Here is a 69285-nt window from a genome sequence, read left to right as displayed (position 1 = left end):
TTTAGAGTTGAAAGGGTTAATGAAAGTTTTTTGACATTTCTTGAGTGTGAATCGTACTTTTGAAAGTTTCTCTACAATCTGAGAAAGTTTCCTCATTTTTCAAAAAAAATTTTTTTTTGGAAAAAAGTCGCCATGGGGTACCCCCTTGGCAATTTTTTCAGAATTTCGAAAAAATTTTAAATTTGTGAAAATGAATTCTGAACGTAAAGAAACGATAAAAAAAGTCTTTTCACAAAATTTGGTGGCTCACATTCTTCTTGAAATCACAAATAAGTGATTTTTGGTAGCTTTCGTTGGATCGCAGTCCTTCGAGTTTCACCCAGTAACAGGCAACTCTTTTGATAACAAAGGTTTACATCATTCCTGACAGATTTATCACTGTGCCGCACCCAAAATGAACAAATCCGTGTTGTTTTGGCTAACTTTTTGACTAGAGAAGACTATCCAGCAGTGTTTCAAAAACATTTGAGATTTGATTTTTCGAAACAATCCAAAAATGAATGTATTTTTTTCAAAATGAATCAAAATCTGAATGAAATTTTTTTAAAAAGATTTTGACGCAGTTTGGCATTTTCAGAGAGATCAGACAAAAAAACAAAAAAACAAATCGGGGAGAGTGGGATCGACCCTAACCCTAGTCAGTTACCAACATCCCTCTTCACCACTACACCACACTTCGCTGTTCCTCACTGCTTCCACAATTTATATAAGAAAGGGGGAGACCGCGCTCACGCTTATAACGCTTAAACATAGGTGAAATTTAGGACGCGTTTTTTCAGCTTCTAGGTACATCCGGTGAGGAAAAAATGTCGTCTCATTATTCACCATGTTTAAAAGTATATGTGTACCAATTTTTAAGAAATTCTCAAAGCCTTTTTGAAAACACTTCCCTTGTCAGAAGAAAGTTGGTGTAGCTGATGGAAATCTTCAGAAACGTACGGTTAGTTTTGATATTGTAACTCAGATATCTTGGTAACAGAATATTCTGAAATGGTAGAGAGTAATTCGTGGATTTTTTTCATGATGAGTCGAGGGCAATTAGATCAACAACGATTTATTGAGACGGAAAACTCGGGATTCACAATTTAATATGGACGTGCTTTTCGAATAATTGAAAAATCAAACACAGAGAGACGAAGAAGGGACATGGTCGGCAATAATCCGTAGAAAATGGAACATTGATGAGGAGAAAGGAATGAGGAGGGAAATCAACAAACGGGAGGAAGGGAATCATAGCCAGAAGGCACAGAAATGAAAGGCATTGTTCAACCTCTAATTTTTTATGTATCTTGATACAACTTTGATTTGAATGCTTTTCAAATCAAAGCGGACTCTCCTCTTATCTGCACGACGACGGCGGGCAAAATGAGCTGTGAGCTGAAAAGTTAGGGATAGTTGAAAAAGGCTTCATTGATTTACAAACCGACTGTAGACAGACTCCAGTCTTCTCGCTTAGTTCTGCAATGTCCGGGGAGTTATTCGTTTTGTACGCGTCGTTTAGAAGTTGCATTTGAGAAGGCAATGTCGCCAGTCTGCTCTTATTCAACTTACGAGCGCGTTGTCTTTCGCCGCTGAACCAGTTTTTCACCTGAAAAAGAAATCACATTTTAGGTTAAAAATTAATGAACTTAATACAATTACCTCCTTATCGGAAAGCTCTCCATTCACAAAAATTCCAGAGATCTCATCTTTCGACGGGAACTGGTTAGTTTCGAAAAACTTTTCCAGAATTTCTTTTTGCTCATCTGTCACTTTCCTCATTTTCTTCTCCCATGACGGGAACTTTGGAACGCGGCTCTCATCGACGACTTGTTTCCCTTCTTTTCGATCCACCATGCGACGACCCCGAATGTTTTGGAGAATCTCAAAAAAATCAATAAATTTCGAGCTTACTAGAGTTTCTTGCCTACCGACTGTCTTGAGGCACCGGTTCTTTCCATTATCTCCGTCATTTCGGTCAGGTCAATGTATTGCTTCTGTTTGTAGATCTCATCAAGAATTCTCATTTGTTGTGGAAGCTGCGATGAGTCCGCAGTGGTTCTGTAGACTTTGGCTCTTTGTGCAACGAACCATTTTCGAACCTGTAAAAACATGAAAAAGGTCAGAATAGCAAATTCAAAATCGCACCTGGATGGTCGTTTGTCCTGTTCTCTCGGACACTTTTCCGATTATTGCCTTCGAGGGAAAAGAATTCTTTTTGAAGACCTCCAACAGAATTCTCTTTCTCTTTTGAAGGGCCTGAATTGACTTAAGTCTTGAAGATTTTGTTGATAATATGATACTTACCACTTTTTTCTTCGTTCCACCAGCATTACGATTGGTGGTCAGTCTCGAAGCCATTCTGAAAAAATGAATTAGAGAGAATGAATTAGAGAGATAAAGACAAATGACAATTGAAAAAGTAAAGTGAGATCTAATCAGTCATAAACAAAGTTTATTTCAAGGCAAATACACAGCTTCAATGAAAGTGAAGTTTCTTCACTCCACTAATTCTCTGTGCTACACTGTCTGCGTCCAGATCATCATAACACTCTCTTGCTCAATAGGAAGAACATTTGGATTGAACAGAGGTCAAAAAAGAAAATTTCATATTAAAATCATGGTGAATTTGGTAGTTGGAAACTTAACCATAGTTTGGAAATCCGCGCGATGAAAAGAAAATCATTTGAAGAGGAACATTTGAAAAATCAGATGGGAACACATGTGTATTAAAGGAACATTTTATGAAAGAAAAAGGTGGTACGCGCGCGGTGGAGCGCGGTGGAGCGAGTTTTCTACATAGCTTTACTCACAGTCTTGGGAAAAGTTTAAAATTAGTCATCTGCACATCATTTTGAAAACTATCTTGGTCCGTCTGTGTGTGCACCTGTCCGTTTCAAAAAATGAGTAAAATTTTTGAGAATGAAAAAAAAAACATTATTTTTTCGAATTGAAACTTGAAGAAATCCAAGTAGAGATACGGAGCCAACGGGCAGTCTCCTTGGTAACGCACCTTCAAAGGTCATCGCACCTCTGCGTCTTATTAGTAGCGATTATTCATTTCCAAGAATGGATGGAAGGTTTATATAAGCCGGGGAGTTTCTGACAATAAAATGAGCTAACGCGTTCATTCAGACGGAAGCCGACCAACAGTTTGCTGGCTTTTTTAATGCAGAGCAAAGGAATCTCAGCGATTTGCTGCGGCCGCGGCAATCAAAAAAGATTCCATGCGTCTTTAATGATGAAGCGATTGACAAGCTCATAATTAAAGACGCACGCAGAGCCATAGCTCAGTAGAAATCTCTCAGAAAAAGGCATGCAGTATTTTTGAATGCGCATTGCTACATCGCATTGCCGTGGCATTGCTGAGTTTGCTCTGCTTTGCATAAAAATTTATAGTTTTCACATAATATTCACAGACAACTCAATCAACAAAAATTTATTTCAATCAAACAAAATATCTGTAAAAGTCCAAATTTGTTCAAAGTTTCAAAGATCGGACAGTAGTATTCATTTAACAGAATAGATAAATCAAGTTGGTGAGACACAAAGAAAGGCTTCTTATCAAGCAACTATCTTCATTTCTTGCAGATCCTTATCTTGGCTTGGTGTGCGCAGTGGCTCGTTCGCGAGTACAGCGTTTTCCAGGTTGCCGGCGCAAACTTCTTTCTTTGTTGTTTTGTTATGGTACTTAAGGAGAATGAGAAGCCGTTTGATCTCTGCTGAAAACATATAAGAACCATACGAAAAATCGGAGACCGCTGACAATGAGCGAAAGAAACTCACCACATCCGAACAGAAACATTATGGTATGAATGGCAACAGTTGCTGCCATTTGAGTCTCGAAAACGTTTTCACTGACACAATAGTGGTAGTTAGGATTACATTCGTCGGCTGGTTTGATGATTGATACAATCTGGAATGGGAAGGAAGCAAGGCAGATACACTTGATGATGATTTGGAGAAGCTGAAAATGAAAAAGTTTTTGAGAGACTTAAGTGCAGGAGTACAACAAGAAGCAACTGCATAGAGCGAAGTGCTCGATTCCTGATGGACTCTGTGACCAGGATATGCATGGCGGAGAATATACCGGCAACCACGACTTGACCGGTGAACGAACATTGAGGTGGGAGCAAGATTATGAGGAGCAAGTAATACGTCGCTGAGGCCATCTCACTGAGGCCATCGATAGAGAATCAGATCTCATGTGAAAAATTTTCTCTGTCTTATGCTAAAAGAGCATGAATGGGTTTCATGGTTGGGAAACTAAAAGCATTGAGCTCAAACTCCATCTTTAACTGAGGTTGCTTCCAACAACGGAGCAAGTGGAGCGAATACAATGATATACTGAAATGAAAGGTACAATCGAGATTTTTGTTGTATCGGTGGATACAAATTTCCTCAAGACTTCGTTTTCGAAGCAAATAACAAGTGTGACGTTTCAAAAGAGGGTGATTGGGGAACTGAAAGAAAGCAAAAAAGGAAGTCGGTGTCGAGGGGCCGAGAAGTACTTTGCGAAAAAAGGGAAGAGCAGAGAAATAGCAATTTTCTGTGGAATGGAATATCTAGCAAGAGTGGAATCTAGTTTCGAGCTCAGTCCTCGAAGATCTGTGATAGTGAACGGACGGATTGAAAAAAAAGATGCTTGGTTATAAACGTAGGCACTGATTTTGACGAAGAAAATGGTTTTTAAGACACAATCTCTGAGAAATTCGAAAACACCATGGCAATGGAAAAAACCAAAATGGACCTAGGAGTCTGATATTGTATGTGGTGGGTATAAGGACTACTCTAAAATTTTGACCATGATACCCATAGGCCACGCCCCATCCTAGGGGCGAAAAAATACCGTAACCCCGAAAAAATTTTTTTTTCAAAATAATGATATCGACTCGAACGTTTCAGATTTGAGTTCCTGGTACTATTATGATCATTTTTGTGTTGAGACCGATTTTGTATGGTAACCCGGAAGTGAAGAAAATTTCACTTTTTAAAATTTTTTCACTTTCTCGAATTTTTTTTTCACTGTTTTGGAAATTTCTCGAAAATTTTCCACTGGTCCAAAAACCAAACCCTAATAGTTCGATACTGTAAACCTGCCTACACTATATTATCCCAGTGCCATAAAAAATCCAATGCCCTTAAAAGGGTTTTAGTCGGAAAAGTGCGAAAACACCATGTGGGGAAGTACATGGTAACTAAAATTCGCCCAAAATCGACCATCTCCAATTTTGACCAAATTCGTACCAGATGTAGTATTTTTAATAGGTAGTATTCTGGAAAAGTTTCAAGATTTGTTCTCGTCGTCTTCGTGCATTTTCAGAAGCTCCAAAAAAAGCTGCAAAAATGCTTCCAGGTCAATTTTCAGTGAAAAACTAAAGGTCACAGAAATGCACGAAGACGACGAGAACAAATCTTGAAAATTTGTCAGCATACTACCCATTAAAAATACTACATCTGGTACGAATTTGGTCACAATTGGAGATGGTCGATTTTGGGCGAATTCTAGTTACCATGTACTGCTTTCGCATTTTTTCGACTAAAACCCTTTTAAGGGCATCGGATTTTTTATGGCACTGTGGTTATAAAGTGTAGGCAGGTTTACAGTATGGAAATATTAGGGTTTGATTTTTGGACCAGTGGAAAATTTTTTGGAAATTCCCAAAAAAGAGAAAAAAAATTCGAGAAAGTTAAAAAAAAAATTCAAAAAAATTAAATTTTCTTTACTTCCGGGTTACTATAGAAAAATGGTCACAAAACAAAAAATGGTCATAATAGTACTAATGGTCATAATAGTACCAATGGTCATAAAAGTACTTCATTTTGAAAAAAAAATTTTCGGGGTTACGATAGTTTTTCGCCCCCCAGGAGGGGGCGTGGTCTATGGGTATTATGGTCAAAAATCTTAGAGTAGTTCTTATACTCACCACATACAATATCAGACTCCTGGGGCCATTTTGTTTTTTTTTCCATTGCCATCGCCTGTTGACTCGATCTCAATTCTCTCAGAGAATGTGTTTTAAGGAGGAAACAGCGGTACCTGATACTTTACTATTCTTGGGCGTCGCAGAGCAAATTCTGCTATTATTTATTCAAAATTTTGAACTGAATTTTCAGGTATCTGAAAAAGACAAAATCATGCGGGATCGCACCAACATCTTGGAATATTTACCACTGATGTTTTACTCCATGCTCTTTGCGCTTCTTCCAGCTGTTCACGAGCTCATGAGTAGACTTTTGATGTACGCAATAATTTCCGCTGTTATCAACATTATAGCTACACGTTGAATCATGATGGAACACTGAATTTTTATTTGTCAGATCCTGTTTTTGGTATATGTAGCACCGCTAAATTTTTTAATAAATTTTTTTTGCAATTTCAGTTCCATCAAGGCTTATACAAGTTTGGCTTTCTCTTTGTGGTCCCACTCTTTCTTGTCCCACTCGTCATGCCTTCCATTAAATGCGATCCACATACTGACATTTGTCTCAGCTTTCTCGGAGATGATGATTATTACACCAAACTTATTGTAGGAATATTTTTCCAAACTATTATCTTCTTTCTAAGTGAATATGATTCAGCATGCAGCAGCTTGAATCATACAATTTCAGTTGAAGTCATCCGTTTCTTCATCCATCTCAGATGTCTTTCTCTTGACACCGGTAAAAAGTTTTTATGTCATCTTAAAAGTTCAGGAAAAGCTGTTATTTTCAGAAGCTCAGAAACTGTTCATGAAACAGATGAAGAAAAGGACTTGTCGAAAATCATCATCTACGCTGAATATATTTCTCGTACACACTTCCTTCCAACTGCTCAAACTACTGGGTTTCATTTCCGTCAAAGGTTGTTATCGTATTTGATGGTATCGAGTAAACTATGTTAGAAACGCGCTCCTAAAAAATAAGAAGTGTTGGAAGCAATTCGTTCTGTGAAACGGCTCTTTTGCTTATTTAATTGAGAGCTGAATTCCGATGATTTCAGGATTTTCCGCAAAACGATTGTTGTCCATCATCTCAAACAAAACCAGTCACTAGTCTGCTCATAAAATTGTTTGTGACTTTTTTTTCTGATTGATTTCTTCGTTGGCAACTACCGCAAAAACTCGAATAGAAGACCATCATAAATTTGCAAATGAGCTCAATTATCTTGGTTCTTTCTTAAGATAGCGAGAATTTGCCACCTGGTGAACTGTTTGTACTATATTGGTTGACCATATTTTGATAGGTTTTATTTAAGCTTAGATATAGTGAGTTTCTGATAACCGTGAGATATGAAGCCTTATAAACTTTTGCCCTTTGTATTGGCGTTCGTTCACCAATGTTTGCACGTTGTTCGTTCACTTACATGACTAACATGACGTTGTTCTCCACCACGCACCATGGGGCGCCAAACGCTCAGCGCCAGGCACCAAGCACACAAAGAATAAAAATGTCCTTTTATGGGAATTTACACAAACGACGGAAAATTTTAAAATCGATAGAATCAGCTTTTTCTAAAATCGTCTGAAAGGTTTGCTACAAAAAATCAGTTAGAAAATGCATTTCGTTAGGTTTTTAGACTTTTTCAAGAATGTATCTTTTTATTTTGAAGAATTTAATTTATTTGAAATTTCCGTTTCACAAAAAAAGTAGGAAAAAAATTGCATGCTTTTTTGCTGCTCTTTTGAAAACTATGTGTCCTTTTTTTCTCATTACCCTAAGTGTCCTCTACTCGCACCTCTTCACAAGACATTTTGCCACGTCATAAAATATGTCATTCCTCCTGTACTTGACTACACGCAGATGGTATCGTAACCGTCTGTTCTCTTCATTGTGACGTCCTCCCAAGATAACAGCCAGACTTCCCAACAGAACGAAGGTCGAACCACACAGCATCTTAATGTGCCTCCGTGCGATTGGTTGTGTGTGTCATCTCTATCTCCTCACTCCCCGCGCGCTCCGACCTCTCGATTTTCTTTGTGTGAGTCGTTTGCACTGCGTCTCTGGTTGCCCCATACTCTCTCTTCGTCTCGTTGCGCCTCGTCGTCTCACTGGTTACTTTTTTCTTGCGTTTAATACACTGCCATTCAAAACATACCCGTCGAATGCATTCTGCTCTCGTTGCGCACCTTTTTTGCAGTTCAAAACATTTCAAAAAGGTTTTAATGGACTAATGTGTTTTTGAGTTGGTTTTAAATGCCAAATTTTTCTCTTCGCTATGTTTTTATTTGTCTTCTGGCGTTCGTTGTTGCACTAATGATAGGATCCCGTTATTTTATCTCTTTTTATTGTAAAATGTCTTATATTTACATGTTCTTATTACAGAAAAGTTTCAAAAGCTTGGATCAAAATGGATGATGAGCCCGGCTCCAGTTCGAGTGCAGTACCGGCGGAAGAGGTAATTTTTTTCTCACACGTTTTTTTTTCGATTCAAACTATTCAATTTTCAGAACCCAGAAGGTGAAACTTCGGACTCTTCGAGAGATTCAACTCCTAGCATAGAAGATGAGGAACAGTCAGCAGAAGAATCTCCGCCATCCCGACCGAAACCAATGATGGTTCCTGTTCGTCCACACATCAAACACATTGGACATCGTGTCAATCTTCTAGACTTCAAGAAAGACAAGGAAGACACCGAGAGTTTGTATGTGCGTGCTCAGAAAATGATGGCCTCTGGAGGAGGAAAGGCGGATATCAAGTTGCCCACAACAAGTGCAGAGTATTATGATTTGGAGGAAATACTCATGAATCCGGCAAGAATGGAATCTGGAGAGCTTTCACTCAATGTTTATGATGCTGTGAGTTTTCGATGAAAGTAATGACGCAAATAGAACCTAATGTTTATTTCAGATTCGCAACACGTACAACGTCCTTCCCGGTAAACATACCGCAGAAACGAACTTTCAAAAAGTTATCGGCTGTTTTTCTTGTGACGTTTGTCAAGAAGTGATTCAGCATTCAATAGTTAACAAGGTATGTTTTGAATTTAGTTACTGATGAAAAGTATTGAGGCCAGTCCGGGCAAACGCGGAACAACCGCAATGTAGAACAAATATCAACATTGCGGTGTTGCCAGCCGTTTGTCAACGACCACGGGAAACTGTTTTACGTTATTTTTCCAGAAATGTGGACATCGTTTCTGCGACCAGTGTATTCTCGTTTCCATCATGAGGTCTGGAAACACTTGTCCAACATGTCGTCAAAACCTGGGATCCAAAAGAGAGCTTCAGCAAGACCCGAGGTTCGATCAACTCATCGATCAAGTCATTGAAAGTCGAACAATAGTTCATCGAATGATGGCTGAGAATCGAGATCACGAGAAAGACATCTATTTCGGCCGATATGGATACATCGAAGGAGAACGAGATTGGAACAAGCGTTATGGTATAACAACAGGCGCCAAGGAACCGAAACTCAAGGAATTGGACACTAAAAAACGGACTATTGAATGGTTCGACGATGATGAGACAGGAGAAGTCCCAAAACCAGTCAAGTCAAAAAATTTGCCAGAAGAAGTGATGACGGACATCAATGATGAAGAAGTCGTTGTTGATGGTGTCGTGAGAAAACCGATAGATCCTCGCAAAATTGTCGTCGACGAGTTCGAAGGTGTATGTAGCGACCCTGAAGAATCCGAACAAGAACGAGAGGAGGAATCAGACGTGGAATCAGAGCCGGACTCTTCAGTGGTTTCTTCAGAAGATACCGAACGAGAAAGTGATGGTTCTGAGGATGATGTAATTGAAATTGAACAAACTGAAAAATCAGCGAAGCTAGTAGCACCAGAAGTATCAAAAACAGCAGTGGACAAAGTATCAGAAGTGTCCAAAGTGAGAAAGTTCAAGAAAAAAGCTTCAATGATTGATTGTGGATTGGAAAAGTCGGAGGGTGAGAGTGATGAAGAAGTTCCGGCTGTCAAGGACAAGACAGAGAAACCAAGCTCCAATCTTTCATCAAGACAAGGTACACCAGAAATCATTGACGGAGATATTCCGACTCCGAGTGAAGACTCTTTGACGTCGTCAGGAGAGGAAGAGGAGAGACGTGCTGGTGCTTATGACTTTGTTTTTGAGGATGGTGAGTAGCCTAATAACTGATCACAAAAAATAAAATAAATTTTCAGAGTTCAACCGTGATCCTAGAAGGGACGGACATCCAGAAAAGGATAAATTGTTTAATTTCGACTTTATGATTGATATGGATGCTCAAGTGAATCGCAAGTACGAAGAAGACGGTGTGGAAAGAATTGTAACCGACGATTCCAATTCCGAACCATCTGAAAATGAAGACTCAGAGGAGGAAAAATCATGCAGGCGTCATGCATTGGCAAAAGAAATTGAGAGAAAAATTAGAGAATCCTTGAAAAAACGAGACAAAACTGTGCAGGACAAGTCAGCGGCGCAAAGTGAACCTGTAGTGATAGATGAGGATGATTCTGACGACGATTTTGAGATTGACGAGAACGCAGAGGTTGACGAGGAAGTAGAAGAGTATTTCGACAGCAAGAATATCGAGGAGTTCGAACCACTCGCCAAAGATGATCAAATGTTCGAGGGATTCTTATTCCGCTCTAACGATGATTCACTTGGACGTCCTACACTCCAACAGGATCCAGATTTCGAGGGATTGGAATCCACTAAAAATCCAACGGATGTGTTTGTAGTTTATCCAAAACTAGGTAAACAAAATTTATAATCACTTGAATTTAAATTTGAATTTTTTCAGTTGTCAAAGAAGATAAGGCGCTTGAAATACCACCAAAAGATTGGAAAGTCCCAATCGACGACGACGTCATTATTGTCCCTTCTGGCAGCGAATCAACATCTTCAAATAATAGTGATGTGAGCGACGAAGATGAGACAGACGAGGAAGAGATGACAGAGGAAAAGAAAGTTAAGGGTGAGGGGGAGAGTTGTGAAGTTGTGAAGGAGCAGACAAAACCAGTTTCACCGGAAAACGTCGATCTCAAGACTGTGGCTGAAAAAACTTCAGAAAACGAGAATTCAACCCTGGAAAGTGTTGGAAGTTCATCATCACTGGTATCTGAAAATCCAGCTGGGGATTCAGAGACTCCAATGAAGGAGAAAGACGAAACTATGGAGATTGAAACTGCAGAAAAATCTTTGCACGCTGCATCTCAAGATCCATCAACCAGCACCGAAGCTGACCTTCCAACTAAAAACTCCACCACGTTTTTAAACGCAGAGGCTGCTTCAACTTCTGGACAGTCTACAACCGATTCAAACAAGAAAACTCCAATCGAGAAGGAAGTTGAAGTGATCGACCTGGAAAAAGAACCAGAATCAGACATACTGATCGTCGGTGAGAAAAAAGGAATTGCCAGAACGAAATTGAGACTGAAAAAGTTTGTCGATGAAGGAGATTGGAGTAAAGATGATCTGCAAGAAATTTGGACGGATATGCAGATGATAGGTCTGGATCACTTCACGCGAGACGAGTTGCACCATCTGATGGCCAGCACTAAAGTTTGCATCAAGCATAAGGTTTTCTATGGTATGATTTTTTTTCAAATTTTGTTAGTTTCAAAACATTTTTTGCAGATAGTTCATCTGAGATTCCACATAAAACGAAACGCAACAGAGTTCGGAGACAACATGTCAAAAAATTGGATAAAGACGAAATCGCTCGGATAACACAAGAACAAACGAACTTCGAGGAAAATAAGATCCATCGTCGCCGATTGGCACTTCTGAACTCTGTGGAAACTGTAGCTGCAAAGTTAGATATTAGAATCGAGTCGAGCGAATCCGAGGAGGAGGAAGATGAGGACGATGAGGTGGAAGAAGGAGAGCAGATGGAAGAGCTGCAACTACCTGAGGAAGGTTCACCAAGAGCAGAAACTGCGAGCCCTTCAACTTCTCTGAGGCAAACATCAACTCCACCTAGTGCACAAACGAACGTGTCTCCAACAGTTGCTCCCACGACAAGCTCTCCAAAAGAACTGGAAGTTATAGCCGCCTCTGATCAAGAACTTATGGAAACCAGAGAATTGTTCTCGGAAGATAGAAACGATACTTTCTTGTTTGACGACGATCAGCCGTGCAGCTCAGCACAAGCGGACGCAAGAGACAAGATCCTTGAACGTATGGAGATAGAACAGAAGATCATTGAAGATTCTATAAAGCTAAAAGCAAAAGTGTCATCACCGCCAAAATCACCAACCTTCAAAGAACCGCTACCACCAGCACAAAATGATGGAGTATTCAAAAAACCGAAAACTCCAGAAAGACTTGCTCAAAATACGGACACCATCGAAGAGATCACGCTAGATGAAAAGCAGGAGAAGCAACCTGAAGTCATGGAAGTGGATAACGCACCAAAGGAGAAACCAGTTGCTGACGTCAATCCACCGCTGGAACTTGATGAATCTTCCGGCATAATCAAAGCCTTTTTAACACTCTCCGACTCGGAATCAGATGTTACAGGTAAGCATCAACCAATCACAACGAAAGCGAAAAACATAATTTTTAAAAATTTCAGACGAAGAAAACAGTGAGTATGACGAGGACTTTGACTTCAAATTCTATTCTGTTGTATCTGACATTGACGCTCACGTGCTGAAACCTACGATTACGGAACACGTCTGTATGGAGTATACGAAGATTATCACTCCTCAACCGACTCCAAACGATGTGCCTCAAGCAATGAAGTTTATGTGTCGTGATTTTGAGAAAGATTATGAGATGCTCTACAAAACTGGCAAACAGCTACCTGCAAACTCTGAAGATGCAAGATTGGTAAGTTTTTCATGTGATAGATGAGATGTTGTCAAATTAAACAACCGGAAAATAAAAATTTGAGAGCCGACGCTGAATTTTTTCTACGAGATAGTGCGACAAAAACGTAATAATTCAGACTTTCGGACGATTTTTGCAAATCACTTTGAATTTCCAATGAAAAAATGTTTCAAATATTATATTTTTACTGAAAAATCTATATTCCCTTCAGAAAATCCTTCTGAATCCACTGTTTTCAGTTCATTTTGGGCAAGGCCCAGTAAATCGACACAAACGCCACCAGCGAGTGGCCTAACGTTAGAAAAACCTCGGCCACCGAGATATTTCACAATTTTTGAGAATAGTTTACGTCTATATCTCTAATTAAAACGTTTTCAGGAAGCATTTGTCAGGAATTTCCGTAACGATTATGCTGCTAAACACCCGACTGAGAAACTCGTTAGATCCACTGCGAACTTCGACCGCAAACTTCTTGACAAATCACTTTTGGTCAGATCCAAACACCTGATTGACATGGATCCATTGCAGATGGTAAGTTTCAAGTGAAAAAAAATCACCTGCATTTTTGTTTATTTATTTTTATCAACAAACCAGCTGCAAATTTTATATAGTGCCACTTAAAAAATTCAGACTCCCCATACACTTTTTCGGATTTCCAATTTTGTTAATTGAATTTCTGCTCGCCACTCTCACAGGAAATTGGAAAAATTTTCAAATTTCCTATGCTCTTTTGCGAAACTGCAGTTGATTAATATTTTTTCTCCAGGATGAGAAAAAAGGAAAGGGGGGGGGAAATAGCAACACGTCTATTTTCTGTGCATTTGTGTTTTCGGTTCTTTTTCCGTTTCCGTTTTGTGGGAAAAGGGGATGATCCCTCTCTCTAACAATGCCAGTTGAATTTTTCCATTATAATTTTGTATTCATTAGGATGAAAAAAGGATGGAAACAAAAAGAAAGGGGAGCAGGAGGCAATTATTGTCTGCTAGTTGAATTAAATTGATTATGTAGTCCTAGATTATCCATCTTCTGTAATAGAGAGTATCTATCCATGGAACCCTTTTCCCAGCGGCCAATACGATGTGTCCCCTCTCACGTCATTTTTTCCCGATTGTTTTTTTTTTGCGCGTGCCCACGGGCCATCTGCATCTTTACTGCTCACACGCAAACAACCTATAAATTTTCCGCTCATTTATCTTATTCCCGTTACGCCACGCACAGCTCCAATATCCCTTCTCCCACTCCATTCCCACCATCTCATTTTCTGGTTCAAATTTAAATCTTCTCTTTTTCTTTCAGCAAATTCTCATCGCACTCCAAAAACAACAAATCGCCGCCGGTCGAGGCAATATGTCCACCGATGTGTCGCCACAGGAGCACGCCGAACAAGTTGCACTTCTTCACAACCTCCAAAATCCGGTGATTCTTCAACCGTTGATGCAGAATCCCGAGTTTGCCGCGACACTCGCCATGGCTCAACAACAAGCGGTGCGGCAACAGCAAATTCAGCAGAAAGCGATTCTACAGAAGGATATTGATGCTCGTCGTGCGGAACAGGCACGTGTCGAGGAGATTGCTCTCAAAAGGATTGCTCAAGAAAAAGCCGAGTTGGAAGAAGCTAAGAAGAAGGAAGAACTGGGGAAGATGGGAATGGCTGGCCAAACCGAGCAGGTTAATTCAGCAGAAGCAGATATTACAAAGGAAACGGAACCTCTCCCTCAACCTGGCACCTGTGAAACTTCTGTATCCGTTGATCCAGATTCAAATGATACCCCGAATATTCATGATGAAACAATTCTGGCCGGAAATGTGACCCATATCGTTGAGAAAACTATCGATGAAAGTAAAGATGAGAGCGAAGAAAAGAACAAAGAAGATAACATGGAAGAAAGCAAAGACTTTACGGAGATGACAGTTGACAATACGATCTCACTCGGAGAATGCTCAACAACTCAATACGAGGAGAAAACCATAGACATTGATGAGCACGAGGAAGAACAAGGTCCTGAAGACGATCAAGAGAACACTGAGAAAATTCGCGAAGAGGACTTGAATCGAGAAATGATCAGTTACGTCAACAGATATCATCAAGGAACAATGGTTGCTCTCAATGAGAAGGGAGTCTTGAAGCATCATCGAATTGCCAAACAGCTCCGTGAGTCGCAAGAACTTCAAGAGCTTATTGCACTTCACGAAGCCAGAGTAGCTAGTGGTGTTACAACTGAATATGTTGCCAAGCCTGTTGAAGAAGAGGACGAAGAAAAGGAAAAAGAGCCAGAATTCAAGATGGACCAGTTGGAACTGGCCAAATCAATCTTGCGACAAGGTGTTGAAGAGTCTTCTGATGACTCTGAGGAGTCAGAAGAAGAAGCGGAAGGTATGTTTTTGTGTTTACCTTGATAAGGTGTTCATTCTTTTTTATTACAGAAGCGGAGCGAGACATGGGAACTAGTGTGACAACTGAGAAAATGCCACGTGAGCAACGACCACCTATTCCAAAACAAGAAGATCTTTTCATCCCTGTCATTCCGATGAAAGTTCGACAGAAGTTTATGCAGGACATCACCCGGCTCAAAAGACTAAATCGTGAGTTTTCATGCGCTTCCTCTCGTTTCCGACCGCGCTTCCTACAACGATTCCATTTCCTTTCAGATGGGGTTCGACTCGGAACGGCAAAAAAAATGTCGGCCCGCCTCGCGCGAGCTCCAGTCCCACAGAAGCCACAACCACCTCCTCCACCTCACTTTGCCAAACCGCAGCTGCCGGCACCGCGAGGAAAGCACCCTGCAACGCCACGTGGAGCACCAAAACCGAAGAAGATCAAAATGGCGAATGTGGTGAGTATTCAATTTATATTATTGTGGTGGCGAGTGTTGTAACAAGTAACAGAATACGAGAGATCGAGATGTTGTTTTAATTAGTATATATTACTAATCTCTTGCAGCAAATGTCCATTGTCCAACCACCCCAGCCACTTCATCAATTGCAAGGCCACCTGGTCCGTTTGCTTCTTTTAACTTTTTCCCGTGGCTCACCACTAATCTAAATTTCTAATAAGCTTGCTCATTTTAATCTTTTCCAATTTTCAGGGAGCTCCTACAAAAATCACTGCTGTTCCAAACGTGGCTGCCGCTGGATACCTTGCTGCTCAACAACATCAACAACAACAGCAACAGCAACAGCAACAGCAACAGCAACAGATGTATGCAGCAATGTCACAAGTTCCACAGAGCACACCAATTCGTCCAAACCCTCAACCAACACCTTCAATTGCCGCACAACAGCAATCTCATTTGGCACAACTTGGACAGTTTGTTCATGGAAATACTCCAGTACGTCCTGCAGTTGATCCACAGGCTCTTGCCAAACAACAGGTCATGCAGCAGGCAGCACAGCAGCAAGCTGCTCAACTAGCTGCACAACAAGCTGCACAACAAGCTGCACAATTGCACACTGCACAGATCACGCAGCAGCTCGTCGCTCAGGCACAAGCTCAACTGAATCAATCTCAACTGGGACCAATGGGCCCACAGGTTGCTCACGCTCAAGCGGAACTTATTAAACATATACAAGCCCAGATGGCTGCTCAAAGGTGAGTGTTTTTTTAACTTGTATGAAGTATTCAACCGTTTTTTATTATTTTCAGAGCACCACCGCCATCTACACCACAAGCAGTGGCACCTGGGGCTACTGTGCCTCCTGTGGCTCCTGAAGCTCAGGCGGCGTCTATGGTTCCAATGGTTCCTGTTGCTCCTGCCGCTGACAACAATCCCAACAAAGAAATGAATGTGATCCTTCAAATTCTTCAATCTCGCGGGCAGTTCCCACCAACTGACGAAAAAGCGTTCCTGTTGCACTTTGCTCAAGCACAAGCAGAGTATCAAACTCTTGTCAATAATCAGAAGCAAATGGTCGCACTCCAAGCTGCTCAAGTTGTCGCCGCTAGGGAGCGTGAACAACTTCTCCTGAAACAAGCACAAGAACAAGCACGATTGCAAGCAGCTGCCAAGGAGGCTGAGAAGAAAGCTAAAGCTGAAGCAGAAAGAAAGAAGAAAGCTGAAGCAGAGGCTCGACGTAGAGAACGTGAAGAACGCGCTCGGAAGGCAAAGGAAGAGGCTGCAGCTAGAGAACGTATTAAGCAAGAAAATCAAAAGAAAGCTCGTCTTGAAGATGCGACGCGACACATTGAAGCATTCCGTAACCATACAATGCGTGGAAATCGCTTCACTGAAGACCAGAAGCAGAAGATCAATGAGATCTACCTCATGCCAGATCTACCTCAACATCAAAAAGAGGAAATCAAGCAGATTGCGAAGCATCAAGAACAAGTCGAGCTGATGAAGATGAGAGCAATGACACCAATGCCACTTCCACCTATGACACCAATGCCAGCGATGCCACTTCCCGCCATGACACCTATGCCACCAATGACACCAATGCCAGGAATGCCTGCTGGATTACACGGATTCATTGCACCAGGATTCATACCGCCCGGAGCACCGCAGCAACCAGGAGTTCAACAACCAGGATCTCAGCAACCGTCTGCCCATGAACAGTTCTTGAATCAGGTTCAACAGCAACAAATGCTTCAAGCGATGATGCATCAGCAAGCTCAACAAGCACAGCAGCAAGCGTGGATGGCTCCTGGCTTCCATCCTCAGCAGTTCCACCTGCTCCAACAGCAAATGCAAATGCAGCAAATGATGGCTCAAGCAGGTCATACGCCTTTGCCGCAAACTCCAGCTCCTCAACCACTTCCACAGAGAACACCTGCTCCTGCTCAGACACCTCTTCCACAGGCTGTTACAGTACCAAAGCCTGTTGTCCCAACCGGTACCCCAGCTATCGTTGTTCCAACACCACGACCTGCTACTCAAGCTGCTCAGCCAGATCCGTCGGCATCGGTAAGTTTAAACAAAAATGCAATTTCAAACAACAATTTATATTTTCAGAAACGTGTTGAACTCGAGCTCTGGCCGACAAACGGGTACAGTGAGAAGAAGAATCATCGCGATCCGATGTTTTTTGCAGTAGAAGGAACTGCTAATGGTGAGAGATTTGAAAAAATACTTCATCTAAGAATAATATTTTTCAGTTCGGCATGTGGCATGCTTAGTGCGAAATCGATTAATGTGCGACGACGTTACCAGTTTGTGGGGACTCGTAAGTTCAATATTATGGTTCAGATTAAAATACTATGTATTTTTAGCGCCTCGAAGACCATTGTGTCAAACAGTTTCATCCCGATGAGCAGCTGGCCGTCGTTCAGCAGTTCGTTGGACAACAACACGTTATAATGTTCTATGACGACGAAAGTGCCGGACAAACACCCCAATCCAGTGCCTATGTGGTTCACTCCAACTTCAAACCTCACACCGGACAACGAACTAATTGAGATTATTTTTCGATTACACTTGTTTTTCATATACTATTTTTATTTATTTATTTGTTGATTAGCCTGCCAGTTCAGCTGATGACATTGACTTTCAAACGGCTTTTTCAGCAATCTGTTTGTATTTGGGGTAGCATTTTACCTGTGATTGAATGAACCTTTTGTAAATGAGATCAATTTGAACGATTGTGAATATTGAAAATAGTGAAAAAAAACATGCAGTGCTAGCTTTCGATCATCGAAACAGCACTGTTTTTTTTTCAATTTTTGTTATTTCTTATTTCAGGAAAAGTGTTAACATTCAGTTTTCGTATTTGATTTTCATAAAATAATTATCGTTTCTGTTAGCGTTTCCGTTTTCCGGATTTTGAAGAAAAATTTTTTTTTCTGTCACTACAACGACAAAAAATTTGGAGAGTACAACAATTCGGGGTAAAAGAGGTTCAAAGTGATTTAGGGGTACATACAGGGTGACAAGAAATTATAGGAACTCACTTAACCGGTCATAAAAACTTTCAAACAAGAATTGGTTAACAATTTTTTCATTGAACAACAACTATATGACTGGGACTATAATTTCAAAAAAAGTTCATGAATTGGCCTCCTCTCCAGGGACGGGCGGCCTTAAGATTCCTCGGAAAATTAGTAATTTTGGCCGCCTGGTTTTTGAGCCCAAGCTCGGACCCTAACTTTCTTCAAGTCTTCAACATATCTCAAATTTTTTCTAACCATATGTGGCTTTAAAACGGGTCAAAAATAATTATCAAGCGGTAAAGATCAGGGGAGTTACAGGGCCTCAATCCTTGGTGGAGATTTCTGGAATTTCAGCTTGGCATCGCGCATTTGATGATTTTGCGTCATAGGCCAAGGCCCAGTCTTGTTGGAATGTCCAGTAAACACCAGAAAGGAGGAAAAGAGCCATCAAAACAGTTTTGTCTTGATACTGTCTCCCCAATGAGAATTTTCATTGATTTATTTGTCATTTTTCAACAAAAATTAACTTACTCTTTCCAGTTGATGTGACGGCGGCCCATAGAATTCCAGAAGCAGGCTAATGGCATTTTTTATTAGTAATATTCATAGGAAAATCAATCATATTGTTTAACAACCGTTGACGATCACTTTGACTGTTTGGCGCTCCTTCCAGGATCTCCACTTTTGAAATTTCGTAATCCGCGGCCCATTGACTGTGGCGAAGTGATTTTTCATACCTGCTCGGTTTGAATTTCTCATTAAGAGAATGAGTTTTTTGATACTACAAGAGCATGAAAGGAGACAGTTTTTTCTTATGTTTCGAACAGTTTCACGATTTGTTCCCAGATCTCTCGCGAGTTTTATCGTAAATTTCTGATTTTCGCGACTGATCCTCTTTCTGATCTTCTAGAAAAGTTGGTTTTTGCCAGCCAACTGCTTCCTTTTATGTCCAGATTTACCAGATATCCCTCCTTTATGTAACACTTAGGTACCGAATTTAGGTGAAATATGAGCAATATAGAAACATCGGCATGAGGCATACCATTTCCGGATAAATTAAGGATTATAGCACGCTGCGGACTCAAAAATTCTTGTCACCCTGTAATTCTCAATTCGGGGGTACAAAACTAACCATTTTTCAGGTATTTTGTACCCCCGAATTGAAGATTTTTACCCCTAAATTGCTTTGTACCCCGTTGTACTTCCGAATTGTTGTACCCTCCGAATCATTTGCCCCCTACAACACAGCGACACTATAACAGCACAATGAGAGGTGGCCGAACATGCAACTTTTCTCGGCCGCGCACACCTGTCGTTGTGTCTACGTCTCTCACCCTCTCGCTCAGTTGTTGTTTAGCGCGAACACCTCCTTTCGTTGTGTCTACGTCTCTCACCCTCTCGCTCAGTCGTTGTTTAGCGCGAACACCTCCTTTCGTTGTGTCTACGTCTCTCACCCTCTCGCTCAGTCGTTGTTTAGCGCGAACACCTCCTTTTCAAATTTCTCTTCTGAACGAGGTTGGCGGAGTGATTTTTCTTTTGTTGCATTCTTCTTACTGTTTTTCCAATTAAATTTTTAAAAAACTTTTTAAAAAACTTTCACAACCAAGCCCTTGAATGCTCTTGTTTCACCTTTTACATATTCTTCTTTTATCTCCAACTCATCATTATCCGCAACGCTTGAAGTTTTTAAGATTTATTTTCAGTTATCAATCGCTTCGAGTATGCTGCCGACCAACGGAAACCAACCACAGGAAAATGCTCAGGAATTCACTCAAAACCAAATTTGTTCTGTTGAAGCGTCTCAACACATCACTCAATACCTTAAGTTTACACTTTCTGGTCAATTACTTACTGAAGAGCAGAAACAAAAAGTCGAGGAAATCTTCCACATGCCGACACTATCCGTGATTCAATACAAACAGATTGAGGAAATTATAGCGAGACAAGGACAACTCATGGCGACGTATGCAACAGAAGCGACAGGAACGACAATCTTCTCAAATGTGCCGACAGCACCCTACGGATTGAATAGAGCACCTCTTTTCGATAATCATGCACAATTTCTGCAATCCGGTTCTCAAGAACCAGAAACTTCCGGATGGCATTCACAAGAACATGTTTCGAAACCACTTCAACACACAGAATTGATGCCGTCCAATCCAGAACAAACTCACATGCAATTACTGTTGCAGCAGTGCAATTACTATTGTAATGTTCAAGAAACTCGATCGAAGCCAGAAGACTTCTTTTCATCAACAGCACATTTTGAAGTCGACCACAGATCTACCGATGTTGATTCGTTGGCTCAGGTCGGTTTTTTTAACCGAGCACATAATTATCATTTCTTTTTTAGAAAGAAGACGTCAATACACACGCCTACTATTCATTCTTCCCACCAAGCACTCCTAATCGCATGAATCCGCACAGAATCTTCGATGAAAATCACATAAGGACACCAACGAGTGCTTTAAAACGAACGCGGATAGAAGATGACACGGAAATTCCGAAAAAAGTCGCGAGAGCGTTGCACGATGCGACAATTCCTATGAGGCTAAGAATTCGGGAACTTTCAGATGGAGAGGACGTTTCTGGACTAGAGGAAGTAAGTAAAAACAACTAATGCAGCATATTAAATTTATTGTTAATTTTCAGAACGATAATTATTTGGTCACTCTTCCAGAAGATGATGATACGGGAGATTCCAATCACTTTTGTTCTTGGACACCCGAAGACTGCACTTGTGGAGATTCTATGCCATGGCTACAGTCCCAGAACTATGATGCATCCGGTTTTTCTCTCTACGATGTCTAACTTGATGTTAGTTCACGCCACAACTCCAATACATACTTAATGAATAGTTAATTTATTTTATTATGATACACATAAATCTTAATTGTGCTATAATTTTACAATTTTTTGAGATTGCAGTGCTAACCGAAATTCCATTCCTCGAATGATCATTCCAGTTGAAAATGAATTTGAGGTTTCTGAAAGAGTAAGTATTACTTGTCCGTCCGGTTAGAAAATTCAGGTATTTAATGAAAAAAGGCACCACTGTTTCACGAATTTTATCTTTTTGGCAAGTGATAAAAGCGTGTGAACTGCAAAAACAGATTTCTCACTTGGATGAAAATCAAAGAAATTTTCAAACCGAACGGGAAAGTGTTATGTAATTTTTACACACCCAAAATTTACCATTTCAAACTAATATTGTCTTCTTCGTATAGGATCTTGGCCAGCACTGTACATCAACATGCAGACAGAAATCTCAATTTTTCCTATTTTCTCAGACGTCTCTCTTTTTTCCGTGCAGAAGAGATGTCCCTATCCAAAAACCCAAGGCCGTTCGTGGCCGCGGCCTTGTGTGTTCAACAGTATGAGGGTCGGCGGCATGGCGCGTATGGAACGAATCATCATCTCCTTTTGTTTCACACGTTTAGGTTTCAAACTCTTGTCTTGTTTTTCATCAATATCTGTTTCATTCATTATGGTGATTGAAAAGAATTATCTTCCTCTAGATCAATTATCACTGGTTGAATAGTTTTTGAGCACACTTTTCGATGAAATCTTTAAAAAAACAGTAATTTATGCAGATGTTTCCTCGATATTGACTTTTTTTCCCAGCGACACAAAGAAAGTTTTATGTTAGACATGCTGGTTAAGACAATTCGCTTCTTTCGAACTGACACTTCCCACTAAATATCGGACCTTCTGGTATTTTAAATCATTCCTGTTTCCTTAGTCTGATACTCTGCGTCTCCAGTTGAAACTGTCGAAGTCCTATGCTTGTTTCTTATACGCAGCTGTTATGACGTCGGTCATATGTCATGAGAAACAATTAGGATGTGTTGGTGGGATCTAATTCAAAAAATGAACCATTCTATAGTGTCCTTAATTACTAAACCATTAATTGGTTATTGACGTTTCTTTCCTTGGTAAAAATGTGATTTCTATTGTTTTCGTGCTTTCCTTGTTTTGATGAAAACTTGTGCGTATGCAACCAAAATAGACTATATATTAGTCAGTGCAAATGATGCATTAAAATAAGTCAGACTGAATCATGACCGCCCCAAATTTTTTCGAATTTTTCAATAAAAGCACTGATGTGACTGACCTATTGGACAACATTTTATCTGCATGACCACAACAAAAATAAATTTTTGGGGTTACGGTAGTTTTTCGCGTCCATGAAGGGGCGTGGCCTATAAATTCATGGTCACAAGTCTTAGAGTAGCCCCTATACCCACCGCATACAATATCAGACCCCTAGGACCATTTTGATTTTTTCCATTGCCATCGCCTCTTGACCCGATCTCAATTCTCTCAGAGAAGGTGTATTAAGACGCGTTTTCTGTAGAATACAACTTCAGTGGGTGCTTTCGTGTTGGTTCTTCATAAATTGCATGCTCATAGATTGATTTGGCCCTGGAAAATATCAGACCAAATGAATTTTGAAATTTAACCAGAGTTTCACCAAAACAAGTTGCTTTATCTAGGATGAATATGATCAAAGCTTTAGAGAATCAATTTCGGTACGAATTCTCGATGCCATGTTTCTCGCTTTTCTTGTTTCAAAATTTACAATGTGCTCAAGATTTCTGTAGTTTTGGCTACAAATTCAAATTTTTTATTTGTAGAGTTTTAATCTGATGTGAATAATAGGTTTGAAGTTAAGTTCTATAATAATATAAACATTTTTACATTTCAAAACAGGCAGTATTTTTTCATTCCTTCATATGTCTCCTCCTAGATTTCGAAATTTGGTCCTTGCTTCATTTTTTTCAGATTTAATGGTAGATTGTTGAACATTCCTTCTTTTTTATTTTTTTTTTCATTTCCAATTTTGAAAAGATTCCTTTCGTTACTCTTTGAATTTGTTAGTTCTATTTGTTTTTGCGAATTCCTTGTTTATTTTAATCAGTTTCAGAACTTGGATAATCATCGTCCCCGTCGGCTGCAGTTTTCATTAAGAAAAAAGCTGGTCGATTCGTTTTTGCTCGTCGAATCGTTGTTTCTTCGGATTCAAAGGTATGACAGTCTACGAAAATTCATTGTCGATTTTCTATTTTCCACATTCTTACAGAATCACCAAATTTCGAGTTTGGTCATCTGCAAACTATCTGTCGAGATTCGTAGATCGCTATTCTTCGATTCAAAGGTTTGGTACTCAAAACGCTTTATTCTTTACATGTTTACTAAAATTCGATGTTTTAATTTTTTTTATTTCAAGTTCTTACAGAAACTCCAATTTCGATCGTTTCCAATTCGTCTTGGTCAACAGATTCTTGGATTTAAAGGTGAGGAAGTGGTACTGGAGTTTAAAAACAGTTAGAAACATGATAAGTTTTATTTTAGGGTTATTATGTATTTCAAAAAAAGTTTTTTCACATCTATCCATTGTCATGTTAAGTTGTATAGTGAAGAGGAAAAAATGTTTTTTGTAGGCACAATAGAAAAACCGACTTTTTTAATACAGGCTTTACGGTAGTATTAGGTTGGCAAGTTTGACTCCGGACTTTTTTATACACAAAAAATTTATTGTAAATTTGAAACCGTGTAACCTCCATCCAAATTGTATTCACCATTATTATTCACAACTTCATGCCAACGGTCACGCATAGAATGGATGCTTCTATAGAAGAACTCCGCCGGCTGCGATGCGAAATACTTGTCCACCCATTTTTTGATCTCATCGATGTTTTTGGAGTATTTCTCAGCCAAAGAGTGCTTCATCATGCGACTTCTCAGCCCAGCTCTGCGATTTTCTGCGATGTGATCTTTACAACATGCGGTTGGGCGTTGTCATGCAGAAACTTTGCGGACATCGTATCAATTCCTTTCCGACGAAGTGCTTTACTAACATAATTAAGCAAATGTCGAGAGAGATCTGCCGTGTCTTTCTGACAAGAATCCAGAAGCTCAAAACAAACAGGACCTTTACTGTACCACCAAACACAAAGCATCACCTTTTTCGATGAAAATCCGGTATTGGGGTCAGTTTCGAATGTTCACCAACACCGAACCAGTTCGTGTGGCGTCCATTTTCCACAGTGGTTCGTTTTGCCGATTGAGTGCAAGTGATTTAAAAATGTGCCATTAAAGCATCCAAACTGCTGAGCAAGTTCGCAAGTCGTTTGACGCGGTTTCGACTCAATGGTATGTTTAGAACATCATGATCGACAATTCAAGGAGGAAATCCACTCTCGTTGTCCTCAAGGCTTTCATCACTGTTTTTGAATTATTTGAACCATTCAAAGACCTGCGTGAAAAATAGTAATTCCTCATCAAAAACTTTCGACATTGTGCGGAATGGTTTTTGTACTATTTGAAGCCGTACCACAAACAAGCGTGCATCAGTAAATTTTGGTAGAGTATTGCAGAAAGGATTTTTTCTGTTAATTTTTAATTAAAACCTGGCATACAGTATATCAAACAACTCGTCATAAAACGTTCTTTCGAATGAACATAAACAGTATAAAAACAGTTTTGATTCCTTCAAGTTATAAGCAAACAAAACCGTGTCCGGAGTCAAACTTGCCAACCTAATATTTTATTCTTCCATGACCCACGTGAGAAGATTATTGTCAGTTTACATGCCGTTCATGTTCGAGACAATGGAAAACAACACAAGTGTGTTTGGATGGCCCGTCGGAGCGCAACCTCCAGCCTCCCATTCTCACCAGCATCATCATCTCCATCTGCTCCATCATCTGCTGAACCATCAGCTTCCGATGACATGGGCAGCTCCGAATTTGGACATGAGGACCGATCTTCAAATTCCTCAGTTTGACACCGTCCGAAGGAACGTGGCCGCCGAACAGGAAAGGCTTCGATCTGCGAAGCGGCGGCACGATTGAAAGCAGAGAAGCGAGAGATTGCGAACGCTCGCCGCAGGGAGGGAAGGGCTCGTACAAAGAAATTGAAGGGGGAAACTCTGGCTCTGGAACGAGCCAGAAAAACTGATGAGGTCAAACAAGCCATCAGAACATTGCACTCGTTTGCTCTTAATGGAGCTTTTTTCACTGACCAGCATGCGGACATGCTCCACGAGTTCTCAACTATGGATCTTCCTGCTGAACTTAGTGAAGATTTGAACGAACTGCTACTCCGTCAAAAACTTCTAGAAAGAATCGCTGGAGGAGTCGTAGCAATGATGGCTCAACGCCAAACTCCTGAAGATCTAAAACGTATTGAGCAAAAAGGAAAGAGAAACGCTCGTCTTGAAGTCGCGGCTCAATACATCGAGGTATTCCGCAATCAGACAGTTCTTGGGAATTGTTTTACAGAATATCAAAAACAGAATATTAGTGAGATCAGTCTTATGCCCGATCTTCCTCAACATCAAAAAGAGGAACTCAAGCAGATCGCGAAACATCAAGAACAAGTTGAAGTCGAAAGAAAGAAGAAGGCTGAAGCAGAAGGAAAGAAGAAGGCTGAAGCAGAGGCTCGACGTAGAGAACGTGAGGAACGCGGTCGGAAAGCAAAGGAAGATGCTGCAGCTAGAGACCGTTTTGAGAAAGAAAATCAGAAGAAGGCTCGACTTGAAGACGCAACTCGACACATTGAAGCATTCCATAATTATAAAATGTGTGGAAATCTCTTCACTCAGGATCAAAAGCAAAAATCTGGGAGATCCTCATGCCAGATCTACCTCAACATCTAAAAGAGGAAATCAAGCAGATCGTGGAACATCAAGCACAAGTCGAGCTGATGAAGATGAGAGCAGTGACACCAATGTCAGCGATGCCACTCACACCTATGACACCAATGCCGGGAATGCCTCATGGAAGGTTGCACCATCTCAAACAGCAAATGCAAATGCCGCAAATGATGGTTCAGGCAGCCTCTCAGGGAACACTTGCTTTTTCCCAAACACCGCTTCCACCAGCTATTGCTCTTCCAACACCAAGACTTGCTATTCAAGCAGCTCAGCCAGCTCCGTCGGCATCGGTAAGTGTATTTTCTGTAAAGGCAAACTAAATCAACAATTTATGTTTCCAGAAACGTGTTGAACTTGAGCTCTGGCCAACCAATGGGTACAGTGAGAAGAAGAATCATCGCGATCCAATGTTTTTTACAGTTGAAGAAACTGCTAATGGTGAGAGAATTGAGAGAATACTTCATCAAAGAACAATTGTTTCAGTTCGGCATGTGGTTTGCTCAATGCGCAATCGATTAATGTGCGACGACGTTACCAGTTTGTGGGCACTCGTAAGTTCAATATTTCGATCTCGTTCAGATTAAAAATACAGTGCATTTTTCAGCGCATCGAAGATCATTGTGTCAAACAGTTCCATTCCGAAGAGCAGCTTGCCGTCGTTCGGCAGTTTGTGGGACAACAACGCGTCATAATGTTCTATGACGACGAAATTGCCGGAAGAATTCCCCAACGCGATGCCTACGTGGTTCACTCTAACTTCAAATCTCACACCGGCCCTTAAAATAATTGAGGGTATTCGTTGAAACCCCTGTTTTTATACAGTGCGCGTCATAATGATAGCACCACCTCATTTTTTGAGGTTTTCAGAAAAACAATTTTGGAGAAAAACAGCTAATGCCATTCGTTTCAGCATCCCAAAAAACTTATGTGTCCCCTGAATCAAGTGCCAGTCAAATGTTTTAGGGCTACAGTAACCAAAAGTCTCTCTGCACACCGCGTCATAATGATAGCACCACCTTGGAAAATGGAAACTCATGTTTAGTTGAGAAATAAATTGAGAATGTTTTGTTGGAATACGGTAAAATAGTCTTAAATCAGTCTATTTTGACAGTCTGCACAAAATTTAATGTCTCTATTCAAGTTGTAGAACATTTTCATCATTTTTTGGGTTCCTGGAAATAATCTTGAATAACTTTGATCCTGGGTGACATTTTGAGCTGAAATTTATAGGAGATATCTTGAGAATGCTCGTTGTCATGTTGCAATTGTTGTGAACTAAAAAATATGCCAAAAATGAAAAATTTTCAAAGAAGTGTAAAACGTTCAAAAGATCTTCTAAGTTACCAAAATCGTTTTTGACCTTATGATTTCGTATAGAAAAAAATGTTTACTAGGCAAATTCAGTTTTTAAAAGAAAATCAGAACCACCGAAATTCAAAGCTCGTTTTCGATATTTCGGGTTTCCTTAAATTACAAACGACGACTCAGAATAGCATGAAATCAACTAGTAGACACTCCAGACCACAAAACAAATATCTCCTATAAATTTCAGCTCAAAATGTCACTCAGGAGCAAAGTTATTCAAGATTTATTCCAGGAACCCAAAAAATGGTGAAAATGTCTGAATATAAGTTTTTCTAAAACTTAAATAGAGACATCAATTTTTGTGCAGACTGTCAAAATAGACTGTTTTAAGACTATTTTACCGTATTCCAACAAAACATTCTCAATTTATTTCTCAAATAAACATGAGTTTTTCCATTTTCCAGGGTGGTGCTATCATTATGACGCGGTGTGCAGACAGACTTTTGGTTACTGTAGTCCTAAAACACTTGACTGGCACCTGATTCAGGGGACACATAAGTTTTTTGGAATGCTGAATCGAATGGCATTAGTTGTTTTTCTCCAAAATTTTTTGTTTTTCTGAAAACCTCTAAAAATGAGGTGGTGCTATCATTATGACGCGCACTGTACACTATTGTAATTTCCTACGATAGTATGAACTAAAATGCCCGGCCTTCTGTTTTTTTTGTGTTCTCCTACGTTTTTCACGAATTTCATCTTATTATTTTTGCAGTTGAAGGAAGATGTCACTTTCTTGGTTTTTTACTTTAATTCATGTTCAGCTTGAGAATATGGCTTTAATAAATTTCTTGTGGGAAAAAAGTTAAAAACAATGTTCAAAGTGGACACTTAAAACTAAATGAAATTGAAACACATATTGGACGGATAGAACTAAACAATATCAATTAGGGAATAGAAAATGAAATATAAAATTTCTTAACGGCTCCACAGTTTCCGATTATTGCGTTATTGTAGGGTTGTTGAGAAAGAAATTGACGACTTCCTCCAATTTTTGCTGGTTTTCTGAAAAAGAATAATTCAATGGAAAACAAAACCCAGCTCTTACGACTGTTGATTGATTTCCCATTTTGTTGACCGTTGTCACCAATCTCCTTGACATGAAGAGTTTGAATCGGACGATTTGTATAATGGACTCGTAGAAAAACATCAGATATTTCCGGTATTCCTGTTGGCGACTTTTCTCGTTTTGCTGTTCTTCTTCTTCTTCTGTCTGCTGATTTTCTTTTTCTTGATGTTTCTCCGTTTGAAATTGCGGTTTGTTGAGTGGGACCGTCAAAAATTCGAGTAATTATCGGACGAAACTGAGAAGACATTTGGGAAATAACTCTTTGCATTACAAGGTTCGCAACTCGATCTTGGGGCGGATTTGTCTCTGCTTCCTCGTATCCCAAAAAGTGTTCTCTCACTTGCTCCTTTCTCCGGATCAGTTCTTTTTCCTCAGTTTTCCTGTTTTGAAGTTCTTTCAGAGATTCATGATGCTTGATGAGACTTCAATAAACTTCGCCATACTTTTCAAGTCGTCCACATCATTGGCTTCCAATTTTTCAGGACCTGTCATGAAAACCGTCCCAATTTGAATCAGCTTTTCAGCATTTTTCCAACAATTTCTTGTTAGGTTTTCATTGACCTCGTCCTTGGAGAGCAAGTTCCGACTGACTTGCACTCGATGAACCATGTCTTTGGTTTGCTTAGCAAAAGTTCTCAAATGTTGGTCAATTTGCGGCGTTTCGATCATCTGAAAATTTTCAATAGTTTTGATCTGATTATAAAAATCACCAAAAATCGTTGAGTGAAGGAATGTTCTGCTGATCCTGCACTTTCCTTCAACTCGGGTGGATAATCAACAGAGTCGAACACTGAAATTGATCAATTCTCAGGACCCCTGGTTTGAAAAGAGCCTCACATTTTTTGTATAATGCATACGTCTTTGCCAATTCTTTGTCGCTATCTTCTTGGCTCAATCTGGAATATATTCTGGTGAAACCAAATACTAATTCTGCACCTCACCTAGTATTCGAAGCTCGCGTTTTTCTCATGATCAGATTTTTAGAAGTAATGGTAGAATCCCCTCGTTTCCTTTTCACTGTCGATTCTTCTGGTTTTTTTCTGTTCAAATTTTTTGAAAAATTTGAAATTCTGGAAAAAATTCAAACTCACTTGCACGTGTCGCATTCGCACTTGAAAAAATATTTTTTACTGTAGTTTACGGTGATTTCCTCTCCGATTTCAATTGGTCTTATCACTTTCAACAAAGTTTTCTTTTCATAATGTTCGTAAACTGTATTGGGTTCACAGCTATGATTCACGATTGAACTGGGCCCTAACCAAATGTGTTCTTTTTGCCTGAATTTTTGTTTTGAATGTTTCCGAATACTCCAGAAACCTTACCCAACTGATGGTTTTGACACGGAGTACTCGTTGAGTTCTAACGGAATAGTATCGAACAGGACATTGAAGTTGTGTGAATTCAGAATCTCATCTTTCTCCCTAAATCCTATTGCGGCCAGTTTAATAAAACCACTTACTCACCATTTTTTAGTTGCAATCAATTTCAATCCAACATGTTGTTCAGTGGAAAACTGGTGACACGGAGCAGCTGTAAAGCCAGATTTGGCGTAAAATAGTTGCATGTAGTTTTCAACCTGAAATTTCCTGCAGTTTGATTAAATCAACGCTGTAAAATTACCAATACGCTCAAGCGTTCGTCATCTTCATATAAACTAAGAATGGTACATATTGCCTGAAAATGGGGACCAAATAAAATATTCGCTTTTTTGTACTCACTTTACGAATAACACTTCCACCTTCCTCGAAAATATGAGTCTTTATCAATTTTTTAATTTCCTCCTTACAATTATTCGGCAATCTGTTCTTTCTAAAAATTAATTTTCTTTAAAAAATGAAGTCGAACTCACCTCAAAAACCATTTACTTGTCGAAAAGCCGTAAATTGGATCTAGCAAAGCTTCGCGAATGTAATCATCAAGATGAAGAATTGTGAGGTCATTGATTCCAATTTTCACATTCAGTTGACGTTTAGCAGTTTCTTTTACCTAGAAAATCGGACAAATTTTGTGTGATTATGTAAAAGTTGAAAATCTAGAGGTTAATTTTTATTGTGATTTTTGTCTTAATTTTTTGTTGTTTCGCTCTGAAACCTTATCGAATCACGAAAAAAAAAGACTAAGCAAAACAAGTACACTTTGAAAATTGGCGCCGCTCTGCGCTGAACAAAACGCTCGCAGTTCAAAGTTTCAGACGCAGAGAGAGTGCAGAAAATTATTTTTTGATTTGTTGAAAATGAAACTTTGAGACAGCCGTAAAGGAATAAAAATACCATATTCCCTTTAATTGAAACCCATGGGCTTCTATTTTTCAATTTCCTTCTCAGGAAAATACCAACAGCTGAAATCCCCAGAAAATTTTTCAAATAGAAAGAACATTTTTTCAATAACCGAGTAGACGACCTGCATTGTACGCTGCACTAACTGAGCTGGACAAATTTCTGTTAGAGGGTGGGCTTTTATGTTTTTCAGCACGCCCGAGGGTGTGCTTCTATTAGAGGTGAGCCTATATTAGAGGAAATACGGTAATTTTTTATCATTCACAATTAGTGCAAATCAGAATTTTTTTTTTCATTCAAAACTCATTCAAAATTATGATAAACTCACTTGTCGGACATTTGGATTCATTGAGTGAAGATTTCTGGAGTTGAACATAGCTTCAAAAAATAGTAATAACGTACATGAGTAAGAAATAGACAACGGATAGACCCTGACGGGTAGTAAGAATCACTATGACAACCGATTTTCTTTGACAAACGGAGCCGTTTTGAGCAGAAGAAAAGGTACAAATTGAAAATGAAAAAATAATTGAAAGGTATGAGTCTGTTGAGCTCTACCAAAGACCCTAAGAGAAGGGGAGATAGCCTTTTGAAGAAGAATAACAGAGTCGGAGCAAGGCAAGAGACAGAGCTTCTCCTAAAAAGAAAAGAACTCAGATTTCTCACGAGCGAAGTGTCATGAGACGCGAAAAAGAATGTTGTAGTTAATTTGAGTAAAAGCCTATAAGTGAGATTGAAGAGCTGAGTTGGGGTTTTGTTAAATCAACTGAATGAGGCCACTGGAATCAGGGCCGAGCAAAAACTTCTTCCTAAAAATTGGAATCTTGGTTTTTCGATTCCAAAAAACGGAAAAGAAAACTTTTCGGTTTTAGGCTAGAAAAAAAATCTAAATACAACTTTTTGACGGAAGTTGTGACCAAAGAAACCCAAAAAAGTTTCTTTTTTGTTAAGGTTTTCGGATTTTTGGGAAAGTTTACAGAAAATTTTTGAATTTATTAGGTTGATAAGAAAGTTTCTTTCTTTTTGGCAGAGTTGTTTTTGAGAATCGATATCTGGCGCTCCAAGTGGTTTAGCGGGCCAAATTTTTTTTGTTAGAGAGCTGTGTTCAGTGGCTATTAGATCCTAGATTTTCAAATTCTTATCTCTCTTCGTTTTGAAGAAATGGCGATTCTTTTAGTCCTTATCCGAGTGCACATTGGCAACTTGATTATATTTTTATTTCTATTCGGTCTTCAAACAGTTGGTATTTGGAAGAAAATTGTGGATGTATATAAGGGACATGTTCCGTCATCGCCTACAATTTGCCTTTTGTTTGAGGAATTCCAAACAAGAGAGTTCAGTTTGGAAGATGCCAACGGACTAGTGAGTCGGATCTTCGTCAATTGCTAAAAACCGGGGAGGTGCATCCATTTCAAACCATTCGTAAAATGTCACAGGCATTGTCCTCTAGTCAACCAAGTATTGTGACCGGATCGAAGTCTCTTGGCATAGTCAAAATCTGGGTTGATTCGTACACCGTGTTTTTCTGGACTACAATATGTTTCGTCATTTAGACATGGGTATGTTTCACCTATCATTTCTTCGCACGTTCAAATGGCTGGATGATGTCATTACAGTAGATGATAAGTGCGTAAGTTACTCTGTCAATGTGCGGAAGGGTCAGTTGATTGCCAAGAAATAGCTATCTCTGGACGTCCAAGAACCTAAATTTTCCTTAAAAATAGGTATGCTATGAGTTTGATGGTCGGTCAAAGTAATGGACACTGGGAAGTTTTAGTTGAAGGTACCACTATAACTGCCACCTTGTGTAGTTCATAATTAGAAAATATAAACTTGACAGTCTAATCAAAAGAGGAGAAAAAACCAAAGTTTGCTTCCAGTGCGGCAATGCGAGATCTCTTGTGAATAGAGGGATCAGCCATAAATTCATGACCTTTGGCTGAATTGTTATTTTGCACTCATCGTATTCTCCGGACCTTGCCCTTCAGGAAAAGTAATATTTTGAAGCTCTTAAACGTCATCTTGATAGTGAATACTTTAAGTGAAAAAATGGCACAAAAAAGGAGTAGTCCCACTATTTCAATCGCAGCCCTCCTCGTTCTGGGCCGATGGAATCAAGAAATTACCGGAGCGTTGCCAGACAACTATTGATGCTAATGGACGTTACTTTCATTGATCTAGCTCCCTCCGCATTGAGAAAAATTTGATCAAAAGTTTTGCCAAAAAAGAAAGAAACTTTCTTATCAACATAATATTTTAATGCTTTTTTGTTAAAACCACCATATTTTGTAATTCACTGAAAAAACAAAAAAATTGATCCCGAAAACTTTCGAACAGACCTGATTGAAATTGAACAACGCAACGAAAAACAATATTGCTACAACGCATATTCAACAGTTTTTCTTATAGATCAATCAAAAACGATGAACCTCAATTATTGTTTAACAAAACAAAAGAAAAATTCCGAACACGAGTGAGTTTGGAGGGACTTTGGTTGTAATATTTGTAATAAATGGTGTTAAACTGATAACATAGACAATTATTGCAAGTTTTGAACGCAAAAATGATGATATATAGATACGACATTGTTACAACCAAAAGGAGAATTGAGGTCTTGTCTGCGAGGCAGTATAATATCCAATATGGTTGAACACCTAGGTAGGAAGTATACAAAATGAAATGATAAAAAAACGCAAAAAACATATGTGTGATAATGTCAATATGATAACGAATTTGAATACATTCAAATTTCGGATACATCCTGCCGAAGGTGTATTAAATACACTAAATTTAAAGAAATCAATTAAAAAAAACTTCATTTGGTTTCTGAAAAAAAAATTAAAAAAAACATTTAAAAAATGCCGTGAAAATTTGCTGAGATAACTACTTTGCGATTCCATTTATTTTTATTCTTTCAATTTGAATTTTGATTTCTAAGAAAATTAATAGACTTCCGTACATCACATTTCAAAAAGATAAATTCCACTCTAAAATGAATGAGTTCTCAAGTTCCGTTTAACATAAAACTCCTGTCTATCTTTGCTTCACTAAAAAGTCAATCAAAAATGGTTGATTGACTGTGATGAATCTGGAAGGATGGTTCGAAAATGTGGAAGGAAGGATCGGAAAAACAGAAACGAGAATTGAAATATTCCTTTGTCATGTTTATGACTTGATAGAGTCCCCTGTTCCTGTATGGTTGAGTTTTTCATCTGTTTATTTTGAAATTTGATGTTTGTGGAAAAAGAAAAAGCTCCGGAATTGTTCTGTGCTTTGTTTTGTAATTTCGTATTGTGACACAAAACGTAACACCTGTGATAGAATGCCGCCCACTGTCAAGTTTAAACTCAATTATCTCCAAAAGCGTTTGTATATTCCAAATCTGTGAACTGATAATATGTTTGAAAATATATGACTAGCACTTTTATAGTTTGAACGATTATTAACATTTCTTATACAAATTAAAATCAATTCTCTTGACGTTCAAATGTGGGGTGGTATAGAGCGTTTACAGTATCTTCAGTCATCGTCACCGTAAACGCGCTCTCAGTACTTTTATTCCTTCACGGTATTACTGCTTACAAAATTTCAAGAAAATTATTTTATTCATGTCCCCCAACATTTTCTACATTCGAACTTTCAAATTCATTGCTTTCGACGCAACCCATGTATACCAGAAAAAACCATCATGATGTCAGTTGGGTGTCCCATTCAAACCACCCATTCTGATGTTTGTTTTTCAGTTGAAACACCCTTAAACCATCTGGTGCATTCCACAGACGAAAACTTCACATTTGAATTGAGCACGTCGGAAACTTGTAAAAAGCCATAGCGCGTAGGAACTACATTCGTAATGATACTTCTTTTATCGGACAGCATCACTCCCAGATGGCTCGTTTTAATGGGTACTTTTTTCGCTGGATATCGAAAACCACCCCCTCTAGTTTTTTCCTTGTCACAAGGACAGTACTACGCATTTTTTTCCTTCGGAAGAAAGCATCAAAGAAAAAATGGAAATGTCAGAACGAAGAATTCGTATAGCAAGTCAAACGAACATAAATTCATGTTGAAGCTTTACACAGATTGTGATTTCATACAAATTCCAAATACTATCAAATGACGATTCTGATTTGAAACCCATTTAAATAACCAATTCTGTCATTTGTATGATTTGAATGTTTCTGAAAATATCCATTTCGAAAAAAAATTACGTGATGATCTAAATACTACGAAAAACTTTGAATACTTACAATAACACGGAATAGGGGATAAGAATTTCAAAGCCATACTACAATTTGAGACAGTCTCTTTTCTCCTCCTGTTGGACTGTACAAAAATGAAATGAGTTGATATTTTGCAAATTGAGAAGTTCTCAATGTATAGCTCACTAATTTCGATAGAATTTTCACATTTTTCATGCGAATGGAATGAACCCTCAGCCAAAATTGGAAGGGAAACCTGATTTTCAAATAAAACTATCAGCTTGATACGGCCCATGCTCCGAAAAAAGCAATGCTCACATCAAATCGGCAACTTTCAAGGTTTCTGATATACCAAGAATAAATAAAAATGGGATTTCGACACATATTATTTTCAGTTTCTGCCGATTCCTTGATCGAGAGAGAAAAAAAGAGAGTGCATGTCTTGAATTTTCCAGAAATTTCTCCCATTCCGCTCTTGTGTTCAGAATCCAAAGCTTAAAAACAGTAGATTATAATTTTCTACTGAGCGGTTCGGAGTTGATAAAAACTGATAAGATTTGGAAAACAAAATTTTTTTTCAATAAAAACATAAAATCCTTATCAGATTAAGAGACTTGTCATATGCTAATTTTGATATGTGTGTTCTGTTTCCAAGTTTTATATTAGGAATTGGTATGAAAACTTTGGACACCAGTTATTTTTAGATTTTCTTCTATAACCCTATATTTTCCCAAAGATTTGCAACAAAATTTTTAAGTATGTCACCCCGAAAAATATAACAATAAATCTTTGTCCATCCAGAGAAGCCATGAGCCATAATGTTGATGTTTTTAAGGAAAAGTTTCAAGAACCAGTAGTTAAACTTTGATTCTTATCTGTTTCCCAACGACTGTCTTGTTTTTAATCAAGAGATGCGCAGTCCGACAAATAAAAATGTCTCGGGCTCCTTTCTAGGGAAAGAGAGTTTTTATGTTCAAAACTTATGACTTTTTCGGGGGACAGACACGTGTGGGTGATGCTAATTTTGGAATGGGATTCCAATCATTTTTCTGACGAACTATAGCTTTCTAGCCTTGAAACAGTTCTTGAAACAGCTTGTACTTTGAAACTTGGAAGTGGAAAGATCAGTACAAAGAAATCCTGAATAGAGCTAATTGGTGGATCAGCAAACTTCGACCTCCCCTCAAGTGAATTCCGTTTAAGCTTTAGAATTCGTCATGGTTCCGGTTTTATCTTCAATTTGAATTCAAATATTTCCAAATATCTCTCTTTCAACATGTTTTTGTACAGAATTACGACCGGGTGAAAAGTCTCGCCCCATTTTTCGCCATGGACCCCCCCACTGTCGTTTTTTCTTCCAATTTGCGCCTTTTGTGCGTGTTACACTAACATCACTTCTTCTTCGACGCCTTCTTCCGGATTCCACTATCCCTCTACAATCAGAAATTTCAAAAAGGAGAAGAAGAAGAGGATTCAGAAGGCCGCGACGGAAAGCGATGACGAGTTGTACGTACATTTCAAGAAGGATGCCCAATTTTCTATCATTGTCTACCATCAATCTTCTCCCGAAAAGACACATGATTTCACTTTTTTTTCTTGTTTTTTTCTCTTGCTCTCGGTTTTTTCTCTAGCTCTTCTTCAACATAATTTCGTCTCCAAAAGTGGGCGGTCCGCCGCGCGGCCCCGCCTACTCGGATGTCTCCCAAGCTCGCCAATTCAGATCGGCCATATTATTTTGCGCCGCACAAACACTAGCTGAACTTTCGGCTCAACATGAATTCCCAACTCGTTCTTGCCCTTTTGCTGTGCTTCATCGCAACATCAGTTGCACAGAAAGGTAAGCCAAGTGGGTCGAAATCTGGGGAAAGCAATTCATTTCTTCAACTCAATTAGTGAGAAAAAGCGTAGGAGTATCTTCTTCTCCTTGCTGTCAAAACCAAATTATTCCAAGTTATTTTCCCTACAACAAAGGAATTCTGTGACTCATTGCCGAAAACTAACATGTCTCTTCCTTCCTCCTGAACACTTCCTGACTATGCGTCTGAATAATCACTAGAGGGGTCCAACAAGGTTCACCACCTTCCTAAAAAATTCTAATTCGTCATTTTGTCAGAGCTAGTTTCTCATTGAATATGCAGAATTACACCATATTTTCTTCCTGTCTTTGCACAAATTTGCGTGTCATCTGGATCGTTCGGAAAAAAAATTAGGAGGCTCTGCTGGACAAGAATCTCTAATTAAAAAGAAGAGAAAGACTATGTTTCTGAAAAACAACAAGGATCCGGAACACAAAAGACAAATATTAGTTTGGAGTCCACCCCATTCTCTTCCAGCAGTTTTACATCTTATGGGCCAGAAGGGAACACTAAGATGGTATCTTTCATGTTTTTTATTTTCAGCCAAAGGATCGCCGGAAGTACTTCCAGCTGCCATGTACGATGGAGACGCAAGTCACGAGAGCTTGAACAAGGTACTATAATTCCCCCCCAAAATTTAATAAACTCATTGACTATTTCCAGATCAGCACTCAACTCCTGAACGCTCTGGCTGAGTTGGAGGCTCTACAGGAGGGTAGCCAACAGCTCAAGATGGCGGAGAAGCGACGCAACAAGTTCGAGTTCATTCGATTCGGAAGAAAATAGAGCAGCTGGCTGAACACCTTCTAAAGGAGCCCTACTATATAAAATGTCCCAAATGTTCTCTCATTCTCTGTCTCTTCCCCCCCCCCCCCCCTTACACTCTATGTCAATTTCGTAATGAATTGTGATAGCAGCCGCTGAAAATAAAAACTGATTTGTTGTTATGTTTTCTTTTTTCACGTATTCTACAATTTTCAGATGCTTGAGTTAAAAAATTCATTTGAGAAGAGAGAAGAACTCTTAAAATCTGGCAAGGGCAATTATATATTTAATATTCACAACAGTAAAAACGAATACCAGAGGTTTTGAGAGACGAGTTCAAAGAAATAAAGATTCTTAACTAATAAGATTGGGAGAGTGGCATGAAATGAAAATAGATAGAGACCCAGACTGGAACCTAGTAGGATGAACCTAGAAGAAATGACTTAAAACACATAATTTACAAAAAACAAACACGGTACAAATAAATAACGTTTGTAAGGTAAGAGGACCCGGTAGATGAAATAGACTATGTTGTGTAGGAAGACAAAAATCCCATATTTTAGGATTTTTCAACAACGGCAGTTTCATCGGCGTTCTTTTCTGGCTCGGAGTCCGATCCATGTTGACTGGCAGATGGTGTCAAGTCGGTCGACGGATTCGGATTCTCCATTGGCACGACGGGTTGTTGATTTTTAGGTGGAACTGGTCCAGCTCTGCCATTGTGTTGAATGCCTTTTGGACCCATTGGTGGACGGGTTATTGGAAGATGTGGTCTGAAAATAAAACGTTTCCTGTTTGGAACTTCTTTTGCTGGCAGAAAAAAACAAGGAAAAAGGCCCTACCCCATTTTCTTTGCGGCATTCAGATGGCCGCATTCGAAGCAGCGGAAGGAGATGAATGGATATTCCGCTGGCACTGACATTCCATTGTGTGTATGACAGATGGAGCAGATCAAAGCGTTTCTGAAAAATGAGTATCATTAGGTGGCTGTGTCATGACGACGAAGACAAAAATAGGAATGGAAAAGTAGTGCATATTTTTTATAAAATGTCATCTGACCTGCAATTGGGTCCGTCCGACATGAAGTAGTCCAGAATTCGGTCGAGAGCGGTGGACTGACGAAGGAATGGACGAACTGGAGTGGCGTTTGAATTCCGTTGTTGGTATGGAGTCATGTTCATCTAAAAACATAAAGACAATGGTATTGTATCATCCGGATGACGCTCTCAACCTCTGGCAGCAAACTTTTGCAGCCAATTCCAAAAATCATAGAAAAATTTGCAAATTTTTGAAGCTCTTGAAAAACGTTGAGGATCCTAAAAAGCTGATCTTTCAAGTGAATTTAAAATATGAGACAACTTTTGCTGCATGTTCTTTTTCCACGAGACTTCAAGTATTTTTTGCAACGAAGAAAAGTGGAAACTTTGCATGTTGCCTTTTTATGGGCCAATAAAACTAGTCAGGTTTCTTGTTCCTAGTCAGACAGAAGTCGTCTATGAGTACGAAGAATGTTTCGTCTCCAACTTTTAAGGGAGCTAAAAACTGAAAACTTGGGAAGAGTTGTATTACATGAGTTATGAAATTTACCTTAATAAAGTGAACAGAAAATACGTCGTCACTCTGCCTAGCTGGTATGAAATCCTATTTCTTAAGCTATTTCAATATGAGCGTTAAACTTGGAATCCCCTTGATTTGAGAAGCAAAACTCACCCAAAACGTTTGGAAAACCCGTCCAGAACGCTTGTTCTAAACAGTCTAGCCCAATTGCTCTATGTTTTTTTGAATATAGGTTAATCTGTACGTTTGTCAAAACATACTCGTCACAGGTCCAGTCGCGCCAAGTTTAATATTCCCAACAAAGGCTCCTGTTTATTTGAAACGTTTTTGTTGAAAACATAAGTTTTTGAAATTATGAAAATATTCGGGAGTAGCAAGCAACTTCTGGTCGGAGGTTGGTCAGATTTCAGGTAAGACCACTACTAATGCGGACCAAACACCGACAGATTTCGCCGACCTAGAACAAATTTCAACTCTCGACAGAAATCGTCCTACTAATTAGCCGTTTTTTGGGACAAGTTCCGACAGGAACCTAGCCAATATTCGTCCCAAAGCCGACCCCCTATCAATTTTTTTCCCAGAAATAGCAAGCCGGCAGCCGAGTATAGTAAAAAATCGGTAATTCAATTCCCAATTAATTCAGTTCGATAATTCTTCATGTCGAATTTGCCCGAAATAAGGTACTCGTTTTAACCCGGCCAAAATTTATATAATACTGATACTTACCGAGTCAAATGCGATTCCAGGTTTTGACGGAACTGGTTTCTGGGAAACTGGAGTCTCCACACGCTTCTGATCTGGTTTCATTATTGTTTTTGAAACAAGCGTCTCATTCTGTTGTTTCTGTTGATGAATCAGTTTGCTGTTTTCGGTTGGGGTGTTTCCAGCCTCGGTTTTCTCCTCGTAGCGGTCCAGAATTTCTTTGGCTTCCTGAAAGAATTTTCTTGAGATGTAGTGCTATTTTTTGAATAAGGATTGGCAAGTGACTTTCTACCATAGAAAAATTTGCAGGCCGAGAAAGATCCCTTACTACTCATTCAGAAAAATGTCATACCTTGAACTTGAGAGTCTCTTTAACCAGATCCAGCAAAACTGTCTTCTGTGTAATCGCGTTTTCCAATTTCTGTGTAGTTCGGTTTGTGCGCCACGCGAAGAAGCAGTTGATGATGTACCGGCCGGTGAGAACGATGACAGTCGCTCCAAATACGAGCGCACACGCCACGTAGGTCTTTGTCGGATCGTCGAAACGGAGCCAAGTGTGAGCCATCGCAATGCTCAGAATGATTATGACGCCCATGTAGTAGTAGTAAAGGGTCGATGAATTGCTCTGGAAAATAATTAGGTGACTTTTTTCTATTTCTTGAGATGACATTACCGCTGATATCGTCTGAAGTCGCTTCTTGAAGTCCTCAATTGAGAGAACTACACGCTCAAGCTCAGTGGCAGGTGACTTGGTGCGAGAAAATAGGTTTCCCATCTATAATCATTCAATGTAAAACAGTACAGGAGTAATGAGAAGACGGGGGAAAATCGATAATGCGACCTGTATGCGGGCATTAGGGGGAAGAGGCATGCTTTTTCTGTTAGTTAAGAAACTAAAATTAACTAATTACATTACTTACTCACCATTTTTTTTCTATAAAAGAAGCTTTCTAGAAGTAAAAAGAAGTGCCACAAAGTGATTTCTTCAAATGACACAAAGTCACAGAGAGAAAAAATGCGAGAAAAAACAACTTGGGTTTTTGTGTAACAAAAGTAAGTGAGAGAGGCGAACAGAAACGTTTTCAAAAGAAATGAAAACAAATGGTGGGCGATTGAGAAGTCGACATGTGTTTACTTGGATGGTTGCAGTATCAAAAAAAAACGATGAATATTTGGTGGTGGCGTGTTTTTAATAGTTTAAAAGTTATGTTTAGGTCTTAGCTACTGCAAACAAGCTTAAATACCACGGGAACGTTATAAAAAAATTGAGTAAAATTAACAAAACTTGAGAAAAAACTGCTCCAACATGACAATAAATATGACAAATATGCAAATCGCACTGAAAACCGAGAAAGGGTCAACCGGGGCGGTTGACGCAAAATGTGGGTAGTTGACGTGCGTCTAGTGCACGCGCGCACACACAACACACAGACAAGAGAAACAAGAGGGTCTCAAGGGCAAAAAGCAAAAGAAAAGTGAGAAGAAATGAAAAATTAGGAACACATTAAAATAAATTAGGAAGATCAGATCGAGTTTTAAAGATTTCATTGTAGATTTTTGAATCTTTTAGATACAATGAAACGGATTAAACGGAAATACTTTGACAACATTTCGAAAAATTGGAAATTCATTGAGTTGAATTTTTGAAAGTGAAAAAAATACATGTGTGCAGGAAAATATGGAAACAAAAACGCAAACAATTGATAATTTGAAAATTATATTGGTTTGTGATCATTGGAATGGCTAGTTTAGGCCAGGTTACTGTTGCGAACAATGTCGAATCCGTAGATTCCGTAAAGGAGGTGCTCCCAGGAGTGCAGGAATGTGAAGCTGAAAAAAAATGATTACTTTGAAAATGTTTCTATTGTTTCTCTTACACCACAGTGTATGCTGCAACGGTGTTACGAGTTTCAGTTGTGGTGCAGAATTGAGCGATGAAGCGAGAGTACTGAAAATAAGTGATTAAGAGTTTAGGAACACGTAAGACATTTACGGATATTATCTTACCACCACTATGAGAATGAAGTCCAAAGCAAATCGAAACGAGCGGTACGTTTGGGATGGGAGCACTCCAAAAGCTTGTCCTGGTGCTATGTAGTAGTGGACCTCTTGATGGTTTTTGCGAGTTTTGTAGGTCATCCAGATCAGCTTCCTGAATAATTGAAATCAATGATTAGATAGGTAAAAGCCGACTCACTGGAGCTTCATGACCACATAGGTGAGCACGACGACATTAGTCTTGTAGGTTGCTTCTGGGCGAACCAAAAACTAAAAAATATTGTTGCTTTGAGAAAAAAGAAGCTACGAAACAACTAACTTGTCGACACTCTTTAATTCTGTCCATTTATATTTTTTGATTATTTCTCATTTTCTCAACGTTTTTTTTTCAATTAATTAAGTCTAGAGTAAAACTATTCCGGAAAACATTTTAGGAATACAAAGGCGACCTCTTTTAAGAAATATCTACATAAAGAAGTTCTCACAATTGATGAATTCAATGTCTTTACTGTTTTCGAATGGAAAACATGAAAACTACGAGAAACTTTAAATGAAATCTGAATTTTTCATCGATCTAAAATGATTATTTCCTTCTGATCTCATACAAAGTGTATTTCATCATTCGAAGATTAAGCTGTCTTCCGGAATCTGGAAGGTTTTTAAAACCCAATTGAATAAGTCCCAATATAATTATTCTTTTTCTGATCTTGATTATTATTTCTCGAAAAATTCTTAAAGGAGGCGAGACAGCAAAAATTGCGGGGGACAGTTCGGGGGACGAAATCGCGCCGCGCTTATGTAGACCATCGGTCGTCAGGCGCCTTCGCGCCTCCGTAGCTCAGCCGGTAGCGGCGCTGTACCCCTGAGCTGCCTGTCATGAGTTCAACCCCTTATGGGGGTTCTCTATGCAAAATATCAGGAAAACTTTTTTTTTGGTGTCTGGCCTCCGTTAAGGCAATTTTGAAGGGAATGGTTTCAAATGTTCAGAAAGTCAGTATTCGAAAACGAATTTAAAGAATGAGTTGTGAAAATCTTCCGGAGAAGAAAAATAGCGACTCCGAATTAGAATTTGGAATCAGTGAATCACTTCAGTCACTTTCGAAAAAAATTAGGTATTCTGAAAAAGTTGTGATTGAAGTGTTGTATAATGTAGCTTCCTTCAGAAAAGCTATCAAACAATCTGTTCCCTTTCATTTTGGACCCCAATTCCACTCTTAGTTTTTTTTCTTGTATTCAAATAGCATAATAAATAAGTTCATCCAATGATCAGAGTCACTAAAAAAGGAAATGATCGCAGATCAGTAACTTACCAGAAAAAAGAAGAAGAACGTGAGAAGTTTGAAACCCATCTGCAAGGTGATATGAATTATGATATCAATTTGCGACGAAAAATAGGTGAAAAACAAAACTCCAAAGAATATAAACAAAAAGCGTGCATGCACAGTAGTCGTTGTACGGCGAGTTTGCCTAGCTTAATATACACGTTCTATTCATTTTTCTTCGTCACCATGACCGAAACGCCCTTTTTTCTCGTCTCCGTGCACTGGCAGAGAAAAATGTGTGTTCTCCATATAAATTCTCTTCAATTTCTTTCTACTATTGACACGTCATGCTCATTTGTTTTGTTTTGAAAGATGGAAACAGGAAAAATAAATTTGAAAGATTTGGGTGGGTTCAAAAGGAGCTAAAACTAGAAAGTTAGAGGGAAATATGTAAGAAGTGATAGTGTAATAAGCATATGAAAAAAATACGAAAAAAAACTGGGGAGTAACGGGTTTGCGTCGAAGGTTGCGTGAGCTTTCAGTTTTTTAATTTGACCATTTTCCTATGGGAGAAATTCAAACGTTCATAAAAATTACAAGACTGGAAATAAGAAAACAGAACTTTAATAAGTTAGAAGCCAGTATAGAATAAAAACTCATTTTTTACTAATTGAGGTTATAAAGCCCTCTGAGAGCCAAATGTAATCAGAATTCAACTTTTAGACTCACTGGTTTGCAATCAAATCTGTCAAACCGATTGAGGGCGTTTTGAATGATTTTCCAAATAAATTGCAACATATGGTCCAATGGAAAGAATATTTAATGGTAGTTAGTCTCTGCAAAGTTTGAAAATTATTTAGTTTTCTTTTTCTAAGAATCTATTAGGTTGTTTGGAAAGTTCCTCCCATTTTTAGCGTAAGGTTTTTTTTATTTAATGTAAAAAGGGTCAAAACGATGTCGGATAAATAGAAGGTAAAAACCATTGTTATCAATGACTTTCTGTCAACGCCCCACCAAATTGTGGATGACATTCTTCCAAAACTCCAGTCACAGCGAATTAAAAATCAAGTCAACCCATTTTGATATCATGTTTTTAGGTGATTTTTTTTCAATCAACATAGCGTTGTAAATAGCTGGATAAGTGATAGTCAGAAAGACCAAGGTTTGGCCTAAACGTTGTATAAGATAGAATAGTCCAGCCACATCAACCGAGATCGGTCTGGGTCTTCCTTCCGACATGCGGTTGGAAATTATAATTTTGAAAATTAACCTTTGTTTTTCTTTCCTATGGAGATCCACACGGAGTTTGAGTTTTGTTATCTGACAAGAATAGGTATCGGTCAATAGTGACACCATCATCTAGTAGCTCGCATTACTCCACTTCGTGGTAGACCATCATACCGACAACATCCCATTTTCACCATGAAATTCGTGTTTCGGGTGGTCTGGTGGTTGAGTGATTTTGTCAACCCACATGGCATATCGTTTATTGTAATTATACATTACCCTTTTATCACCACTAGTAACGATTTGATTCCAACATTCATGTGTGCAACGCAGGATTCGAAGATTCAAACAGGTGCCCACACGTGAAACAAAGTTGCGTTGAGCCAAAAGGTGTGGTTCACATCTTCGCACTTTGACTCTACCGAGAGTTTCCAGCCCAAGGATTTTTGATTAAAGGTTTGCTCCGAACTTACTTTATAAATCCCGCACAATTTGAAAGGGCTCCCTTCGAATTCCGGTTTCCAATAAATTCAAAACTAAGCCCATATGCCTTTCTGAGGGGGGATTTTCGACAAATGAGAATTCTCCTTTTTCAAACTTATGAAGCCCGGTTGTGATGAGTATTCTGAAGCATGAATCTTCGTTGTTAGTCTCCATTAATCCGACATTGATTTCAGAAATTTTCAGGTCAGATAGGAATAAAAATAAAATGACAGCTCGAAAGTTTTAAAGGGGGACTCCGACCAGAAATTTTTATTGCATTAAAATGTTTTAAAATTTATCTATTTTTCAAATATTATTGCGAAAAAATTCAAAGAAAATCCGAAATCCCCGAAAAACGGCGTTGAAAAGGAAGAAAATTCAAAAAAAGGTGCCGCCGGGGGACGAGGATTTTCAGTGAGAAACCTAGGCCACGGCAAATGACAGCCTTTTTTTCAAGTCGCCGACACTGGTTTTTTACGTTTTTTATTTGCCGGACATGAAATTGAAAAAAATCCGGAAAATTTGCCACATAGAAAAGGCGCCCGCTGCCGTGGCCTAGGTTTCTCACTGAAAATCCTCGTCCCCCGGCGGCACCTTTTTTTGAATTTTCTTCCTTTGCAACGGCGTTTTTTGGGAATTTCGGATTTTTTTGAATTTTTCGCAATAATATTCGGAAAATAGATAACTTTTAACACATTTGAATGCAATAAAAATTTTTGGTCGGAGTCCCCTTTTTAAGTGTTAGGGTTGAAAACGTTGAGCATATCTCACTGCGCGAAAAGAGGAGAATGATCTCCGTTGAGGTGTAGACACTATTAGACCCCACCAATATACTGATAAAACGATTGCTCCCTTGCTTTCACACCGTTCACAAAAATCATTTTTGAAAAGAGTAGATCAAAGAACTTTCCAAACAACCTAATACCGTTTCAAAATAAACAATATTCAGAGGAAAAACACTGCCGACTTTTTCAAAAACATCAGCTTCCAAAAAAAAAATGAGCACCCCAAATTAGACAATAAATTAGGATGTCACTTGCCAAAAAGAGTCGAAAATGTGAGAATGAAGAAAGCAAAGTCTGAGAGCACACATCATCTTTTTCCTCGAGGAGATTGGGCGGGTCAAAAGATAATTGAAGGGTCAAATTTTTAGCATTGGTGCCATTCGCATGTGCCAATTTTCTTGCTCCTTCTGGGTAAAATGGAAAATGGCTTCGAGAAAGCGTTAAAAACCAATTACAGTATCTCGTAAAAACAATCTGAAGATTTTGAATTTTTCGAAGTGGGTCGTAGGTCAGAATCGAGGAGTGAGGGCTACCGCATTCCACTTAAACGAACTTGAGATTAGATTTTTTGGTTTCTTGGGTAGAGAATATTATGGATTCAGATGACGTACTTGCTTAAATAGATGCTCCACGTGAAATCCAAGCTCAGTTATTCTGGTCCAAGCTCAGTTATTCTGGTCCAAGCTCAGTTATTCTGGATTATTCTGGTCTAAGTTCCAAATCTTTTGTTCTACGTTCCAATATTTGAAGAAGCGAACAAAAATTTGGAAATTCCAATCATTTCTGGATATTCTCGTTTTTGTAGTTTTCGTCATATTTCAATTACAAAAAAATGTTCGGAAAATCCTCGTCATTCAAATGTCTTGGAATCAAAAGGAAAATGTCATCTGGATCTGAAAATGTCGTCGTATATACGATGGATTACTGTAGCGTTCTCTATAAATGTGTTTGGTTTTTTCCGAGAAATCATTTTTTGCGTTCTGAGCAATAACCTTTTTTACGATTCAGTGGATACCTTCCTCCAAAGCCCCTGATTTCGTTTTTTTTTTTTCAAATTAAACTTTTTGAATTAGCAACACACAATTTTCATCCACTCCAAAAGGAAGAAACCATCTGTCTTTTCCCGAAATAGATTTCAACCGCAGACAACTGTATCATTTAATCATTCTCTCCTCGAACAAGATAAATATGTTCATTTCCTCAAAAACCACGAGCTCTGGAGAGCGCCACGAACATCTATCAATAGCCCTGACCCCTCGAATCTCCCGTTGTTCTTTCTAATCTAAACTCGCGATCAAATCCTGAGTGGATTGACGAGTTGGGAAGGCTAGAGTGACCAGTGTGGCTAAAGAAATGTGATGAATGATGGAAGGGAAAGTTTGCGTTGTATCGTTACCAAAATGCGCACGAAAAAGTGCGGGCGGGAGGAGGTTGGGGTTGAGACAGAAGGGGAGAGCAAAACAACGGTTAGTGAGAAAGAGGGCGTGCTCTTATTTGGAAAGTGTCAGAAAAGGAGGCTCTGTGAGCACGTTCTGTAGATACGGTCTTGATTTGATTTCTATCTATCCGTGTCAAATCTAAAAACCCTTTTTCATTAATCGCCTTTTTTTTATCCTAATCTTCCGTTTCCAGCTAAAACAATGAAATTCATTTTCATATTGTTTTTTCTGGGTGGTAAGTTTTGAATATTTTTAAACCATTTCAAAATAAAGCTTCCAGAAATTTCTCAAGTTTATGGGCGATGTCCTGATCACTCATTTCTGGGTTGCATGCTTCGATTGAAAGCTCAGCGCGTGCCAATTGAGAAAAACATTTTGAGTCTGATTTTTAACATTGGCACAGAGGCACGTCTTCTTCACACCTGCAAGTAAGATTTTTGAACGGTGATACTTTTAACTTGTGTGTCAAGAATCTTCTTGGTTACCTTATCGGTTGGAGGCACGAATATGAATGAAAATTATTTATTCTCTGATACTTTTTCTAATGCTCTCCTTTGCAGGGTGTACTCATCTACTCTCCCATGTTTCCAAGAGAAAATTCTGGAATGTGGAGATGATAAACAGAAGAGGATATTGAGTGAAGTTTCAAAAACAATTATGTATTTGTGTTCACCTTTCAGCATGAAGAGACAGAAGTGAGTTGTGGGTGGTAGCAGGCTGATACTAGGTGATGTTTTCAACTAGCTTACTCGTGATGAAAATGAAACCCAAAACTTCCAAAACTGCCACAAAAAAGACACTTAGGCTAAAAAAAACGGGCATAGGTGCAATTCGGGCATAGAAAAAACGGGAATAGGTTCAATTCCCTTTTGAAGTTAGAAAATTGAAAAATAGTGAACACTTTAACAGAATGACTTAAACAGTCAAATTCAAGCTAATATATCTCATTTCTCGTAAGATATTGAAAAATAGTCAACTGACAAAACATTCTAGGTGAATTTGTTCTCAGTTAGCCACTTTTCGATATATTTTCCAGGAACCGAGATAAATTTACTCGATTTTGACTGTGCCCCCCTGAACGATGCCCACCATATACTTTGAGCTCGATTATCTCGTTCCATATGAGAGCTATCCAAATTTTTTCAACTTTTTGAAATCTTTTTCAGGGATCAAGATAAATTGGCTCAAAGTTGACGGTTAAGGGTGAGGCGTTCTATTAGCATGTTCACGGTACTTTCTGTTTTGACTAGTTTTTTAAGATTTCGCACTTCCTGTTTTAACTAGTTTTTAAAAGATTTCATTAGAAAAATTCAAGCTCTCTTGTCTAGTCATTTGTTTGAAAATTCCGAATTTCGGTCCACGTCATTCTGATCTCAGTTCGCACCAAGACAAAACAAAACAAAACTTCTTTCTCCCCGAGACGGACAAAATGACTTTTGCAATCGAGCCCTTTCATAAATTGTGTATCCATCGAAACTAACAGTTTCTTGTTGTTTGTCTCTTTTTTTCTATTTTTATTGTTCGCCCCATGCAGCTTACGTGACTGGCGAATTACGACTGTTCGGCAACGTTTGCTCAACGGTTTTCGCGCCTTGTTCGGTTAACACCTGTTCTTCCCAAATTAGCCACAAACCAATTAGCTGCCGCCTGGCATCAACGGTCAAAAACAACTTTATAGGGGGTCAGGAAATGACCATGAACGAATGTGTGGGAAAAGATTCGAAAAGCAGGCAAACGCAAGCACTTGAGAGGTGTCAATTCAAATAAGCACACTGTATTCGAAACGTGTTTACTTAATAATGTGAAATTACCTTCCGCCTATTTTCAATTGGTGTCTATCTAGGTAAAAGTGAAGATTGAAAATAAGAGGATATTGAATAAATATGACCTTTTAATATCATCACCACAATCAGTGTTTTGTCTTTCTTCAGATCAGTCATCGAACACCAAAAATGTATATCCGGCGTGCTCTCATTACCAGCAACCACTGGATGTCAGATGGATGATAATGACTACGGAAAACAAGTTTTGTCATGCAAGTAAGCTTTAAAAAGTTTGAAACCAGTAAATGAGGGATGTTCCAGACAAGAGTGCAACTCGAGAGGCTCCGATTTTATCTGCATGATGCGAACTTGGATTTCAGAACAAAATATTTGCACAATGATCGATATAGACCGTAAGATTGGAACTACTGGGAGATGCGATGACTTTTGAATTTCAGAAAAGTGTGGTGCCGATGCGGCAGGATTGTTCCAAGAGCTTCAAGCGACAGTATTTGAGCCATCCTATCCAGTAGTCTGCAGTGTTAGAAATGGTGCTTTGAAAATTTACTGGTTTAGGGTTTTTTTAATATTGAATTAATTCTAGTATCCCGTGTTTGTTTCAATTGGCCCACCCTTTACGTACATTTTGAGCTCAATTATTTCAGTTCTTTTAGAAAATATCAAAACATTTTTCTCTGGTGAATTATTCATCATAATATCACCAATCATTAATCAGTTCACAGATTTTTGTTATCTCGCATTGGAACTGAGATAATTGAGCTTAAAGGGTACATATCTAGAATAAACATCTACAAATTATTAGATCTGATTGACTAATTTGACATTTCCTGACATGAAAATTCAATAACAAAAGATGTTTTTTTCAGAAACTGTTACAACTACCGAAAAACCGAAAATCTCGCCATTGAAAGAGAAGAAAATCAAAACACATTATCGAAAACCGGTAATCACCTGTTTTTCAATCAATTTTCACCAAATTCGACTTATTTCAGACCCAAAAATCGAAAACTGAAATCCAAGAATACCCAATGGTTCTAACCTCCCCACCGTCTCCATCAACCGCCGAAAACATTTACATTGCTCTACCTGACCAGTCAAATGTTTACATGCGACCGCAACGACCAACTTTTGCGGCAAACTTGACTAATAACATTCCCTACCCAGAAGAAATGCAACAAGAAAAGTCGAACATTTGGAAGAAAGGTGGTTACGGGCAAAAAGTGCAATATAACAAAGAGCACTGGAAACAAAAAACTACATCGGGTATGGAAAACGTACGGAAAATGTTGAAAAGTGCATTTTGCAGGCGAATTTGTGTTCACAACTCAACACCCATTGTTCACAACAACCGAGTACGGAGCAACACCTAGAAGACATAAGGTACTGGAACCCTCTAAAATAAACCCTCTAAAATTGCGATTTTTTCTTTCAGGTCATTGATATTTTGAAAAGTTTGATTCCTCCAAATTTACCCTCTCAAATCACTGCACTACTAGAAAACAGTTATGATAAGGAGCTCTTTCCCGGGACCCAAAGTTATAATACACCAGCCGCTGCGTTGTCGCCGATTTCGCAGATGTTTGCCACGTCACAAGGTATTCTTGTCGCTTATAACCGAATATCCTCTAGAAATTGTGAATTTCCAGCTGTCTACCAGCCTGAAGTAGTAACCATGGCTCCCAAGACAACGATGATTCCTCCACACCTGTCAAGATAACTTATCGGCCTCCACAAACTACAACTACCACCCAACGAGTGGTACAGTATCCTGCAGTTACTGCGAAATGGAAGCCATGGTATTTGGGTGGAGCTTAAAACATCTGGAATTCTTCTCTATTCAATTATTGTTCAACACGAAGTACACTATTGTTTTACTTAATTTTTATTGTGCCAATTGATCTCGACAATGTTTACTAAACAATGTTAAAACAATAATTGATCAGGTCATTTCGCAATAATCTGAACAGTTATTGTGTTCTAAAAAAGCATGGTTATTTGTGATCGTATCGTTTTTTCTTGAATTTCTTGAATCTTGAATTACATAATAATAATAAAACACAAAAGCGATGTACATCGGCACAACTCCAATGCTACAGTATGACAGATTTTTTTGTTAATTGAAAAAAAGTGAAAGAACAAGTTCAAAATAAAAACTCTGAGCAAGTGAAAAATTATAAAGGCTAGGGAGGTAAATGCTCAGTTAGACGTATCCATGGGGGAAAGAAGACACTTTGGCTAGTGAAAATGACACAGTTACAAAATAGGGGGATTTTAAGCGTAAAACTAAAGAAAAATTAGCGAGATTTACATTTATAAACCGTGAAAAATAGGCTACGATTCAGCACTAGAGAAACGTACCAAGCAAAAGTAAACATTAAAAAATCGATATCTATATTTTGAGAGTCTATCTGGCTGAGAGGGTCTTCATGGGTGTGCTGAATGCTAGACAGTATTTCATGTAGTCACTGCGCTCGTCTAGGTATCTGTTGCAGTTGTAGATGACAACAATAAACCAGAACTCCAGAGCTAAGGAGATTGCATAGACAATCATGAGGGAGTAGATTCGAACCATGGTTCCTGTAAAAAGTTATAGGTTCAATTCACTGGATCGGCCAATATGATTTACAAAAAAATATTTTTCAGTTGATTTTCGGTCACTTTGACCATTTTTAGGATTCTGGCGCTCGCCTGTCTAGTTTTTGATCCACATTTCAGACGGTGTAAAACATTTAAAACGGTGTAAAACAGACCTGGATTAAAAACTTGGCATTCATAGAGTTTTTCATAATTACTAGGCTTCGAGTTATTTGTCAATCTCTGAAAGACATCTTTTTCGAGCCCGTTGGAAAATAGCTGTGAAATCTGAGTTTTCTAAAAATTCTGTGAATACAAAGTTTTCAATCTAGGTCTGTTTTACACCCTCCCCTTCTTTTTTGTATTTATACCCCTGAAATTGGTCAAAATGAACGAAGATGAACTGAAAAATATGTGTTTGTATATTCACAGGTGTTCAATTTTCCGGAAATTCAAATATCGAGCCATCGGTGTGTATAACTTAAAACTAACCGGTATCCAAAGCCACTGTGTTATTATTGGGATGTTCCATGAACGGTGCCGCGTTTATTAGTCGATAGAAAACCGCTGAATCCGTGCACAATGCTATCGTTCCACTAACCAACACCAAAATGAAGCAGAGAATGGCAATAACCTGAAATTAGAGAGCGGATGAGCTTCCATTTTCAAAATGAGCCCGACTGGCATACAAATTGGATTTTTTGGGACTAGGTGTTTTTCCTCCAAACAAAAAACCAAAAAACAACACATACCTGCATAACAAGATGTGGTACCACCAGTAGAGCTGAGTTTCGAGATAATGCAACAAAAAGAAGGAAGACTGCAAAAATACCCAAACCGAGACCGATCATCTCAGCGAGGAAGGAGCCGAACACATAGTTTTCTTTCACACCTCGAGCCTAAAATGATATTTTGGATGGAAAAGAACTATAATTGAGTCAAACCTGCTGTAACCTTCCGTCGTGTTGGAAATAAACGAATAGACTATGTATAAGGAAGAAGAGGATCATTAGAACATGTGCACAACCGATTATGAAGGCACCCGTCTTGACATGAAAGCAATTGCACAAGCATCTGTATTCTTCGGAACTCTCGTCGAATTGTATGGAGCGCGGGACCTGGAAATTAAAGTTTTGAAGAAGAAGAAAAACTAACAAAGGAAACTCAACACTTTGTGAATTCAGATTTTGATAAAAATTTCAGAATTTTTCAAACATAGCTTATCTAGGCACTTCTGAAAATTCTTGAATCCGCTCGCCAGTTTCAGCAGAATAATATCAGTTTTAGTACCAAAAAGTCGCGTTTTCGGTGTAAAACAGCAAATTTGAATGACGTTTTTTTCAACTTCTATAACGAAAAAAAATTCAAAAAAATTTTCCCGATTGATTCGAAAATTATAAAAACGATTTTTGTAGTTTTAATGAATTGCGTCATAGTCTACGAAACTATTTTTTATGGAAGTTTTCAACTGTGGATTGCTTTCCAAAAACAGGTAACTCACATGGTCCACAGATCCGTTCTCCTGCCGATTGTTGCGTATTAGAACGGACCTTACGGCCCGCCCATTCATCATATTTTCAAATCTTCCTTCCAACCAGAGCTGAAAATAATAACAATTTGTTTTTCAAGAAAAGTTACATCTACTGTGAAGCAACAGTAGCGTTTTTAAACACGATAAAAAATTCAAGAAGGGTTCTACGACACCACAAAAAGAAAAACCGATGAAGTGGATTTTTTGTTCTGCTGTTTTCTTCATTTTTTCAGCGGAAGGGTTGATGCGAAATGTCAAAAGTGAGACACAACAAAAACACCCAGCACTGAGCCCAAAAAAGCTGACGAAAACGGAACGGCAAAGCAAAAATTAGATAGGCAGAAAAAAGAGGAACAGAAAAGAAAAATAGCCGAACGAACAAAAAAATAAGGATGAGAGTGTGGCAGAGGAACGGAAAAGAAGCAATGCAACACGTCGAGCGATACTGATTTTTGCGAGAGTGTAGGTATACATTGACCCAACAATATTGTTAGAGAAGCGCTGTGAGTCAGAAAACTGATAGTACTGTGATAAGAAAACGCGTACGAGTCATCACAACAACGCAACAAAATTATTGTGTTAAAATTAGCTTAGGCGTTCTAACCACCAAGACTAATATATGCTGAAACTCACAACAATTTGTGGTTTTCTCGACGGTCGGTCTTCGTCTTCCATATCTGGAAGAGAAAGTTTTTTTGGAGTGTGGTATGAAGAAAAAGGAGGATTGAGGTAGAAGAGGCAGACAGAAAGCGTTGGAGGGAAGGTTTTCAAAAATTTATGAGCAGGTGGGAATGGAAAATTTGAAATTCGAGTTGAAAGTTGGCACGAGAAAGACAGAAAGACGAGAGTGACTGCATGCCAAATTGCAGTTTTCAAAAAGTGCACATAATTTTAGGATATTCAATGAAATTCATTTCAAAGTTCACAGTTTTGGAAGCTGAAAATCGCTATTTACTTTTTACAGACTGAAATTAAAGACAACTACAGATCCTAAGCCACAGAAGTACAACGTACTTCATACGAAAAGATGTCTGAAGCCGAAACTAGAATAACATCTCCACATTAGGAGAATTTGAACAGGATGAGTACATAAATCCAAACTTATATGGATTAAAGGCGTATTTTTATGACAGGGAAAAATGACAGAAAATATAATGATTTATGGTATATAACTATTTGTACCGACTGGATTTAGTTAAGATATGTGAAGAAATATTGGAAAAAAATATGTAGTGTTTTCAGAAATTAAAAAAAAAACTGTAGTAGCTCTAATAGACCGCGATACTGCAATTACATTTCAAGCTCAATTATTTCAATTTTCTCATTAATTATTTAGGATCTGTTAACGTATAAAATGTTACTGGCATTATGACAGACATAATAGAAGACCCCTCTAATAAAAGGTTATCTTATACTTGTAAGCTCAATTATCTCAATGTCTAAAAGAGATAACACAAGTTTGTCTACGATAAAATGTTTGCCATAATATCACCAACATTCTATCAATTGACACATTTTGATAGCACTTCTAAAAATCAAGATAATTGTGCTCAAAGTGCAATTATTGAGAATCGGAGCATGCACGGTAGATCTAATTAAGAATTTGAAATTCTAAAAACCTTGGACGACTTTTTTTCAGAGTGCTCGAGTGTTTTTGTGTTGCAGTAACATTTTTGAGCCTCAACAAGTTTTTTTGCCCATCCGTACCAAAAAAGTGTTGTTGTTTTGGAGAAAGAGCACAAATGGGCTAGACACATACGGAAACACTAAATGTTTCCTTTTCGTGCTCCTCATCATCTCCGGATTTCTAATAATTGAAGATACACAGTGTATGTCTAGCTTCTTTCCGCTCATCATTAGTGCTCATCACATTCTTCAAAGTGGAGCGTATGAAAAGAAATGGGAAGAGCAGGAAGCTCAGGACTTCTTTTCTGGTCTCCGTGAGAAAAAAGAAAAAAGAAGCAAAATGAGGATGAGGATGTATTCGAATGACATGAAGGGTGGAAACTCTTCCTGTTAAAGTCTGGTATACATAAACCACTAGAAAAATAGCTGGATCTGGGAAGATTCTTCCAAACACAAACCACTTCCAAACAAAAAAGATATGTATCAAGCTGTCTTGAAGGATGAGACCACACAAGAAAGGGATATAAAAATGTAGACAAAGCAGGGAATAAGGCAAAATATGCAGAAATAGGGTTATGCACAAAAGAGGAGGTCGCGGGAAAGGGAGGGAAGAAAACGGGAAGCGAGGGTGGCCGCTCGTCACACACCGCACCACATACGCATATGCATACATATACACAAGCTCTCGCGCATCCAACAGACACGCGTCAACACATGCATATTATTGATTGGCACCAACACCCTGGCCAAAATATGCGACATATGCTCGCGGAAAGCCAAATTGGTCTAGCGAACACAAGAAGGTTGCGGTCCAAGAAGAACGGGTGCGCTCCAAGGAGAACCATGGCTCATTTTCTTTTTGTTTGCTTTAAACCTCTATTTCTAGTTTTGACTGGGTAACTTTCTGAAAAACCATTGATATCAATACAATTGACAGGGTCCAATCAACATTATTTTAGGCTAGCTTAAAATTTCAGTGCATTGAAGGTTACGATGCAGATTGGAAAAGTTGTAAATTGAAAATAAACCACTTTGTGAAGTATCAACTTTATTTTCCAATAAATTAAAATACATCCCGTCCCATCTAACTCTTCAATAACTCTTCAATAACATTCCAGCTTGCCTAGAACTAAGCCCACATAAAAAACAAGAAAAAAAAGTAGCTGAATTCAGTACTAGCTCCCTTCACTGACAGTCCAAAAGAAAAGACGGTTTGAGAGCAAATAGAAAAATATGAATTGCGCAAGGCCTGACCCGTCATGGTAGAATGCGAATTGACGGGCAAGATGCGTATTATGCAAATTGCAATGGGATATGGACGAACGAAATTTGAGAAGTCAAGATGAGTTGTGGCAGGTTGACGAGGCGCGACAAGCCGCATTAGGTCTTAAAAGAAGACGTTCTTCAGCTGTCGACTCTTTTTTCCCCGACAAAAATCAAGGAACTCCCTAAGTAAGGCAAGAAATTTGATTTTTCTCTGCGTCTCTTCGTCTTATACACTCTTCTGTCATGCAATCCGATTTCAAGCCAAGTGCACTTTTCGGCAGCTCTTCAGAAGCAGGACAATAGCACAATGTTTCAATAGAAATCTCTTATTAGCATTTGTAGCAGATTCAACAAGACAAGACAAGATTCTGAGGAGGTAGTCTGTGGATCATTTGAAGGGTCCGTCTTTCGAAAAATGAGCAACAAAAAATGAGCATAGACGGGAAAGAAGAGAAAAAAGAAAATGGGAAGAAAATAGAAAAAGAAAGAAAAAAGAAAGAAGTTGATGTAGTGTGTTGAATAACTACAATTGGCTGGGGGTAAGTAAGTTTTCTTTTTCGAGACCTTTTTTTTCCTTTTCTTCGATTCTTGTGAAATGTTGAAGCAGCTTCGCCAGAAAAAAAAGGAAGGACAATACGCAATATTTATCCGAGTGAAAAAAAAGGACAGCAGAAATAGGAATGAAGGAAAAATTGACGTAACCTGAAATGAGAAAGAGAGAGAAGGAGAAACGCGTTTCAACCATTTCGTCGTTTTTCTTTTCGAGTAGCATTCAATTTCGAAATTTGATATGATTGGTTTTCTGTTGGTGACCCACTAGAGCACTAGATTGGCATTTTCTCACAAATTTAAAGCCCTTTTCCATTTTTGCCCCAACGACAGGAAATTGAGAAACAATTCGCCGGAAATTCGGGTCTTGGTGTTTTTTTAGTGGGGAAAAATGAGAAAGTTGTAGTATAGTAGTAAGTCTTGGCCAACAAAACAGAGCCTCTGAAAAAATACTCTGGAAAACAGAAAACGAAAAGAAGACTGGAAAATTGAATTTGAAGACAATGTCGAAACTGCCGGTTGAAAAAAAATAGGGGCAAAAACTGGGAAAAAAACTGGAGGAAGAAAATGAAAAACAATGAGATCTTGCCTACTGAATGAGCAACTGGAGAATCCGAGAACTGAGGACCTTGGGACGTAAGATCTAAAACATTTTAACGGTTGTATAGTGAACTACAAAACGGGAGGTTGTGAAAACTCAAAAATCACATTTTGTATTCGTCGCATGTGCTTCACATTTCCCCTGGGGAATAAACAAAAGCCCATGGCTTCTTGCGCACCCAACAAAAGCTCGCTTCTTCTTTTTCTTTCTTCTTATTCTTATTCTTCTTCATCTTCACTCCCCACTTCCACGCCCCATTTTGCCAACTCGCATCCTGTTTCCATTTTCATCGTCGCCGTCGTCCGCACCCCATTCCGTCCGTCAAAGGCGCCAATTTTCGAGTGACAGAAAGCACCGCGTGCGCGCAGTATTCCAAACGCTCTCTAATTATTCGGGCGTTTTGAGCTTCAAATGAGGTACGGGTGGTTTCGAATTGTGTCCAATACATGCAACTAGTTTGACAAGAGGGTAAAAATGAATATTTTGAATGACAGACTTCATTGAAGTGACACCGAAACATATATTTATAATTCTATTCTTCTAATCAGAAATTTACAAATTTAATGATCATCATCACATCTTATTCTCGTTGTATATCATCTGTGACAGTTTTCTCTCCGATGGATTTGTGAACAATGTACGCGACTTCTTTGGCATTGGAATTATGTTTCCACTTCTATCATACACGGATGCCAACTGCTCAATGGACACTGCAAAGTATCATGTGTTTCAAAATGAAATTATTTAGAAGCCCTACTTTCTGGATGGATTTTCATGATTCTGGTGTTTTTTCCCTCTCCTACTGTGATCTTGGAACTGAACGCTTGGATCTTGTTGGCTCTTTCAAAATCATGCCATCCATGACCGTAGGCTCTGAGTGGGTAGGCCATTTCTCCGTGCTTGAAAACGTCCAATCCGTTGATCTCGACCTCTTCCGAGACACGTAGTTTGCCGGTCTGTAACATTTTGGTTTGATAAGAAAACCGGTTTACAAAGAAACATAAGTAACTGAATATCATCTTCACATGTTGCTGTACTATAATTCACGTGTAGCCCAACATACCTTCTTGAGAAGCCAGAAGATTGGGAACATGAATGAGACTGACCAAACCACAATTGCCAATGCACAAATCATCTGCCAACCGAGTTGCTGAAAAAAATTAATATCAAACCAATCAATGTTTTCGATTTCTTACAGCAAAAGCTTGAGAGAGGTGATCTCCCGAATTCTCCGCTCCAGACACAGCATCAGCAAGAGCATAAACGACACCTCCGTGAGAGATGATTGAAGATGACATGAGTCCCCAGAAACCACCACCAGCGTGAACGGCGAAGGCATCCAGTGGGTCATCAATCTTCAGTCTGAAAAGTGTGTTTTGTTTGTTTTGTTTGGGTCCGCTCCTTTTATTCTGTGTTTTGATATACCTACCTGATCATCATTTTACTGAGAGCCAAGTAAATCAATCCAGCTCCAACTCCAACCCAGATACATGCCCATGGCTCCATTTTGTTACATCCAGCACATGCGGCTACCATACCGCTCAAGCATGCGTTGATTGTCAAAAGAAGGGTCCATTTTCCATGATTATAATAGTGAACACCGAGGTAGATGAGAGCCGCGAATGCACCACTGAGAATTGTGTTGACCATGGCAAGTGCTACAGTATGTCCGTCTCCGGCGTGAGAAATACTAGCAACAGATCCTCCGTTGAATGCCAAGAAACCGAACATCAGAATGAATCCTCCCAAAGCGGTGAACTGTAAAAACCATCGTTGTTAACATGACAGGTATCAAAGGTAACTGTAGACATATTAAAACACGTACTGGAACAGAGTGACCAAGAATTTCGTCCGATTCGTCATCCTCGTTTTCAGGGAACTTTCCGATTCTAGGTCCCATAAACCATGCGGCCAGAAAAGAAATGGACCCCCCGCAGAGATGGACGACTCCAGACCCGGCGAAATCCTATAAACTTTAATGATGAGATTACGGTAATTGTGGAGTCAACAAATTACGTCATATTTCGTGTCAATAATTCCACTGGTGATACCTCTTGCCATCCATCCACTCTCCGCCCATCCCCAATGGGTAAGAATCGGGTATATGAATGCTGTAATTTTGCAATTAATAACTTTCCCGAGACTAAAAGTTATGAAAAAAACAACCAACTTGAAATAACTGTACAGTACGTCACATAGGTGATAAATTCGCATCGTTCGGCGACGGCGCCAGACACAATAGTAGCCGCAGTGGCAGAGAATACGTATTGGAAGAAAAATCGGGGATAGTCAGAGAATCCAGAAAGAAAGAACTGGGAGTGACCAACGAAAAGGTTCACACCTTCTCCAGAATCACCATACGCTAATGCCCATCCGATTGCCCAATACCCGATGATGCAAATACAAGAGTCAAGAAGATTTTTTATAAGAATGTTGGTGGTGTTCTTACTACGGACGGCTCCTGCTTCAAGATATGCAAAACCGCATTGCATGACTGAAAAGAGAACACTGAATCGTTAACGAATGCCTGAAACTTACAAAAGATGATCAGAGCCATGGAGCAGAGAAAGAACGAGTTGACATTCTCATAGAACCCCGTCTCGAGTCTCGTAATTTCAGCATGAAGATTAGCAATTTCTGCCGACAAATTCACAGGCGCCGCCATCTTTCGTTTAGTTGGAAAAGTCGAATGAAATTATTTCGAGGGGTGCAATGGAATCAAAAAGTTGTGGGCGGACTGTCTATACAGTAATCTTATCTCTCTCGCGCCGGTCAAATGATGATGATAGCTACTTACTGGTTCTCGGTTTTTTATTACACTTTACTTTTTTTTCGGTCAAGAAGAGAAAGAAGTTATCACAACTTTTTGATCACTGATGTTCACGGTCACTTTTCGGTTCAATTCACAAAGTACGACAGAGATGGATGGGCAAAAGAATGCACTGTGAAAGGACAGGTTCATATATATATAGAATAGGATCTAGTCAAATTTTGATCCCGACTGATTTTTCCACAGCATATGGTGACTTATATACATTTTTAAGGTGATGTAAGGGTGTTTGCGTAAAATTCAGCTGAAGTAACGACTTTGTTTTCTTTTTTATATAATCGCATTCACAAATAGTCGTCGGTTGCTATTATATGCCAGCATACAAGATCATACATGCCACTAAATCTGTGAAAACACTTTGGAACGATACCTGAAGGACGTTTCGCAAAGACTACATTTCGAACTGTTTGACCTTCCGGTTTATTTGAATGAAAAATGTGTGAAGAGACAACGGAGATATGATGTTTGAAACATATTCGAATTTCAACGATCGAATAATATTTTCCTCAAGAAAATCTTGAAAATTTTTTTTCAAAGGTCAACATTTTCGTATTGTGTTGCTATTGACAAGTTTTTGAAACAGACACAAACAGTTACGACAAAATGTTGTCAAATTTGTCACTATTAGATCTAAATGGTTTTTGACTCTGCAAAAATATTTACCCATTACTTTGGAAATAAAAAAACGAGTCTAACCTTTTTTGAAATAGATTTTAGTAGTCTCGGGATAGATGTGAAAACATTTTGTCCTAAACCTCTAATGACTCATGGTGTTTGTTGGAAAATCACGGTCTGGGACGAAAATTTTTCATGGAAGTCTAGAATGGACTGTCTATCTTATTATAGTTAGAGATCCTGAGAGTAAAATAACCGTGAGCCCTATGAAAGAAGAGTAGAACTGTACACGCCCGCTTTGAAATCATTTCTGCGTGTTTTTGTATTCATTTGAATTACAACTAAAATTCCACAGGTTCTCGAACAGCAAACCGATCGTTTTATTTCCATGGAGGGGAGTTTGGAACGGGGAGTTGAGAACGCAATTTCTAAAATTTCGAATATTTCGATCGGAATATTCAAATTTTTCACGAGTTATAGCTTTTTGGACTGCTGTATGTCAAAGGGCACGCGGTAACAATTTCTTTGGTCTCGAGCTAAATTAAATATTTTCTATTTTTAATAATGTTCTGCGCACTTTTGAAATCTGTTAGTCCATTTTGCACCAATTTATTGCGCCTTTGAGATAGGAATCTTCGACATTTTGATGAGCGGACCGAAGATCCCGAAGCTTCAAATTTTCAAAAATCGGAATTTTCCGAAGATTTCAAAATTCCAGTGTTTTCAAATACAAAATTTTCGGAAACCTCGAAATTCCAAATTTTTGAAAATCAGAATTTTCCATATTTCGGAAAATTCCAAAAAAAACTGACCATTTCAAAGATTTCTGGAGGAGAATATTGTGTATTGTTGGAGGAAACCAGAAAATTTTCAAAACTATCAAATTCTTGAATAACTGAATTTTCGAAAAGTTGGATTTGATTTAAAAAGTCTGTGAGTTTCTGTTGGCTTTATTCTATCAGATCAGCTTAGAATGCGGAAATAAAAAATGTGTACTAAATCGTCTTAAATATGTTTCATGCTGATATGTTGGTAGAAAAATATTTTGACACAAACGTGATTTTATTTTTTGATCAATGCTCTTCCACAATACGTTCTTCTAATGCTTCAAACAACTTTTCCGAAACGTTTAACTTTGAGAACAACCCCAAAGTGCTCAGTTTCATTGAAATACTGCTGATCTGTGAACCTTCAAAATTTACAGAAAATTTCTCTTTTTCACTTATTTTTTAATCCTTCTACTTCCATTTCGATACCCATTCAATACTCCTTGTTTTTGTTCTTATCGTTCAATTTTCATGTGATGATAACTATCTAAACCCAACACCAATCGAATAACTTAAAACGGTACTTTACATCCCTTTCTAACCTTTGTTCGAATTTGAACCAATCAAAAAAGCAATTCATCTTGTCAAAATTTCTATCTTTTTTCTCGGAACCAAAACGGTCGAGAAGTCATGAGGTGAAATGATATCTTCTACTGTCAAAAATTCTTTTGAGGCAACACAAACAAGACGATTATCAATCTATCCTTTTGTTGTCGCATACCGAGAAAAAAGAGTTAAGAAGTTGTGAAGAAGACGTCGAAGATGACTACAAAAAGTTACTTTCTAGCTGTGTCTGCGTTCTTTGTGATTGACACATCTATCAAGAGATAAAGAGTGACCTTTAGTTTAATAAGAAATCATTGTTCAGTATGAATCAAGATAAACTTTCATATGAGTAGAATATACAAGGGGGACAAGAATCCGAAATAATTACAAATAGAAGAATTTTCATCAAAAACCGAATTATAGATTACCAAAGATAAAATCGACTCTATATTATGCAGGTATTACATCCAGTTGGATTCTTTCTTCTCTTCTTCGGTAGTCAAAATTTCAGTCTCTGGTGCTTCAACAATAGTGGTAGGTACTTGTAGATTAACTGTTTTTGAGTTCGTATTCTTTCTCTCTGGGACTTCATTATCATCAAGATACAGTGCACTCAAAGCATTTGCTTCTATCATTCTCGACTTTCTTCTTTCCATTTGGTTCATGAAGAGCCTTTTGGGTTGATCGGTTTCTCCAACACTTCCACTTCTATCATATACCGAAGCGAGCTGTTCCAATGACACTGAAAATGGGGGATGGATTGAAGTTTTATGAATATTCAAGTTTCAACGTACTTTCTGGATGAACACTCATGATTCGATTCTTTCTTCCCACTGGAAGGTGTTTGCTATGGTTTACTTTGGTATCTGGTGCCGATTCAAAATCATGCCATCCATGACCATAAGCATGAAGTGGGTAGGCTGATTCTCCGTGTTTATAAATGTCCAATCCATTAATCTCAACCTCCTCAGACACGCGGAGTTTGCCAATCTTCTTCAAAAGTCCGAAAATCGGCCACATCCAAAGAATCGACCATGTCACAATTGCCAACGCGCAGACCCATTGCCAACCAAGTTGCTGAAAAATCGAAATCTTATTCTGAGAATCCGTACAAAAATCGTACTGCAAAAGCTTGAGCAATTTGATCACCACCATCTGTAGCACCACCAATAGTATTTCCAATAGCGTAGACAACTCCATCATGTCCAATTATAGCAACAGAGGTGAGTCCCCAGAAACCGCCACCAGCATGAACAGCAAAGGCGTCAAGTGGATCGTCGATTCTCCATCTGAAAATTGTATTTGAAAAGTGTTTTTCTTCCTTTTTTGGCACTATTACCTAATCATAACCTTGCTAAGAGTTAAATAAATAAGTCCAGCTCCAACTCCAACAAAGATACATGCCCATGGCTCCATTTTATTACATCCGGCACACGAAGAAACCATTCCAGCGAGACAGGCGTTAATGGTAAGAAGGAGGGTCCATTTTCCATGGTACAAGTAGTGAGCAATAAGGTAGGTCAACGCAGCGAACGCCCCACTCAGAATTGTATTAACCATTGCCAATGCAACAATATGTCCCTCTCCAGGTTTTACGATGTCAGCCATGGATCCTCCGTTGAAAGCAAGGAAACCAAACATCAAAATGAATCCTCCCAAAGCGGCGAACTATAAAAGTCACATTTGATCTCCTTTAGAGTGCAAAAACTGTCAATTAGACCGTTTTTAAATGTTCTTAATATTATAATGCCGACTCTCCATTTTTCCATGTTTTCTCATCAAAATCAAACAATCAAAAAAATCAAACGATTATGAAAACGGGGCATTTTTAGAAAAATTGTTATCACCGATTCAGTATTTTCTATTTTCTATTTTCTTGAACTGATAATAAATTCATTAACCGTTGCTCCCGCATTGATCAATTTTTGATATCGCTACTCACCGGAACCGAGTGACCAAGAATCTCATCAGACTCGTCATCCTCGTCTTCTGGGAATCTTCCAATTCTGGGACCGATGATGTATGCGGCCAAGAACGAGATGGATCCACCGCAAAGATGGACAACTCCAGAACCGGCAAAGTCCTGAAAGAAATTAACGAAAACTTCCTTGTTGCTAACTGTCACATTTACTAACGTCATAATGAGTGTTTACAACTCCGCTTGTGATTCCAAGAGCCATCCATCCCTTTGGATGCCATCCCCAATGGGTAAGAATTGGGTAGACAAGAGCTAAAATATCAACTATACGTTGATGTCTACGTTTTGTTTAGGTCTAACTTGAGATAACCGAACAATATGTGATGTAATTCGCGAATTCGCATCGCTCAGCAACCGCTCCCGACACAATTGTTGCTGACGTCGCGGCGAACACGTATTGGAAGAAGAATCTGGAAAAACACAAAAATAGAGATAATCTCGCTATAGTTATCCTTTCTTTTATCTATTGTTGCTCATCTGCAGAAGTCTTTGGGTTTTTGAGACCAAGTGAGAGAATGTACTAATCGTCTCAAATTAAGATAATGCCGCCGAGGAAATCGCCGAGGAAAAATCCAAAGAGGCTTATTATGATAACGCGCTTTCGTATCAGTTTGAGTTTGTCACTATATTGTTTCGGTTCTCTGCACTTTTGATTTCTTATGACTACATGAAAACATTCAAAACATCAGATTCGTTCGAGAACATTGCGTTTCCCTAGGAATTTAAACATCTGGCTGATCTCTTGAATTCCTAAACATGGATTCTCACTTTGGATAATTTGAGAAATTGGCCAAGAAGAACTGTGAGTATCCTACGAACAACCCGATTGTGTTATTTGGGCAGTCTCCAAACGCCAGCGCCCATCCAAGTGCCCAATATCCAACGATTGCAATACCTAGAAAACAAAAAACAACATTTTGATCTCTGGATTTTAAATTTCAATGTCACATTCTTGCTAATGTGAGAGACTTACACGAATCCAGCAGATTTTTGATCAAAATGTTGGTAGTGTTTTTGCTACGCACTGCACCTGCTTCAAGAAACGCGAAACCGCACTGCATGACTAAAATAAGGATCGAACGTAAAGGTCATTTGACTCATATTGGAACTTACGAAAAATGATAAGCGACATGGAGCACAAGAAGAATGCGTTGTCGTTTTCAGAAAAGTCCTCTTTCATTTCGTCGATTTCCTGTTGCAGCATTATTATCTGCGCGGTATAGTTAGGTGCTGCTGCCATGTTGGGTCTGTAAAAGTGATTTTGTAATGTTCCCTTTAAAAGCAGAAAAGGAGAATGGGAGAGCAGTGAAGAATGGTTAGGCACAACCTGACAACTCAGTTTGCACCTAAAAAATATGTCTTATCGACGCTACGGTACGTCTGAAAATAATAAAATAGAGAATGGTCATAAAAATCCATAAACCGACAATCTCTTTTATGGCACTCCTTAATAGCTCTGCCAATGTTGCAACGTTTTTGGAGTGAGATGATGTTTGGAACCATTGCACCGTCGAGTGCGAAGAGTTGCGCCAAACCGAGCTCCGAGAAAAATTGGTTATGATTTTTCTGTTATCACTTAAACAGTCGGTTGGTTATCTATCGGAATTTACACCCTGCTGTCCACTTATTCTTAAGACCAAACAATCGGAAATTAGTGAGAAAAAAGGGGGCGGTTTGATGCTTTGAGCTTCGAACTCGTTACTGATAAGCAGACCAATTCTGTACTAGGTACTAGTTATCTGACGCAATTATTTGGTGGCTCTCTGTGTTGCTCTGTAGTTCCGGAGTTCAAACGCCCTCACGTGTAGTTGTTTCTAAATTTAGCAATTTGTAGTAGGTGGTTTTTATTTTCATTTAGTAGGTGGTCAGTTTTTTTTCGGTTGACAGAATCTTAGCCAAGTTTTTGCAGAACTTTAAAAAAGTAAAGTATAAGAAAAATCGTTTTTGCTTGATTGAACCTAAGATATAAAGTTGTATTTTTTTAGAATATTTTATTCATAGAAATTGGACCTTTAAAAATTTTCTAAGTTACTCGAATTTAGAAAGCGGAATTTTCTGGGCTTTTTTTTCTGGGCTAGTCAGACTTGTCAATTTTCGAGCCGGGTCAGGGCCAGTTCGAAAAAATTCTTGAGCAAAATGAGTTGAAATACCCCACCCTTGACTTATCGAACCTTTTAAATTTATCGAACCTTTGGAATTTCATGAATATTTCTTAAAAAATTCCAAAAATTTCCGAAAACTTCAAAACTTTGAAATTTCAGAATATGAGCCCAGACCGACACAGTTCTTAACAAATATGCCTCTAGCCTCAAATGGAGGGGGCCCATAGGTAAAAATGTGGATTAAGTTAAGATTTACCTATTTTTGTAGTTTTTCGAATGTTTCTATAAAAATTTCGTACTTTGCGCTTGTTTCCACAAAAATTTGTCACTTCAAAAAATTTCAGTTTAGGCCGGTTTTTTGTATGAATCACACTATTTTTTCCATTGTAACTGTGTAATTTGAAGTTATTCAGCTAGTTTCAGATTTTTCCAGGCGCAGTAACAAAAAAATAGACAAAAAATATGCAAAAAATGACATAAACTGAAATTTTCAAAAAATTATGAAAAGTGTTCAAAGTTCGAAATTTTAATGGTTCGAAATTTTATTGGTGAATCTTAACTTAGTCTACATTTTTACCTATGCCCCCCCCCCTTTTTTCATGGGCCCTCCTTGTCATAAAGAGGCATTTTTTACATATCCCTGTGTATCATAACAACACTTGATATTATCATATTTTGTCAATACCATCAGACATTTAGCAGAAGAAGATTTGAACTCGATATTAACAGTTTTGAGCCAGATAATACCCTAATCGGATAGTCTATTTTTTCGCTCAGCGACATTTCCAGCTCGTCAATGTTTACCAACTTCTCAAAGATCTGAAATGGAGATCAAAAGTATAAGAAATCCAGTGCAGACTTATTTTCCACCTAGACTTTACGCATTTTCTATTGTTTCGTTGGTTAACACATGTCAGAAATCATAAAAATGTCTGGGTGCGATTACATAGAAAACATTTTGAACTGCTAGTCACCATGTGTTTTGTCTCCACTTTCCAGGAAGTTACGGTGATATGGATAGCAATTTTTTCATGTTAGTCACTCAGTGTTGTAACATCTGCCCCCGAGAAACATTTCAAAACTATACACTCATTGTACCCAACAACGACGCGTAAAAAACTTCCCGGTGAAAACACTGAAACAAAATTTCTACTTCTTTAGCAAATGCCAATGTCTGCAACTGAAAAATGTCGAAAAAGTTTGTGTGATCTCGAGTTATTTTGGGCGTTACATTTACAACCATCAGATCACCTGCTAGAGCAAAAATTTGTGTTGTGCGTTTCATGAAGTGAAGTGCCCCGTATCAAAAACAATTGCTCATAATCATAATTATGCTAGACAAATCTGAAAATTTCAAAAACATGACAGAACACAATGGAAACGGTTGATCATTTATTCCGGAACGATAATAACGAATCGATTAACAAAATTACGATTGTGTGTGAGTGGAGGGATACAAAATACACGGTTGATGCAAAAAAGGTTCAGAATGAGTGATGAGTAAAAGTAAGAGGAGTGATAAATATAGGAACATATGTTTATTTAACTATTTTGCAAGGAATGGTAGATCCACCTGATGGTATGATCTTCAAAGTTTCTAGAAATGTTTTTCTTGTTGGTTCCATATTTTCCAACAGACAAACAATAAGCGAGACAAAAGAAAATATGTGATTTAAAGAATAAGTAAATGGGGCCGTTAGGGGTGAAGTGATGATTCAGATTCGTCGCCGTCTCTCCTTGATGTCATCCAGCGTTTGCACGTCTTCGCTGTACAGTGGAACTGGGGCTGTTGGCTCGACAGACTGAACTGGCTTCTTGGCTGAGAAAATCTTCATGCATGACTGGAATCGCTCGTTACGGAAACAGTTATTACGGCACTCGACACGGGTGTTTGGAGCAAAGTGTGAGTGGAGTTCGTGGCACAGGTGACAAATTCGGTCCATGATCGTGTGCACCATTTCGAATTCTTGTGGAGCACAGTCCTGCAAACAAAAAGTTGTGATATTTGGTCAAAGAGAGAGAGAGAGAGAGAGAGAACAGCTGATATTTAATGGATGGCTAAAGAGGACATCGTCACTTGAACTCTTACCATGTCATCGATGTAGGTACGCTTGACTCGATGCTTAGTCTTTATGTGATGAAGTTCTTGGGGCTGAAATTTTCTATTGCTTGTTAGTCAGACAACCTAGTTGAACTTACAATGTCTTGAAAGTGATTCAGTGCTGGCATCGGTCCTACAGAAGCACAGTCGACCGCCAAAAGGCAAGACAGGACAGCGAGAAAAGCGCACTTGGAAATTGCACACATTTTTTCAAACACAAGGGGGCCCTCGTTTGTAGGTTGCTGGAAAAATGGAAAAAGATAATAATTGCATAATTAAGTGAGAGAAAAGGGGTCCAAATTTAGAGAGTAGAAATGATGCAAACGTTACTGAAAAGGATACGCTCTCTCTGGAGAGTCACTAATTGGTCTCTTTTTATATCGAGGAAGCTGGGATGCAGACAGTGTTCGTAACAAGATAAGAAGATAAAAAACAGATTAGATCTTGGCATTTTGGGATAAACAGAGCGAGGAAGAAATCACTCTACTATTTATTGCTGATTGGATTTTGGAAGCTCAATCATCAGAAAACAAGGGGTGGGGTTAAACAACCGATGCAGAGAGAAAGCTGTTTCTATTTTCTAAGAAGTTGATTTTTAGAAGTAAAGTTTGAATATTTGAAATGATTCTAAGAATATTTAGTTTCCAGGAGGAGAGGCTATATATGATACATGAGAATCAGAGCGTTCATAGAAACGTTTCTACTCAGGCTTCATGAAAACCGAAAAACATCTGGGAAAGCATGAGCTTGGGAAGCTCCACCAAGCAAGAATGAACCTTCTTCGTGCCACAATCCGACACTTTTGAATCAGACCAGAACAGGGGCGGTTCCATTTGACGCCGCCTACCCATTCATACGTTGTCGCCGCACACGCTCTACGTAACACCGGCTCTTTTTCACCTGGACAGAATGCAAAAAAAAAACTCTCGGAGAGCCGTTACAGAATCGGGATTAGACTTAGTGTGAGAGGAAAGCGAGGGAGAAACGAAGTGCAACGGTTTTATAGAACTCATTGGATATTCTGACGGCCTGTGAGGTGGCAGGAAGTGGCATTTTTTTGGGGTGAGAATGAGTATTTTGGAAACTTCATCAACGTAAACAATCACCTGGATGGATGGATGAGTATGATGTTA

At 38.7% G+C, this 69285-nt stretch overlaps 16 protein-coding genes across 16 annotated transcripts in view; 7 read left to right on the top strand and 9 right to left on the bottom strand.

The window, feature by feature from the left end:
* CBG27699 overlaps positions 1-1255 on the top strand; it is a gene marked incomplete at both ends in the record, with an annotated part of 2757 nt that extends 1502 nt beyond the window's left edge. Inside the window, one exon of the mRNA XM_045239628.1 lies at positions 1190-1255. Within this exon, the coding sequence (XP_045099539.1) occupies positions 1190-1255 (66 nt within the window). The remainder of the gene's footprint in view (positions 1-1189) is intronic.
* A 17-nt stretch (positions 1256-1272) lies between these two features.
* On the bottom strand, positions 1273-2340 carry CBG27698 (the record flags this gene model as incomplete). Its single annotated transcript, XM_045239626.1, has 6 exons — positions 1273-1377; positions 1424-1588; positions 1642-1863; positions 1911-2081; positions 2128-2238; positions 2287-2340. The coding sequence occupies 6 exons, from the start codon at positions 2338-2340 to the stop codon at positions 1273-1275; spliced, it is 828 nt and encodes a 275-aa protein (XP_045099538.1).
* Positions 2341-3543: 1203 nt separating this feature from the next.
* On the bottom strand, positions 3544-4151 carry CBG27697 (the record flags this gene model as incomplete). Its single annotated transcript, XM_045239625.1, has 3 exons — positions 3544-3701; positions 3766-3946; positions 3990-4151. The coding sequence occupies 3 exons, from the start codon at positions 4149-4151 to the stop codon at positions 3544-3546; spliced, it is 501 nt and encodes a 166-aa protein (XP_045099537.1).
* A 2277-nt stretch (positions 4152-6428) lies between these two features.
* Positions 6429-18108, top strand: Cbr-spat-3 (the record flags this gene model as incomplete). The annotated part of the gene is made up of 20 exons (XM_002644520.1): positions 6429-6649; positions 6695-6823; positions 8284-8356; positions 8409-8756; positions 8809-8931; positions 9081-10035; positions 10082-10636; positions 10684-11472; positions 11520-12404; positions 12460-12716; positions 13095-13247; positions 14013-15090; positions 15141-15299; positions 15366-15550; positions 15658-15711; positions 15803-16305; positions 16360-17617; positions 17666-17762; positions 17809-17876; positions 17923-18108. 20 exons carry the CDS (start codon positions 6429-6431, stop codon positions 18106-18108), a joined length of 8076 nt encoding a protein of 2691 aa, XP_002644566.1.
* Positions 18109-20300: 2192 nt separating this feature from the next.
* Positions 20301-21390, top strand: CBG27696 (the record flags this gene model as incomplete). Its single annotated transcript, XM_045239624.1, has 3 exons — positions 20301-20888; positions 20933-21181; positions 21232-21390. The coding sequence occupies 3 exons, from the start codon at positions 20301-20303 to the stop codon at positions 21388-21390; spliced, it is 996 nt and encodes a 331-aa protein (XP_045099536.1).
* A 3829-nt stretch (positions 21391-25219) lies between these two features.
* CBG27695 lies at positions 25220-27020 on the top strand (the record flags this gene model as incomplete). Its single annotated transcript, XM_045239623.1, has 6 exons — positions 25220-25363; positions 25445-26071; positions 26127-26369; positions 26431-26550; positions 26581-26790; positions 26844-27020. 6 exons carry the CDS (start codon positions 25220-25222, stop codon positions 27018-27020), a joined length of 1521 nt encoding a protein of 506 aa, XP_045099535.1.
* Positions 27021-29066: 2046 nt separating this feature from the next.
* CBG14502 lies at positions 29067-31322 on the bottom strand (the record flags this gene model as incomplete). Its single annotated transcript, XM_045239622.1, has 10 exons — positions 29067-29339; positions 29381-29460; positions 29508-29566; positions 29762-29947; positions 29993-30091; positions 30134-30246; positions 30291-30344; positions 30389-30479; positions 30520-30656; positions 31275-31322. 10 exons carry the CDS (start codon positions 31320-31322, stop codon positions 29067-29069), a joined length of 1140 nt encoding a protein of 379 aa, XP_045095432.1.
* A 5599-nt stretch (positions 31323-36921) lies between these two features.
* Positions 36922-37790, top strand: Cbr-flp-12 (the record flags this gene model as incomplete). The annotated part of the gene is made up of 3 exons (XM_002644518.1): positions 36922-36985; positions 37548-37618; positions 37668-37790. 3 exons carry the CDS (start codon positions 36922-36924, stop codon positions 37788-37790), a joined length of 258 nt encoding a protein of 85 aa, XP_002644564.1.
* Positions 37791-38328: 538 nt separating this feature from the next.
* Positions 38329-40803, bottom strand: Cbr-lnp-1 (the record flags this gene model as incomplete). Its single annotated transcript, XM_002644517.1, has 6 exons — positions 38329-38542; positions 38612-38731; positions 38829-38950; positions 40053-40256; positions 40381-40653; positions 40702-40803. The coding sequence occupies 6 exons, from the start codon at positions 40801-40803 to the stop codon at positions 38329-38331; spliced, it is 1035 nt and encodes a 344-aa protein (XP_002644563.1).
* A 973-nt stretch (positions 40804-41776) lies between these two features.
* CBG14499 lies at positions 41777-43375 on the bottom strand (the record flags this gene model as incomplete). The annotated part of the gene is made up of 5 exons (XM_002644516.1): positions 41777-41858; positions 41906-41976; positions 42036-42180; positions 42226-42296; positions 43337-43375. The coding sequence occupies 5 exons, from the start codon at positions 43373-43375 to the stop codon at positions 41777-41779; spliced, it is 408 nt and encodes a 135-aa protein (XP_002644562.1).
* A 4048-nt stretch (positions 43376-47423) lies between these two features.
* Positions 47424-50723, top strand: CBG14498 (the record flags this gene model as incomplete). The annotated part of the gene is given in 11 exon segments (XM_045239621.1): positions 47424-47457; positions 47503-47650; positions 47783-47917; positions 49154-49261; positions 49307-49398; positions 49444-49536; positions 49873-49949; positions 49999-50299; positions 50313-50386; positions 50439-50601; positions 50653-50723. 11 exon segments carry the CDS (start codon positions 47424-47426, stop codon positions 50721-50723), a joined length of 1296 nt encoding a protein of 431 aa, XP_045095431.1.
* Positions 50724-51410: 687 nt separating this feature from the next.
* Positions 51411-53153, bottom strand: CBG14497 (the record flags this gene model as incomplete). Its single annotated transcript, XM_002644514.2, has 5 exons — positions 51411-51583; positions 52073-52214; positions 52333-52479; positions 52525-52698; positions 53082-53153. 5 exons carry the CDS (start codon positions 53151-53153, stop codon positions 51411-51413), a joined length of 708 nt encoding a protein of 235 aa, XP_002644560.2.
* Positions 53154-53301: 148 nt separating this feature from the next.
* CBG27694 lies at positions 53302-53501 on the top strand (the record flags this gene model as incomplete). Its single annotated transcript, XM_045239619.1, has 2 exons — positions 53302-53351; positions 53474-53501. The coding sequence occupies 2 exons, from the start codon at positions 53302-53304 to the stop codon at positions 53499-53501; spliced, it is 78 nt and encodes a 25-aa protein (XP_045099534.1).
* A 4225-nt stretch (positions 53502-57726) lies between these two features.
* On the bottom strand, positions 57727-59818 carry Cbr-amt-1 (the record flags this gene model as incomplete). Its single annotated transcript, XM_002644513.1, has 9 exons — positions 57727-57863; positions 57911-58109; positions 58217-58303; positions 58350-58515; positions 58583-58911; positions 58979-59119; positions 59170-59264; positions 59324-59647; positions 59692-59818. 9 exons carry the CDS (start codon positions 59816-59818, stop codon positions 57727-57729), a joined length of 1605 nt encoding a protein of 534 aa, XP_002644559.1.
* Positions 59819-62432: 2614 nt separating this feature from the next.
* On the bottom strand, positions 62433-65189 carry Cbr-amt-4.2 (the record flags this gene model as incomplete). The annotated part of the gene is made up of 10 exons (XM_002644512.2): positions 62433-62713; positions 62766-63048; positions 63095-63260; positions 63311-63639; positions 63914-64054; positions 64107-64201; positions 64250-64359; positions 64718-64844; positions 64923-65012; positions 65063-65189. 10 exons carry the CDS (start codon positions 65187-65189, stop codon positions 62433-62435), a joined length of 1749 nt encoding a protein of 582 aa, XP_002644558.2.
* Positions 65190-67766: 2577 nt separating this feature from the next.
* CBG14493 lies at positions 67767-68358 on the bottom strand (the record flags this gene model as incomplete). The annotated part of the gene is made up of 4 exons (XM_045239618.1): positions 67767-67892; positions 67935-68033; positions 68141-68203; positions 68251-68358. 4 exons carry the CDS (start codon positions 68356-68358, stop codon positions 67767-67769), a joined length of 396 nt encoding a protein of 131 aa, XP_045095430.1.
* Between the last annotated feature and the right edge of the window lie 927 nt (positions 68359-69285).

The sequence above is a fragment of the Caenorhabditis briggsae genome (genome assembly GCF_000004555.2).
Source record: "Caenorhabditis briggsae complete genome, chrX, whole genome shotgun sequence".
NCBI classification, from domain to species: domain Eukaryota; kingdom Metazoa; phylum Nematoda; class Chromadorea; order Rhabditida; family Rhabditidae; genus Caenorhabditis; species Caenorhabditis briggsae.
This window is presented reverse-complemented; position numbering and strand designations above follow the sequence as displayed.